At 36.3% G+C, this 72,089-nt stretch overlaps 3 protein-coding genes across 3 annotated transcripts; 2 read left to right on the top strand and 1 right to left on the bottom strand.

The window, feature by feature from the left end:
- Nucleotides 1-23,614: 23,614 nt before the first annotated feature.
- Nucleotides 23,615-37,730, top strand: LOC136229312 (GTP-binding protein At3g49725, chloroplastic). Its single transcript, XM_066018010.1, has 13 exons — nucleotides 23,615-24,124; nucleotides 24,197-24,261; nucleotides 24,348-24,410; nucleotides 24,501-24,590; nucleotides 24,692-24,804; nucleotides 27,810-27,878; nucleotides 35,016-35,160; nucleotides 35,254-35,309; nucleotides 35,423-35,473; nucleotides 35,586-35,640; nucleotides 35,724-35,780; nucleotides 36,375-36,494; nucleotides 36,578-37,730. Exons 1-13 carry the CDS (start codon nucleotides 23,746-23,748, stop codon nucleotides 37,055-37,057), a joined length of 1,743 nt encoding a protein of 580 aa, XP_065874082.1. The 5' UTR covers nucleotides 23,615-23,745; the 3' UTR covers nucleotides 37,058-37,730.
- A 2,501-nt stretch (nucleotides 37,731-40,231) lies between these two features.
- LOC136229190 (probable pectin methylesterase CGR2) lies at nucleotides 40,232-43,540 on the top strand. The gene is made up of 7 exons (XM_066017794.1): nucleotides 40,232-40,420; nucleotides 40,608-40,791; nucleotides 40,920-40,962; nucleotides 41,118-41,159; nucleotides 41,774-42,148; nucleotides 42,378-42,433; nucleotides 43,185-43,540. The coding sequence occupies exons 2-7, from the start codon at nucleotides 40,669-40,671 to the stop codon at nucleotides 43,335-43,337; spliced, it is 792 nt and encodes a 263-aa protein (XP_065873866.1). The 5' UTR covers nucleotides 40,232-40,420; nucleotides 40,608-40,668; the 3' UTR covers nucleotides 43,338-43,540.
- Nucleotides 43,541-43,604: 64 nt separating this feature from the next.
- Nucleotides 43,605-46,236, bottom strand: LOC136229189 (pentatricopeptide repeat-containing protein At3g49710-like). The gene has a single exon (XM_066017793.1). It carries the CDS (start codon nucleotides 45,913-45,915, stop codon nucleotides 43,765-43,767), a length of 2,151 nt encoding a protein of 716 aa, XP_065873865.1. The 5' UTR covers nucleotides 45,916-46,236; the 3' UTR covers nucleotides 43,605-43,764.
- Nucleotides 46,237-72,089: the final 25,853 nt, after the last annotated feature.

Here is a 72,089-nt window from a genome sequence, read left to right as displayed (position 1 = left end):
AGAGGTAATGGAGAATCCTAGACGCTGCAGGAGGTCGTGAGTTGGAACCCGGCCATGCAAAACTCTTCATAAAGTGAAGGAACGAGAAGGGGGAGTGTGAGCATTCCAAACAAATTTATACCAGTCCACCAAGGAGGAACTAGGACTGATAACCGAATAGTACTCTTTGGCAGATAAACTACCCTTCGTAGAGGGCTGCCAAGTGCAGAAATCAATATCATCTCCACCCCGGTGAATAGCTCGAATATTGTCTTGAACAACAAAAGGTAGAGTACCTAAGTCAGGCCACTCCGAATTTACCAAAAATCATCAACAGAATTATAACGAGAACGCTTATCCTGATGATCAAGACCCAATCTGTCCGCCACCGATGGAATGATCCACCTATCTGTCCAGAAATTGAGCGTTGAAGACTGGCCAATCCACCAAAAGATCTGGTGCCAAATGGATGAATAAACAAACTTACAAGAAGACCAAATCGAGAAAGGAGCAATGGTAGCTTTGTTGGAATAATAGGCTAACGTATAGCAGCGGAAATATAAAATTTTAACCTATTTCCATAAACCATAAGATCCGTTAACCGTTATTTCATATAAAGAGGGATAAGAAGAAATACCTTTTAGATGTTCTATCTACCGTTGCAAACGAAGTGCCCACAACTCTTACTTCGAGTTTCCGAGCACAAAACAAAACAAATATAAGATCAAGTTAGAATCAACCGTTGAATAGCAACCAAAATAGATTGCCTCTAATTAATCAACACAAGATCAAGGATAAAGAAAGAAAGATGAAAATCAATTGAACGGAAGGAAGCCGTGGAAAATCTCGTCCTCAAACTGGGGTCGAAATTCTCTCTCTTGCTCTAGGGTGGAATTCGAAATTCTCTAGGGGGTTTTGCTTGTGGATTTCGAAAAATCCTATAAGGGGGGTTATTTATAATCTCTTGTATCTAATCCCTAGTTAGATAGAATTAGGTTATTGAAATAAGAATTCAATTCGGAATAGAATTCATAATCATTATCCATTAATATATCTAATATATAAAGGATAATAATAATAACCTTATTGGATAATAATAGGAGTACTATAATCTAATTAAAACTCCTAACTTATTTATCCTTTAATTAATTTAATTTATAATCCTAATCTAATTAGGATTGATAAAATCAAAATAATTATTTATGTATTTACCATACATAAAATCGCCCCCCTCTAGTGAATGGGCCTTATTGGGCTCAGTTGGGAGTCCATCAATTAATTAACTTCTGTCTCTCTTTTGAGTTCCAAGTCTTATGTGTGACCCATTAGGTTCTTATTGCTTCTAGCCGTATGCAACTATTAAAATTAATTTTCAAAGAATTATATTTAATCTTTGCATAACGGAATGATGTACAGAGTATGTGATTAGCAAGTCCGTAATCATTCCCCTAGAGCTATAAGAAGACAGGTTGATTATGTCGTTGACCTTTTAGTATTAGTTACCGTATAATTCGATCCTTTATCAACTACATCCTTGAACTGAATCTTATGACTATGGATAATGTCAAGTCACATATAGCGAGACGTTCATTTTACTTGTACAGGCCGAGTCAACTCAAATTAGATAGGTTAAGTGAAATCTGTATTTCAAGTCTTAAGCTATCACCTTGCAAGGATTTAGAGTCGAGTCTTCCACAAGCGATCCATTGACATATCTCCCATTTATCGGGAGTGATAAATGCTCAATCCAATATATAACGATCCCGCAATCACTTCCTGTGATACCCAACGTCTGCTGTTCACACCCCAGAGTCATCTCTGTTAAGGATCGTGTTACACCAGAGTCAAAGCGTCACATTCCGTAATCCAGAATACCAATTAACATTCCTTTGAGTCTGAGGATTATTTACACCTATTAATACCAATGAGATGAACAGGTGACAAGGATGAATCTACCCATCCTGTTATCTCAAGTCGGGTCCCCAATCCTAATGAACTACTTTTCATCGGATCCATGTAACTGTCCAGATATCTGTATATATGAAGCTTGTGAGATCAGCTTTCTGTCGGACAGAAGACATTGTTGCATGCAAGTCTCAACAGTGATATATCAATCCTAAACATATCACTTGACTTGGGGTGGTTTTAAGTTTATTAGTTATTATAAAGTTTTGTCTCACTTCATGCTTGTATGAACACTTTATAATCACTTTAAAACAAACTTACGGATTTCCTTTTACTAGACTTTATTCAGTGCTTAAAAGGGATTGCCTTTATATAGTTATAAAACATATATCTCATTAAAACAAATGATATAAAGAACACTTCATTTACATTAAGTTTGTATCCTAGAACATTTGTCTATAGGACACTAAACCCCAACATACTCCCACTTGGACTAAAGCCAATTGTTTCTATAACTTATCCCAGTAGAAGTTAGATGACGATCATGTACTTTCTAGGTTAAGGGCTTTATCAACGGATCTGCAACGTTGTCCTCTGTAGGTACTCTTTCTATTCTCACATCTCCTCTTGCCACAATTTCTCTTATAATGTGGTATCGCTTAAGGTAATGCTTGGACGCATTATGAGACCGTGCTTCCTTTGCTTGCGCAATGGCTCCATTGTTATCACAATACAGTGTAATGGGATTTACAATGTCAGGCACCACACCAAGTTCTGTAATGAACTTTCTAATCCAAACCGCTTCCTTTGCTGCTTTCGCAGCTGCGATATACTCTGAGTCGGTCGTAGAGAAAGCTACGCTTCCCTGCTTGGAACTCTTCCAACTGACCGCGCCCCCATTCAAGATAAACAGGTATCCTGTTTGGGATTTAAAATCGTTTTCATCTGTGAGATGACTTGCATCTGAAAATCCTTCTATTTTCAGATCCCCTTCTCCGTACACTAGGAACATATTTTAGTTCTTCTCAAGTACTTAAGAATGTTCTTGACGGCAATCCAGTGCTCGTCTCCCAGATTTCCTTAGTAACGACTCGTTACAGATAACGTGAACGCTACGTCAGGTCTAGTGCATAGCATAGCATACATAATCGAACCGATTGCGCTGGCGTACGGGACTACAGCCATGCGCTTCTTATCATCATCGGTTTTAGGACATTGATGATTGTTTAACTTTACTCCATGTAGCATGGGTAAGTTACCTCGTTTCGATTCAAGCATGCTAAACCGCTTTAGCACATTTTCGATGTATGTAGCCTGTGAAAGACCAAGCAGTCTTCTTGATCTATCTCTGTAGATCTTTATACCAAGTATATAAGCTGCTTCACCAAGGTCTTTCATTGAGAAGTTACCAGATAACCATACTTTTACCGACTGTAGCAGAGCTATGTCATTTCCCATTAGTAATATATCGTCCACATATAATATTAGAAATGCTACAGAGCTCCCACTTGCTTTCTTGTAAATGCAAGCTTCTTCGCAATTTTGTTCGAAACCAAATTGTTTTATGGTTTCGTCAAAACGCTTGTTCCAGCTTCTAGATGCTTGCTTGAGTCCATAAATGGATCTCTGAAGTTTGCAAACCTTGTTTGCATCCTTTGATATGAAACCTTCAGGTTGCATCATATATACATCCTCAAGCAGGTTTCCGTTTAGGAAAGCTGTTTTCACATCCATTTGCCAAATCTCGTAATCGTAGTGAGCGGCAATAGCAAGCATTATTCTGATTGATTTGGACATAGCCACAGGAGAAAAAGTTTCGTCATAATCAATTCCTTGCTTCTGACGATATCCTTTCGCTACTAACCTAGCTTTGTAGGTGCTAACCTTTCCATCCATGTTTGTCTTCCTTTTGAAGATCCATCTGCACCCAATGGGTTTTATCCCTTCGGGTGGATCAACCAAAGTCCACACTTGGTTGGTGTACATTGAATCCATTTCAGAATCCATGGCCTCAAGCCATGCTTTAGAATCTGGACTAGTAAGAGCCTCTTCGTAGTTTTCGGGTTCGTCGTCTAACACGGGAACCTCGTCATCATCTCCCACTAGAAAACCATATCTAACTGGGAGTTCACGAACTCTTTGTGATCTACGAATAGGTGGCACTACAGTCTCATCTAATGGGACTGTTTCGGGTTCTTTAATCGCTTCTGTTGTTTCAGTTGGTGTTTCTTGTTCATGAACTTCATCAAGTTCAATCATGCTTCCCTTTTCTGTGTCTTCGAGAAACTCTTTCTCTAAGAAGGTTGCGTACTTGGATACTATCACTTTCTGATCATCTGGATGATAAAAGTAATATCCCATAGTTTCCTTAGGGTATCCAATGAAGAAACATTTATCAGATTTAGAATCTAGTTTGTCAGACGCAATGCGTTTGACAAATGCTGAACAACCCCATACTCTCATGAATGAGAATACGGGTTTCCTACCAACGAACAATTCATATGGTGTGGAACTAGCGGATTTAGTTGGTACTCGATTTAGGGTGAAGAGGGCGGTTTCTAAGGCATAGCCCCAGAATGTCTTTAGAAGTAATGCTATGCTCATCATGGATCGTACCATATCTAGTAGGGTATGGTTCCTCCTCTCGGATACACCATTGTGTTGTGGTGTATAGGGAGGTGTCCATTGTGAGCAAATCCCACATTCAGTTAGATAATTCAGAAAATCATCTGAAAGATATTCGCCACCTCGATCGGATCGAAGTGTCTTTATTTTCTTTTCTAGTTGATTTTCCACTTCATTCTTGAAGCATTTGAATTTCTCAAAAGCTTCAGATTTGTGCTTCATCAAGTAGATATAACCATATCGGGTATGGTCGTCTATGAAGCTAATGAAGTATCTGAATCCTCCTCTTGCTTGGACTGACATAGGACCGCATACATCTGAATGAATGAGTCCTAGAGTGTCTGATACACGTTCACCTTTATTGCTAAAGGGTGTCTTTGTCATTTTGCCTTTTAAACATGCTTCGCACGTTTTCAATGATTCAGGATCAATTGAATTTATAAGCCCATCTTGATGTAGCTTAAGCATGCGTCTTTTGTTTATATGGCCTAAACGACAATGCCACAAGTAAGTTGAATTATCTAGCTTATGTCTTTTGGTATCAATTGCGAAAACAAAAATTTTGTCATCTAACACATAAATCCCATTTTGTGATATTCCTGAAAAATAGAAAAACGAATCTCTATAAAAATCGCAATGTTTGTCTTTTATTGAAATATGAAAACCGTCGTCAACAAGACGGCTAATAGAAATAATGTTACGAGACATTTGCGGAACGTACAAACAGTTCCTTAATTCTATTACAAGCCCAGAGGGCAAATTTAAAACATAATCTCCAATTGCGAGGGCGGCAACTCTTGCTCCATTTCCTACTCGCAAGTTTATACTTCCTTTCTTCAATTCCTTAGTCTGATTTAGTTCCTGCATATTTGTACAAATATGAGATCCGCATCCGGTATCAAGTACCAAAGATTCAGACTGTGAAATTGTATTTATTTCAATATAAAACATACCAGATGTTGAAGTCCCGACTTCTCCCTTCTTGAGGGTAGCTAGGTACAAAGAACAATTTCTCTTCCAATGCCCCACGTCACCATAATAGTGGCACCTTCCTTTGGGCTTCTTCAATTCCTTTCCCTTTGTTTCGGTGAGTATAGCCTCATTGCCTTTATCAGGATGGTTTGGATCGGGAGAGATCCCTTTCCTTTTCTTTGATCCTTCAATAGCAAGAGCCGGTATCTCCTCGTTTTCTTTTATATTGGGCTCGACTGTCTTGAGCATATTTGCAAGCTCTTCAAGAGAGGTTTGCAAGCCACTCATTTGGTAGTTCATGATGAACTGTGAGTAACTCTCGGGGAGGGACTGAAGAAGTAAGTTCTCACTTAGTTCACGGTCCATCGCATCTCCAATACTAGAAAACTTGGTGATAAGGCTGATCATCTTGGCACAATGTGCCATTACAGATGTGCCCACCTGCATCTTGCATCTATATAACTGCTTTGTTATTTCGAAGCGTTCGCACCGAGTTTCATTCACAAATAACTCTTTCAGGTGCTTGACCATGGAATAGGCATCCATATCTACATGCAGTTGCCTTTTTACTTCCAGTGTCAAGGATGTAAGTATGATGTCTCCAGCTTGATCATCATCAGCCTTATGCTTCAAGTAAGCATAAAATTCTTGGTAGGGAGCATCATCTGTTGGGTAAGGGGGTATCGGCGTATCAAGTACATACCCTTTCCTCTCGAACTTCAAAACAATTTTGAGGTTGCGATACCAGTCGGTGAAATTTGAACCGTTCAATTTGTTATCGGTAAGTATGTTTTGCAGATTGGTGTTAGTCATGATTTTAAGAGTGATTATATAAACCTGAGAGTGAGAAAGAGTAAACGTATATTATTCATTTGCTTTAAAGTATATCAATCTAAAATTATAGGCCTTTTGTTTATTTTAGATTGCTCCAACTATTTTGCCAAATTAATAGCCCTCCATATTAATTCGAAGAATTTCATCTATATAACTGCTTTGTTATTTCGAAGCGTTCGCACCGAGTTTCATTCACAAATAACTCTTTCAGGTGCTTGACCATGGAATAGGCATCCATATCTACATGCAGTTGCCTTTTTACTTCCAGTGTCAAGGATGTAAGTATGATGTCTCCAGCTTGATCATCATCAGCCTTATGCTTCAAGTAAGCATAAAATTCTTGGTAGGGAGCATCATCTGTTGGGTAAGGGGGTATCGGCGTATCAAGTACATACCCTTTCCTCTCGAACTTCAAAACAATTTTGAGGTTGCGATACCAGTCGGTGAAATTTGAACCGTTCAATTTGTTATCGGTAAGTATGTTTTGCAGATTGGTGTTAGTCATGATTTTAAGAGTGATTATATAAACCTGAGAGTGAGAAAGAGTAAACGTATATTATTCATTTGCTTTAAAGTATATCAATCTAAAATTATAGGCCTTTTGTTTATTTTAGATTGCTCCAACTATTTTGCCAAATTAATAGCCCTCCATATTAATTCGAAGAATTTCATAAATCCTTTAGTGAGCTAGGATCCTAACTCTTGAGATTTCGCCTTGAGTTTACCCAACAAGCTAGTCTCATTCGTTAGGTAGATTCATGTAATCAATCACATCATAAATGTGATTCCTAGGTTATTGGGTTACTAACCACATTAGTAACTAATATGCTATTCATATTAATCCCAACCGTATTGCCCATTAGTTTATGAAAACATGAGTTTACCCATCCAATTATCATAATCTAATTTAAGTATTACCCCATATTCATGAAAAGTGATTTTCGATAATTCAGGTGTTACCGTAAGACCCCGAGCTTGAGTTTACCCAACAACCCAAAGGCCCTCAGTACTGCCGACTGAATTATAATATTAGGGAGGGACAACCGATTTTAATAACTTGCTTATTTACTTAACTTTTTAATGAGAGATTTTATTTTAGGTCTCATAATCTAACTTAGTCTTGATTTGCTTTAGCATACATCAGACACATACATTGGCGTTATGGACATATCATCTAAATTATTCCGTCGAGCCAGAGACGGAATAAAAGGGCAAACCTAAGGAAATACTAACTATTACATATTTCTCTTTAGGTCCTCCGTCTTCTCCATGGCGCCTTGAAATTACATATTAATTTCTATACTACTAAAGAAAACTTCAATTGAATTGAAGGGAATTAGATGAGAGGAGAAATTACAATAGATAGTAGAAAGGCAGGACGCGCATGCCCTATTTTAAAAATACCAAAAGACTAAAAGAGGGTCGAAATATGTCCATAACTCCAAACATGCATAGACTCAATTAAATAAATTTAATTGGTTGATTACATAACTATTTTATGTAATATTTATGTTAATCACATTAACTTATCAAATTAACTTTCATCCAATTTTACTTCTAATAGTTTCGTATCTTCTATATTAATCTTTAGATTAATACAACTATACAAAACTTTAATTATGCACGTCCCAATTATTTTGATTTTAATTCATTTAATACTTTTGATTTACAAATAGGTAAAACAAACTTTTAAATAAATTTTCATTCGATAACCAAAATAGAAAACTATCAATTTCTGAAACATATATATTTAATTATATATAAAACTGATTTTAAACAATTTAAAATTTAAGTGGGTCTCGGGTCGGGCCCGAGGTTGGGCTGCTGCCGATTGGCAGCAGCCCTAGGGCGGCTGAACCGCCGCTGCCTTGCGGCAGCGGCGGCCAGGCGCCACACGCGGCTGCTTTCGCGGGGCAGCAGCCGCGCGACAGTGGCCGGTCGCGCCGCGAGGCGCGACTCGAGTTGTTGTCGCATTTATTATTATTTTTTAAATAATTATATATATATATATATCAGTTCTAAAACGGTTTTAAAACGATTTTCAGAAAATAGGAAAACCTACTATAGATTTCCGTTTTATCTTTAGAATTAATAAAACTGATTTTATCAATCTAACTATAAAACCAATAGATTTTGTTATAATGATTATCAACCAAAATAATTAGGAACATACGCATAATCTATTTTAATTAACAAGTAATTAAAACTTATTTATCTTTAGGATTAATTAATCAAAAACTATTTGTTAATTAACCTAACAATAAATATTTATTCAATCCTATTGAAAAACTTCTAAATTTTCATATATGAAATAACGGATTTAACGATGGCTCTGATACCAATGTTGGAATAATAGGCTAATGTATAGCAGCGGAAATATAAAATTTTAACCTATTTCCATAAACCATAAGATCCGTTAACCGTTATTTCATATAAAGAGGGATAAGAAGAAATACCTTTTAGATGTTCTATCTACCATTGCAAACGAAGTGCCCACAACTCTTACTTCGAGTTCCCGAGCACAGAACAAAACAAATATAAGATCAAGTTAGAATCAACCGTTGAATAGCAACCAAAATAGATTGCCTCTAATTAATCAACACAAGATCAAGGATAAAGAAAGAAAGATGAAAATCAATTGAACGGAAGGAAGCCGTGGAAAATCTCGTCCTCGAACTGGGGTCGAAATTCTCTCTCTTGCTCTAGGGTGGAATTTGAAATTCTCTAGGGGGTTTTGCTTGTGGATTTCGAAAAATCCTATAAGGGGGGTTATTTATAATCTCTTGTATCTAATCCTTAGTTAGATAGAATTAGGTTATTGGAATAAGAATTCAATTCGGAATAGAATTCATAATCATTATCCATTAATATATCTAATATATAAAGGATAATAATAATAACCTTATTGGATAATAATAAGAGTACTATAATCTAATTAAAACTCCTAACTTATTTATCCTTTAATTAATTTAATTCATAATCCTAATCTAAATAGGATTGATAAAATTAAAATAATTATTTATGTATTTACCATACATAAAATCGCCCCCCTCTAGTGAATGGGCCTTATTGGGCTCAGTTGGGCTTTCATCAATTAATTAACATCTGTCTCTCTGTTGGGTTCCAAGTCTTATGTGTGACCCATTAGGTTCTTATTGCTTCTAGTCGTATGCAACTATTAAAATTAATTTTCAAAGAATTATATTTAATCTTTGCATAACGGAATGATGTACAGAGTATGTGATTAGCAAGTCCGTAATCATTCCCCTAGAGCTATAAGAAGACATGTTGATTCTGTTGTTGACCTTTCAGTATTAGTTACGGTATAATTCGATCCTTTATCAACTACATCCTTGAACTGAATCTTATGACTATGGATAATGTCAAGTCACATGTAGCGAGACGTTCATTTTACTTGTACAGGCCGAGTCAACTCAAATTAGATAGGTTAAGTGAAATCTGTATTTCAAGTCTTAAGCTATCACCTTGCAAGGATTTAGAGTCGAGTCTTCCACAAGCGATCCATGGACATATCTCCCATTTATCGGGAGTGATAAATGCTCAATCCAATATATAACGATCCCGCAATCACTTCCTGTGATACCCAACGTCTGCTGTTCACACCCCAAAGTCATCTCTGTTAAGGATCGTGTTACACCAAAGTCAAAGCGTCACATTCCGTAATCCAGAATACCAATTAACATTCCTTTGAGTCTGAGGATTATTTACACCTATTAATACCAATGAGATGAACAGGTGACAAGGATGAATCTACCCATCATGTTATCTCAAGTCGGGTCCCCAATCCTAATGAACTACTTTTCATCGGATCCATGTAACTGTCCAGATATCTGTATATATAAAGCTTGTGAGATCAGCTTTCTGTCGGACAGAAGACATTGTTGCATGCAAGTCTCAACAGTGATATATCAATCCTAAACATATCACTTGACTTGGGGTGGTTTTAAGTTTATTAGTTATTATAAAGTTTTGTCTCACTTCATGCTTGTATGAACACTTTATAATCACTTTAAAACAAACTTACGGATTTCCTTTTATTAGACTTTATTCAGTGCTTAAAAGGGATTGCCTTTATATAGTTATAAAACATATATCTCATTAAAACAAATGATATAAAGAACACTTCATTTACCTTAAGTTTGTATCCTAGAACAATTGTCTATAGGACACTAAACCCCAACAAGCTTTAGGCAAACCAGTGACAGCCAGAAATCTAGACTTCATCAGAGAAATAACTAGACTGGTGCCTTGAATTAATTCCCAACACATCTTACCCAAGAGAGCCTGGTTAAAGATCCTAAAGTCCTTAATGCCCAAACCTCCACCCTCCAAACTTTTGCAACAAGTCTGCCTGGGGATCGTGATTAGCTTCCTCTTATCAATACAACCCGTCCAAAGGAAATTCATAACACTTCTATTGAGCTTATTCAACAATCCCATTGGCCACTTATAGATCAAGAATGAGTGAACCAGAGATCCAGTAATAGCAGACTTAATTAGAGTTAAACGCCCTGCAAAGGAGAGATAGCTACCTTTCCACTTGCTAAATTGAAAGAGAAATTTGTCTGCAAGGCTGCTGAGATGACGAGCCCTTGGAGCTCCTTTAAATAGAGAGACTCCTAAGTAACTGAAAGGAAGAGACTCGAAATGGATGCCAAGACAGTGAGCAAGATGAACCCTCCTCGGAGGACTCACCTGAGAACCAAAAAAGACAGCAGATTTGTCCCAACTAACCTGCTGACCGGAGATATGTCCATAGAGCAGAAAGAAATCCTTGAGTGCATGCAAGTTGCTTAAGGATGTCACTCCAAAAATGAGCATGTCATCAGCAAAAAGAAGATGAGAGGGAAAATAATTTCCTCCAGAATAATAATAGGAGAATAAGTACCCCCCTCACCATCTTATCAAGCCAACGAGAGAAAAAATCCTCAGTAATGTCAAACAGAAGAGGAGAGAGGAGGTCCCCTTGTCTAACCCCTCTAGAACAAGAAAAGTAACCCTTTGGAGAACCATTAATCATCACAGAAATACGAGCAGATGCCAGAATGTTTAGGATCCAATCCCTAAAAGTGAGAGAAAAACCAAAGGAATCCAACACAACCAAGAGGAAGTTCCAGCCTAAAGTATCAAAAGCCTTACGAATATCAATTTTTAAGGTCATGTGTCCACCAAAACGTTTTTTGTCAAGCATATTAACTCCCTCAGAAACTAAGGCAATGCACTGATGAATGTTTCTACCTTTAAGGAAACCATACTGGTTAGGAGAGACAATCCTTGCTGCAATAACTGCAAGGCGATCTACAAGAATTTTTGAGATGATTTTGAAACCAAAGTTACTCATCACAATTGGACGAAAATTCTCTATTCTGTCAGCTTCAGCAACTTTACAAATTAGAGCCATAATACTAGAGTTTAAACCAGGCAGGATGCAACCATGATCAAAGAAATCCTGAACCATATTGCAAACATACTTCCCTACAATATCCTAAAAGAAACAATAAAAAAATTCCCCAAAACCATCAGGGCCAGGGGCACTGTCAGGATCCATGGAAAATACCGTGTCTTTAATAGCTTCAATGGAATGTTTAGAAATTAATTCCTCATTTTCCAAAGAAGTTACTAAGTTGGGAATTACCTCATTAATTGGAGAAAGATCAATATGCTCCCTAGAACTACGAAAGAGATTAGAGAAATACTCAATTACATAATAAGATAATCTTACCGTGTCAGAAGTGGGACCCTCCATCATCGATCCTCAAATGATGAATGCTGGCCCATGTCTTTCTAACTCTAGCAGACCTTTGGAAAAAACTAGTGTTCCTATCCCCCTCTTTAAGCCACTTAACACGACTTTGCTCTCTGTACATCATCTCCTGCCGAAGAAGTTGTAAATCAAGGTTGGAGCAGGCGGCAGAAGCAGCACTACTCAACTCCGGAGAATCTCCTTGCTCTGAAATTTGCTTTTGAATATCTGCAAGATGAACTTCTGCCATGTGGATATTAGAATCAATTCTGCCAAAGATGTTTTTATTCCAATCCCTGAGAATAGGCTTACGAGTGTGAAGTTTATGACATAATAGTTGTGCAGAAGGGAGAGAGATGTGGGATGTTGTCCAGTGATTAGCAATTATCCCCTTTAAAAAATCATTAGTGGTCCACATAGCATGGAATCTGAACCTAGCAATCCTTGGTTCCCCAATTCTGCATTGAAATAGCATATGGCAATGATCAGAACTATACCTTGCCAAAGCCATGCATGGCATAGAGTCCCAAGAGCCTAAAAATCCCTCTGACACTAAAGCTCTATCCAAGCGACATTCAACATGAGCCGCCTCATGCCGACCATTAGACCAAGTAAACCTCTAACCCAAAGTACCAATATCAATAAGATCACAATCATCAATAAAGTTCATGAATTCCCTGCAGGATCCATCAGCAGGAGGGGAACCAAGCTTCTCATGAGAGCCCATAATAGCATTGAAATCCCCAAACACCAACCAATTATTATGTGGAAAGGCACAACTATAAAGAGAAGAGCACAACTCCTTTCTTTCCGAAGCTAGGTTATTACCATAGACAAAAGAAAGCAGAAAAGACTTACCAGTCAGCTGGTGTTGAACAGTAACATGCTAGACATGAGAAGAATGAAGAGAAAGAGAAGAAGCATCCCTAGAAAGAAGCCAAAGAGTCGGTGAATCCTTATCATTCTAGGCAAAGAGAGATAGACCCAGAGATCTCCAAAACCGATCAAAAGTGTCACTAAAACAAACAAGAGGTTCTGCAAGACATAAAAAAATCAGGACGATGTTGCTGGCACAGAAGCTTCAGGGCTCATTGAGTGCGACCATTACCGATGCCCTTATAATTCCAAAATAACACAATCATTGAAACCGTATAGGCGGCTTGCTATGTCATTTACCACTGACCTCAAAGGGAATGTTGTTATCTTTGTGCTTCTTCCTTTTCTAGACTTTAGACCAAGTCTTTTCCTCTGGATCGTTAACCACCTGCAAACTGTCACTGTTTTCTGAATGCTCATTGATTTGCAATTTAGGAAATTTAGAAACTTGAGGATTGGGGTGAGAGGTTTGCCAACCCAAGATTCCCAGCTCTTTATCAAGTTGATAAGATGGAAAGCCAAGAGAAGGAGAGGCTGGGGCCGTGCCAGAATCAAAATCAAGAACCGACTCACTAATCTTGACTGAACTATGAAGTACCATCTGCAAGTCATAGTTATTAGGTTTGTCAGACTCTCCTTTGGCAGGAGCCCCTTTAGAGGATTCACCAGTATCAATGTGAACTCCTGGCTTCCGTTTCCAAATCCGAGTAACAGACCTACCTCGGGGCTCGGGAGATCCCATCTTTTGCTTCCCATTTCTTTGCTTTATGTCAACATGTTCTTCACGACGAAGGTTCCTCCTACAAGCTCCAGTAGAATGACCAATGGAATGGCATATGAAGCATAAGTTAGGAAGCCTTTCATATTCAAGGGAAATCCAATGCATTGAGATATCAGTATCCACCCTTAGTTTGTATTGAATTTCCTTAGAAAGCTCCACATCAATCAAGATACGAGCATAATGACCCATTTCACCCTCCACAGTATTCTTATCAAAACGAAGGGGCACCCCAATCGCCCTTGTAATGCTTGCCATGATCCGCTTATCCTAGAATTCCCAAGGAAGATTGTAGAATCGGACCCATACTTGAGCAAATGTGGATTTGTGAGAGTCCGGATTAAATCCCGAGCTCCAATGAATGAAACGCATAATCCCAAGACTAAGAGCAATGACACCACGACTCCAAACAGATTGGAGAGCCTCTACGGACAAAAGAATGATGTGGTAAAAACCTCTACCCAGAGAAATCAATTTCCAATTAGGAGAACAACCCCAAATAGATGAAAGTTTGGCCTTCAAGTCCGGCTGCTTCCAAGGAGATTCCCCTTTAGCAAGAGTGATACGTCCGATAATAGAATGCTTACAAAGATTGAGCCTTTCATTGTAAATATCCTGCTAAATTTTGACGGCTTTAAAGCCGCCTTCTTCAAATATAAGAGATCGATCCACGGGGGGAGGAACATCAGGAGAAATAGTCGCAAAAGGAGCAGCACTAACAAGAGTAACCGTATAGGACCTAGGTCCAACAGAGGGCCCGTGTCTCGAAGGAGGACAAATCGCAACATCACGAGATCCAGGCAAGACATGCTTTAAAAAAGAGGATCTAGAAAAAAGATGAGCAATGGAGCAATCCATCTCCATCAGATCTGCGATAGAGAAGACATATCTGAGAGAGAGAAGACAGATCTGAGAAAGAGAAAACAGATCCGAGATCAAATGAAGACAGATCTGAGAGAGAGAAGACAAATCCGAGATCGAATGAGGACAGATCTGAGAGAGAAGACAGATCCAAAATGACAATCTTAAAATTGAAAAATTAAAAAACTTATAATATTCTAAATAATTTTAATTCTTCAATTTCTTAATTTTGATGTCATTTATGTGTTGTTTGATATGTAGATAGAAGGTGAATATTTTAGAAAGAAAAAGTTCCAAAAATAACGATTTTAGAAAATAAAAAATTTGATTCCATAAAAAATGTGATGCTAAACCATTTTAATTTTTGAAATTTTCCATTCTAAAATCATTAACGGTTATTTTTATAATGTCATACTAAACCTTCATTGTATTCAGCACAAAAAAAAAAAAACCCATCACTAGAGAAAGCACAATTTTTTTTACCCTTCTTTTTAGCAAATAAAGGCACCCAAAAAGTAATTGATTAATATGATTCCCGTGATTCATGACTAAGGATTGAGGTTTTTTTTAATAATTTGTTAAATTGGCCCAGTACTATATTTTAAGGTTATGGAGTAAAATTCTTAACATTAAGAGTTTTTATACCTTATCCCATATAATTAATAATGCTTAAAAAAAATTCCTATTTATCTCAGGTATAATTTAATGGTCCTGTTTGGGAATTAGCGGTTAGCTGTTAGTTGATTACATTATCTGATTTAACTAGTTGATTTGACTAGCTGTTTATGTAGACCTGTTTGGTAAAAATTAGCTGATTGATAATAGCGGTTTGTGCAAAAAGACGAATAAGGGCATTAATTTTAGCGCAAGAGAAGAGGAAGTCTATCTATTAGGGTTAAAGAAGTCTATTAATTTTAATATTGCAAAACGCTAATTGAAAAAGCTCATTTTAAGAGCTTTTTCTAAATTAGCGTTTTCATCCCAAAACTCTCTCCACCAAACATTCCAATCAGCGGTTTCAGTGGTCAAACCTCTAAAGTTGGTCAAAACCGCTCTTTTTATCCCAAAGCGTTCTTTACCAAACAGGGTCACTATAATCATAGACTTTTTTTCTCAAAAACAAAATAAAAAAATCATAGACTTTTAATAATTATAACCTAAACAAAGAAAAATTGATATTCATTTCTGTATATACCTCAATGAATTCTTCAACAGTGATATACATATATCACTAGCATTAGAGCATAATAGTTTACATATAACTTGCAATGTAAATATTTTATTTTTTTTATAATATTACGAATTTGAATTGAATCGATTCGATTCACAAGTCATGAGTCATGATTCATTTAGGATTTCGATTGAATAGAATCTCGATTTGACACATCTTACTTTAGCCGCTTCTTCTCATTTCCCAACAGCAGCGCGTACACATTTGATAAAAGGATTATCTTCTTCTGTTTCAAGAAGAAACCCAACGACTAACATTCCTAGCTCTAAATTACTATGAGTTGTATATAGGGACGGATCTATGATTTTTAATTAGTGAGAACAAACTATATATGTATTGTAAAATAAAAACGTTTTATAAAAAAAGCAATAATAATAATAATATAAATAAATTATTTCAACATGATGGATGGATGTTTAATTATGGTTTGAGACTCTTTTTTAATTTTGGAAATTATTTTTTTTCATTTTCATACATTTCTTTGACCGACTTTAATTATTTGCGAAATTTGTTGAATCAGTTACTTATTAATTTTATTTCTAATCTATTTGAGTTAGCAATAGACAGAAATTTGCTATATTCAGAAAAATTATAATTCATTGAACTCCTATTTCTGATTGATAAATATTTTATTCCTTTGATATGCATGAAGATAAAAAATGAGACTCGATATGATTTTGGAATTATTTAGTGAATTTTAGTATGCAAAAAAAACATCATTCATAAGTCACAATTTCATAAATAATTATAACAATTTCAATTCACAATACAATTATCAGAATATAGTGGAAAAAAATCTCAAGAAATACAAATCTAGTCCCACTCTCATCAAATTACCATATTAATGAAAATTACATTTATACATGAAATTCATTCAGGGATGTAAAGTGAAAAGAAAACAAGAGAATCAACCTAATAATAATAATAAAGTAAATAGGCTTCCTATCTTGAATATAATGGACAAAAAGAAAGCAACTTTAACAGCTGTTTTGACCATGATGGTGCATCAAACAGTTACATTATGAACAGAGGGTATTGTAGACCGGTTAATAGGGTGAAAACCCCTTATATTTTAGTAAGATTCTTGGGATTATTTTGTGTTTTTTTATCATCTTTTATTGTCTTTTTATTTATTTCAATATTAATTTATTTTTATTTTATTAATTTTTAATTACGTTTTTAGTATTTTATCAATATTTCTAACTTTTTTATCAAGTCTTTTTCCACTTTTAATAAATTAATTTTTCATATGCTGTTTTGAGTTTAATATGTACCCAAAATTAAGAACTTAATTTACCAAAAATAAATCAATTTTAACTTTGTAATTAAAAATGATTTTTGGTAAAATAATTAATCAATTTTGGGTAATTATCTAATGATATTTTTGAGATTGTGTGTAGATTTTTAGAGATTAAAGTGTATAATTTTAAGGTTCAGAATCGAAAGAGTTTCTGACTAGATTCATTGAATTCAGTCTCACTTTCAAATTTGAATAAAAATCACGCAGAAATATTTTGGTAGATTTTTAGGATATTTTCAGATTTTATTTTTTTTATTTAAAGACTTGTTTCCCTCCCAAAAATTAATTAGTTGATGAATCAGTCTTTTTAGTTTTTAGTTTTTGCAGAGATTAGTTTTTAGTTCAGAGTTTTTAATTTGATTCAAAGAAAGAAATAGTTCAAAATCTGTAATTGGGATTATTTTTTATAATCAGTTTTTATTAATGAATATTTAGTTTTAAATTAGTCTATAGAAAATATTAGTGATAGTTTTTAATTAGTTCATAGTTTTTATATCAGTTCGTATCAGAATTATAAATCAATTTTCAGTCATTCTTAGCTAGTTTAACCTTTAGAATTAATTTTTAGATTTTATTATTGAGCATCCATTGTCATATTTGTACTCCATACTTTTGAGAATTCATCACATTCTTCACCCATCTGCAATTAAAACACATGAGAAAAGCTTCATCCATCTCCATCTCCGTCCTTAAGGATTCTCAAGTCTTCCCCTCAAAGTTCAGAAAGACGATTGCTTGAGTTAACAGGTTCCAAAAAGGATTTTTACCTTCTTAAATTATGTTTACTTTTATAGATCCTTCTAGGAATTCCGAATTGGTTGTATCTTATGACAATTATCCTTCATCTTTAATATAATTTTAATTTGATCTCCATTTATGTGAGCTTTCTGTTTCTGTTTATGTTTCTGCTTATTATATTCAATTCATTCATGTCACGTCCGTGTCTAAATTTCTAATTTATAGCCAAGGTAAGTAACTATCAACTATATTTTGAGTAATATGTATATAGATATATATATATATAATCAAAGAAGTTTCAGAAATTGATATTTGAAGGTTCTGCAGGAATTTTATAAAATTGGGATTTTTCACGATCTTGCTTTTATTGTGAAATTACGGTTCAAATGAAGCTATTGATTATGCTTCTATGTAAATTTCAGATTTTACTTGATTATGTTGATTTAAAGGCTTAATTTGGTTGATTTACATATATACATATATGTTTTTGGTTTCAATATATATCTATATTGAACAAAATGAATTTGATGATTTCTTACGAATTGTTTTTGGATTGAGAAATCTATTGCGGTTATTGTTGTTATTATTTTGGATTGAAGTCCAAATGTGATTTTTATGATACAAAAGGGCTAATTGAAGCCAAATGATTTATGGTTATGAAATAGTTTGGAATTTGATTGTGAAAGGAAATTTGAATACGTTATGATTTTATGATTTTATATCCATTGAGAGTTATCTGGATCGGTGGTTTTATATTTGAAGACCATGTTCAGAGAGGGGCATGGCCTGTGTACACAGTCTGAAGACCTATTGGGTATGGCAGCGAAGTGTTGGGTAAGACCATATGGGATAGGCAATGTTAAGAGACGCCTCGACTATATATGTGGTTATGGATTGATACTTAAGGGGAGAAACTCGAGGATGGATACAATGTTTTAAGTTCATTTGGATTATGTTTTTGGTTATGATTGATTTTGATATAAGGTTTTGACCTCAAGAATGGATACAAGATTATATATTTTTGGTTTTTGGTTTAGTACTTTGACTATATTATGAACTTAAGTTTTGAGTATATTTTATAAGGTTTTGATTAAATCCCTTTATAAATGTATATATACATCTATGTTAAGTAAAGTTGGTTTTTATAGCTGATAGTTTCTTACTGAGATTTTTGTCTCACGTTTTTAAATGTTTTAATGTTTTTAGGTGATAAAGTACAGGATATAGAGAAGGTTACCGACCGTTTAGGCGGGGTTTGGAAGTTGGCTGCTTATTGTGAGAATTATGGTTAGAACCTTGGTAGTTCAATTGTAATTTAATGGCGTTGGATAATTTGGAGATTCTTAATTTGGAGTAGGGAGACATTTTATTTGCTATTATCTGCCACCACCTTTGGAAGTGGAGAAACGAGGAGATCTTTGGTGAGAAGACTGTTTTTATTCAGAACTTACCCGAGTTCTTCTCTAAAAAGCTCCTTACCATTACGGGGAGCTTCAAAGGGGACCCCCTTGCCAATTCTACCCAGAATAAAGAGGTTCAACTCATTGGGTGGTGTAGGCCGAAGGATGGGGTGGTTAAGTTGAACACGGATGGCTCCTGTCTCAACAATGGAAAGATCGCGGCTGGAGGCATGCTCAGGGACGCGGGAGGTGCCTGGTTGTCTGGATTCACCCATAACCTGGGTTTGGGCTCATCCTTTTCAGCGGAACTTTGGGGTATTCTTTCTGGAGTCAAGCTTGCCAGAAATCTGGGTATTAAAAGGCTTGCTGTGGAGTCTGATAATATGGAGGCTATTAGTATGATCTCTAATAATCATGCTTTTTGTCTTAGTAGCCAGAACCTTATCAAAGCAATAAGAAGTCTTGGCTCCTCTTTTGAGTCCTTAGAGTTCAGCCACATCTACAGAGAACAAAATCGAATTGCGGATCGCTTGGCGGCGGCTGGGCACGAGGGGATGTTAGGTGTTTCCACCCTTTCTGATCCTCCTATCTATCTTTCTTCTCTCCTTTTAGAGGACAGAGTTGGGGTTAGCTTTCCTAGGCTGATCCCAGGTTAGCTTTTGTCTCGGTGTTGGTTTGTTTTTTTTCCTGTTTCTACCAAAAAAAAAGATTATGATCTTTCTATTTCACGCCCGATGCCGATTGAGGTCATTTAGGGTCGGGTGTGACAATTCAAAAGTCCAAATAATCATTTGGTTCATATTGCGAGTCTAATTCGGCTGTCTATAATCGGAAACTGTAGATATTGACAACATCACAGTAAAAGATCCAAATTTCTGAACCTTAGAACTAGTCACAGTCTGTAATGAGGGAATTCTCTAGGAACCTTAGAAGGATAAATCGGTTTGATCACTTTAAGTTTATGCAACTCCGATTAAGTTCTTAATTATATTTCTTTATTAGTTGAATTTCATATTATTATATCATCCCATTTCAATTTAGGAGTTTGTGAATTTGCTTTAGATCAACCTAGGGGGGCATTTGGTTCAAACTTCGGAATCGGAATGAGAATGTTACGGAATCAGAATCGCAATGACTATTTATTCGTTGGTTGTTTGGTTCAAATTTTGGAATTGGAATCAAAATCAAAGTGGAACAAAATTAAAATTTATTTATTTCAAACTAATAAAAAAAATTCATTAAATAATATAATAAAATATTATATATATATATAAATTAATAAATTTAATATATCATATTGTTTGATAAAGAAATCTATAAAATAATTAATATGTGCATAGATGTAGTTTTTATTATTATTTTATTTATAAAAATATACATGGCAGTTTTTGTTAGTGGAAGCAATTGAAGTTGTTTTAGCATAATACATATAAAACGTGGGTTTTCTAAAAAAAAATGCACAAAAAAAACGTGGTTTCTTAATTATCAAAAGGAATGGGAATGCAAATTTGATTAACGGGAAAGAAGAAGAGAATCAATAATTCTAGAGGTAGGGGAAGGTGATTCTCATTGCTAAATTAAATTGATAAAATCAAACATTAAGAAAGGTAATGAGTCTTTTCCATTCTCATTTCCTACCATAAATTTATCTAACCAAACACCTTCTAAGGAGTAAAATAACTTAGAACAAAACCCAAAATCAATTTTTCATCGCCTAGATAGCAATCCAACACCTAGTAGTTTGATACTTGTGGTATAAATCATGTGAATTCGATACCTGCACTTTCCAGATTTTATTACTTGATAACGACAAAGTACACTTATTCCTTAGTGAGTCTTTAAGCATTAGCTCGAGGCGCATCACATGTTCATGGATTGACCCTAAATTGATACATAAACTTTTGAGTTGGTTTAGGATTGACATACTAACTCGAAAATGATACGAATATTTAAAATTATTATTATAGTCTTTCATGTTTTTATATGTCACTTTTATTAATAAAAATAATAAAATTACAATTATTATTTGTAAGCACGACTCGAATCTCCTATATTATTGTAAACATATTACATAACCTTCCAACATGATATTAACGGAATACTGTTAACATACTAATCGCTAAATCAAATGTGTCAGTGATGAAATTCCAATCAAGCCGATCATAAGCTTTTTCAAAGTCCAATTTCAGAGCCACCATGCCGCGTTTCCCTTTCCTCATACGCATAGAGTACATAACCTCTTGAGCGATACAAATGTTATCAACCAGTTGTCTTCCAAATATAAAGCTACCTTGGTTGGGGCCAATCATATAGGATAAGAAATTACGGATCCTAGCAGAAATAATTTTCGTAACAGTCTTATAAATTACATTAGAGAGATTTATAGGCCGCATTTGGATGAAGGAATTGGGATTGGGAACCTTGGAAATTAAAACAATTAACGTGGTATTAGCTTTAGATATATCTTCTGTACCATTAAAGATCGTATAAACAAACCGCAACACACCCTCCTTCACTGAATTCCAATACTTCTAATAGAAGATAGCAGGCAACCCATCCACTCTCGGGGCTTTGGTTCCCCATATCAAAGATCGCCGAATGAACATTCTTCTCAGATATTGGATTAAAAGCCACCTGAACCATGTCCTCCGGAGGCCTACCAAAGGTCGAATTAGTTATCAAATGCTGCTTAGGACCAAACTCACAACTAAAGAGGCGTTGGTAAAACGCCACAACTAATTTTTTTTGATCTCATTCTCATAATAATTTCTCAAATACATATGTCAAATACATATAGATATATAAAAAAAATGACGGTCTGGTGCACTACGCGTCCCCGTTTAAACGAGGGTCCGGAATAGGGATGTCAACGGGTAGGGTACCCGCGGGTAATGGCAATCCCAAACCCTTACCCTTTTATTTTTTAATTACCCGTACCCGTCCCATTACCCTAACAGATATACTTTTTGTATCCCATACCCTTCCCATTTAATTCGCGGGTACCCTTACCCGTTAAGAATCAATAAATAAAACAAAAATATTACAAATTTAACATAATATAAATTTAATAAATCATCTATCTAAAAATTGAACAAACTGAACCTTAATTAATAAGAATAAAATTGTTTAATGCTCAATGGTTAAAAAACAAAATATTGGAGTTCAAATCTCACGTCTTACATCTAAAAAACAATTATATTTATTAATATATATACATTTTATTACGGGTAACGGGTACCCTAGGGGGTATTCCCATACCCGTCCCATTACCCTAACGGGTAATGGTTTTGATCCCATACCCGTTCCATACCCTTTTATACAGGGTACGAGTAGTCCCATTAGGATCAGGTAGTGCCGGGTACCCGCGGGTATACTACCCGTTGCCATCCCTAGTCCGGAGAAGAGTCCCGCCATAAGGATGTATTCGGGGCAAGCCTTCCCTTGTCAATTTTTTGACAAGAAACCGCTCATATCTAGCTATTCTCGGTGCATTAAATTTTTTTTATATATCCTTGTTAAATGATAACAAAACAAATTATAAAGAGTGATTAATGCTCTAAGGGTGCGTTTGGTATGACGTAATGCAATGCAATGTAATCAAACTTGTAATGTAATGGAATGGAATAGTGAGTCCATTACCATGTTTGGTAAAAAAAATGATGAAATGTAATTACCATTACAATACTTATGTTTGCTTAGTTAAATGTAATCGCAAAATTTTATTTACATAATTAAAATCAACAAAAAGAAAACATGAAAATCGTGAAATTAGTATATAATTTTCCGTGTTTTCATAGTATTTTTTTACACTTTTCTCGTTTTTTCGTTTTCCATTTTCACCGTTTTTTTCTATTTTCTCATTTTCTTATTTTTCATGTTTTTTTTTTGCTTTTTTTTCGTTTTTAGGTTTTCTAGTTTTTGCGTTTTTGAGAATGATGAGAAGTGAGATTTGACAAATGAGAGGTTAGGTGGAGCTTTAAAGATAGAAATTATGATTACTTGTTGGATGTAATGAGAATTCAATCCATTTTTTTTATGTAACGGGGATTACAATAATTGTTAAACAAAATTTAATCTACGGATTTCTCATTCCATTACAACAAAATCGGAAAGTGCAACCAAACATGGTAATGACCCTTTAATGTAATGGGCATTCCATTACAAAACCCATTACATCTTACCAAACGGGCCCTAATTGCTTTATTTCTTATGATGGTTCTAAAGTTACCGAATCATTACTTTATAAATTAATAATTAATAATTTATTAATTAATTAATTTTTCTATGAATTAATAAATTAATAAAATTTTATAATTGAACGTTATTAATTTATAGCGTGGTTCTTATTCGGCTTGAAGCAGCGAATGAAGATACTGTATCGGCCTCCTCGACTCCACCCCTTCCCTGGAACAACACAACCCGATTCCGATTGTCTATGAGCAGACCCCAAGAATTGCTGAAGCTCAATTGAATCCATTCAGGATGGCTCTATCATTACTAAGGTCCCGCTTCAAGACCTTAGACTCCATTAACCAATCTCCATTTCTATCTTCAAATTTCATTCTACCTTCCTACTTTTCTTCAAAGCAGCGAATTAACGACGGAAATGAGGACAAGGACGGTCAAGATGTCGTATCCCTCTTCAACAGAGACCCAAACTCTTCCCCCCAGCTTTTCGTTGTCCAGCCCCGCCTCCGCCCTGATGCTTTCCTCCAATCTAAGCTCAACGAGGCTCTTTGCCTCGCCAACTCCCTCGAGGAACAGCGGGATGCCTACTTCCAGTCTGATTTTTTCGACAAGGCATTGCCTCCTCATATTGTCGTTCAAAATCCGATCTTCCGATCCTCCAAAGCTCGAGCAGGTAATTCACTCTTGCTCTTCTATTCGTTTTGTAGCTCCCTGTAGCTTACTTGCGCTATTTTGCTATTTGCAGACACTTTTTTTGGGCCAGGAACAGTAGATACCATTAAGGTCCATCTATATGAGTCTGAATCCAAGGCGAGAGACTGTTTTTCTTTTCTTGGCAGCGTCGGAAGGAATTTCTGAGTTTAGGTTTACTTATTTGTTATTTGTGATTTCAATAGGGTGAAGTGGATGCTGTGTTTGTGAATTCTATTCTGAGTGGAGTTCAACAACGAAATCTGGAGGCAAGTTTTTAAATTCTCATTCTAAACAGTTTTCAAATTCCCATTGTAATCCTTTCTGGTTTTGTTTACACTTTCACTTTATCATTGCAGCGGAAATGGGAAAAACCTGTGTTGGACCGTGTTGGCCTTATAATAGAGATTTTTAATGCCCATGCCCATACTAGGGAAGCCAAGATACAGGTTGTGTGAATAGCTCAATGATAACTTTTCTTTGTTTTTCACTTGTATTTCTGTTTAATATTGTCACAAGTTGGTGGAAACTTATGTTTTCTTTTTGGCAGTCTGAATTGGCTGCACTTATGTATAAGAGGAGTAGGCTTGTACGTGTACGTGGTCTGGGTGGACGCTATACTTTTGGAACATCCGGAGAGGCTGAAGTTGTTAGTGCCCGAGGGTGAGTTTGTTTATTTTACTTTTTTGTGAAATGATATTTAGAAACTATCTTGAATAACTCTTGTCACTATTCTTTTGTTCACTCATCATTGATGTGATTAATTGTCCTACATTTCAGATATAATTCCATGCTCTCTTGGTTACAGTTCTTTAGGCATGAAATGGAATCATTCTTTTAGCAGATAAATACATATTATTCATTTAGGGGAAAACTTCCCATTCTCATATAAGGTATATTTTTGGTGGTTTATCCAATTAATTGGTTCGAGGCACCTTAGACACCCTTTTATTGTGGACCCTCTCTTAATTAAAGCTTACTGCATAAGCTAATTGTCGTATAAGGTTTATATTTCTAAAGCTAGCATTTCTACTCATTTCTGGTCCTTTTACAGCAGTTGCATCCCATGTCTTTATTTGGTTTTTTAAGTTTTGGAGAAACAATAAGATGCCATCAGAATGGAGGAAAAGTATCCTAATCCCTTTGTATAAGAACAAAGGCGATATCCAAGATTGTGCCAACTATCGAGGAATCAAATTAATGAGCCACACTATGAAACTTTGTGAGCGAGTGATCGAACAAAGGCTAAGAAGGACAGTGAAGATCTCGAAAAACCAGTTTGGCTTTATGCCGGGAAGATCAACTATGGAAGTCATCCATCTAATGAGACAATTAATAGAGCACTATCGAAATAAGAAGAAAGATTTGCATATGGTTTTCATTGACTTGGAGAAGACATATGATAAGGTACCAAGGGAAGTACTTTGGTGGGCCTTAATAAGGAAAGAAATATATTGACATCATAAATATGAGGGAGCATGCACGAGTGCACATACCAGTGTTGGGAAGACTCAAGAGTTCCCTATTACGATTGGAGTGCATCAAGGTTCCGCACTAAGCCCATTTCTTTTTGCCATCGTTATGGATGAACTAACGAGTTCACTTCAAGATGGTATACCATGGTGCATGTTGTTTGCAGATGATATTGTGTTGGTTGATGAGACGAAAGAAGGCGTGGAGAGGAAGTTGGAACTATGGAAACAAACTTTAGAATCTAGAGGCTTTAAGTTGAGCCGAAGTAAGATAGAATATTTGGAGTGTAAGTTTAGCGACGATGGGAGTAGGGAGGCAGAGACAATCACCCTAGATGGGAGAGTTGTTCAAGCCGCGGATTGCTTCCGGTATTTAGGATCTATTATCCAAACAGATTGAGAAGTAGATGGAGATGTTGCTCATAGGATTAAATCTGGTTGGACGAAGTGGAAGAGTGCTACGGGTTTCCTTTGTGACCCCGACATGCTTAATAGATTGAAGGGAAAATTCTACCGCACGGCAATCAGACCGGCATTGTTATATGGTACGGAGTGTTGGGCAGTGAAACACTGTCACATTCATAAGATGTCCGTGGCGGAGATGCGTATGTTGAGATGGATGTGTGGTCATACGAGAAAGGATCGGGTGAGTAATGAAATAATTAGGACAAAAGTAGGGATTACATCTATTGAGAATAAAACGAGGGAAAACCGACTAAGGTGGTTTGGCCATGTAAGACGAAGAGCGCTTGATGCGCTGGTTAGGAGGACGGAAGAGTGGCAAAGGGATGTAGTGGTGAGGCTTAGGGGAAGACCTAAGCAAACTTGGAGGAGGGTCATCGAGAGTGATATGAGTTTATTAGGAATTGAGGAAAATATGGTAGTAGAGAGGACAGAGTGGAGGGAGAGAATTTGTGTCGCTGACATGACTTGATTTCACGGTTTCATATGATGGTTCATGTTAGCCGATTCCGAATCATTTCGGGACTAAGGCTTTGTTGTTGTTTGTCATCTGTTGTGTACCATGAACATTATTATTCTACTTTTACGTTTTTATATTTTTATCAATACATGGAGATCTACCATGATACCTTATTGATTTGCATTCTTTTGTTGAGGGCTACTCACAGCTAGAAAATTTGAATTCTAGGTGGCACAGAGTTGCTTTATATCCCATGTCTTTATTTGATAATTTTTAGTTTTGTCATCTGTTGTGTACCATGAGCAGTACTATTCTATTTTTACGTTTCTAGATTTTATCAATACTTGGAGAGCATATGAATTCTAGGTGGCACACTGTTGCTTTATATATATACTGAGAGAGAGAGAGAGAGTTAACTTTTGGTTTAGCTGATTTCACTGCCTCGCTGTATTTTGGTTTCCTTGTGCGTTTTTATTATAATTATGGGGCACACACACAGTTATCTATGGATGAAATCAAATTAGAATAAAAAGAAATACATAAAAAAGGAAAGAAGATTTGGACGCCAAAAATATTGGAAAGAACAACACAAAAAGACTACTCCATTTTGAAGAGTTTAAAGATATCTCAAATGGAGAGTCTTGATGAAAAGTAGTTATTAAATATTAGTTAATTAGCTTAGAATTTCTATTATGAATTATAAATTTATAATTATGGAAGAATTAGTAGTTAATGTGGAATTCATTTCATGCATTTTATGATTAAGAGTATCGATAATTGGATATGATATAGTATTTGATTATTTGTTGTGTTTTTTAGAAATATTAATTGTTGTTATTTATGATTTTATATATTATTAACTTTTTAGTTCAAGTGCGCTCCTGAGCTTTGCGTCTTGCATCTAGGATCCAGGACCCCTTGGTGCCTCGATGCATCTTGCGCCTTTAACAACTATGGGCATATAGAAGGAATATTGGCATATAGAAGGAATATTCTAGTATAAGGGACTTAATTGGTCTTATCAAGATATCTTCAACTCTAGCCCATGTTTCATTGTGCACTATATATTCTGATCGGAACTAAAGTATCATATTGCTCCCTATTTGGTTCTCCTATGTCTTACTTTTTTTTTGGTTGTGGTCGATAATATCTTTATGACTCTGATCCTTGAATCTTCTAACATTGGGTTTCTATTGTGTTTAAAGAGGTTGCTTGGTTTTATTCAGTCATCTATTATTAAAGAACTCATATATTTGCATAAAAATTGCTTGCAGGAGGGGAAGTGGAGGACGTGGCTTCATTAGTGGTGCTGGAGAAACTGAACTTCAACTTCAACGACGAAGGTTTGATTCTTGATCTCAAATTTCACTTGATTGTGAGGGTTATTGAATTGTATACCTTGTATCCTATTAACTATTATGGCCTTGTTACTTTTGGTGAAGCTAGGAGTCAAGTGCTGAATGCTAACATCGGAAATGTTTCAAATTCTATATTAACTTTACTTGTCTCTTTTAGTGTCACTCATACCATGTTATCAATGTTAAACAAAATTACAGATGTAATGTTTGGAATATTCAGCATCATTATTCAGGGTAAATTTCATCAATGATGTACAATCTTTGTCCCATTTCACACTTTGGTATACAACCTTCAATTTGTCTCACTAATATGTACGAACTTATAGGTGACCTCCCACTTTGGTATATGGCCAGTTAAAATGACTGGTCAACGCGCCACGTCACCAGTTTGACCGGTCAAAAAGTCAAAAATTGATCTTAATTAATTGAAATGTCTAAAATACCCCCTTATACAAAAGGTACGGTTATCCCCTCTCTTTCTCTCTAACTCTCCCAAATAACAAAAGCTACACTTTGCATCTCTCTCTAAAACAGTTGCATCTCTATCTAACTCTCTCTCTCTAAAGCCTCTTTCTGGCTCTCCTTTTCTCTCTCTAAAGCCTCTGTGTTCTCCCTTTCTCTCAACAACAAAGGCAATTACTTCAGAATCTGATGAAACCGAACCCAGTTGAGGCAAACTTGGGTGCCTCTGAAATCAATTGTAGCAGTAGGATTTTGGTTTCATTAATTCCATTTATCAGACCAACTGATCCCGCCACCGCTTCATGGCCTTCTCGATCGTCAACGTGGTGTTCCTTAATTTGGTGGTTGTAATTAATTGAATCCTTTTTTACAATATCAAATTTCATGTAACATACAATTTTTGTTATTAAAGTATGGATGAATTATTTCTTTCTTTGCAATTGATCTGGAACTTGGCTGTCCTTCCAATTTCAATAAATAAAGCAGATTTCTCTCCTTTTGTGTTACAATCGCAATTCTGTCACAATAAAAATAACTAATCATGAAAAAGTGATGAAGGATTACATTGTGTGAGCCGTTGTATGGGTTGATGATGAAAGTAAAGAGAAAAATGTTGGTTTTCTGAATTCAGTCAGACATGTTTTAAGATTGGCAATCTCCTTTTGTTTCGATACCAGATCAAGCTACAGTCTTACCCATTCAAATTAGAACAGTAAATTCCATTTTTTTTTTGTTTTTCTCCATTCAGAACATTCAACCTTGATAACCCAAATAATAAGAGATTTGCAACTGCAGATTTTGGTTTTAACTTCAAACGTTTCAGAATGGTAGGACTGGAGAGAGATTTAGAGAGAGAAAATTAGAGAGAGAAATCTAGAGAGTATAATAAAGGAGAGGGTATGATAGTAATTGAATATAAGATGGGTCCCATATTTTGTAAGGAATGGGTGGAAAAAAGGTAATATTGCAGGTTTGACCGGTCATTTTTACCTGTTGTAGACTATAGTGGGAGGTCACCTATAAGTTCGTATATATTAATGAGACAAATTGAAGGTTGTACACCAAAGTGTGAAATGAGGCAAACGTTGTACACCATTGATGAAATTTACCCTCATTATTCATCAGAAAAAATTGGCTTTTAAAGCCTTACAGATAACAGAAAAGAGAGAAACTAGTATCACGTAAGATACTTCAAAAACAGAATCCTAAACAAACTCCACTAGCCTAAAGACTAGGTCCAACCTAAAGACTAGGAACTTATTTAACAACAGTTAAAACAGTAACACAGTAAAACCACTTCAATTTGAATTCTAACCTATCAAACCCTCCCTTAAACTAAGCAGACTGTTGCGTTTACTTATGACGATTCACATACTCCAAGTAGACTTCTAAGCTTCTGAAATTGTTCTAGCTTGAGTGGCTTAGTTAGGATGTCCGCAACTTGATCATGTGAACCACAATGAACTAAACGAACTGCACCTTCATTACACAGATCCCTTAAGAAATGGAAACGAACTGCAATATGCTTACTCCTCTTGTGCATTACTGGATTTTTGGATAACTTTATTGTAGAACTGTTGTCACAGTAAACCGTTGTGCACTGATCACCATTGCAGCCAAGTTTTGTAAGGACCATCTTCATCCACATTGCTTGACAAGCACATGCTGCTGCTGCTACATATTCAGCCTCCGTTGTTGATAGCGTCACGATCGGTTGCTTTCTAGATGACCAAGCTACTGCCCCTGAACTCATCATAAACGCATACCCTGTAGTACTTTTCCTATCCTCCAAACATCCCGCATAATCACTGTCGGTGTAGGCAATCAGCAAGCCACTTGTCTTCTTTTGATATAGGATGCCAAGATTAATGGTTCCTTTTACATACCTTAGCACCCTTTTTGCAATCATGAGATGAAGCTCTGTAGGTTGAGACATGTACCTACTAATTAAGCTTACTACATACATCAAATCTGGACGAGTTGATGTAAGATAAATCAAACTTCCAACAAGTTGCTTGTAGAGGGTGCTGTCAACAGAAATTCCATGCTCATCCTTCAAAATTTTGCAACCAGGAACTATAGGATTTGAAACAGCATTGCAGTCCTCCATTCGAAATCGCTTAATCACGTCTCCTGCATATTTCTTTTGACTGATGAAAATTCCATTTTCATCTTGCTGCACCTCAATTCCGAGAAAGTACTTCATCTTCCCTAAGTCCGTCATATCGAACTCCATCATCGATTGCTTAAAGTCTCCCATCATTTCTTCATCATTCCTGGTATATATCAGATCATCAACGTATAAACTTACAATTAAAAGTTTACCTCGAATGTTAATCTTTACAAATAGCGTTTGCTCACTGGAACATTTCTCAAATCCTTCCTTTAAGAAGTAAGCTTCAATGCGGCTAAACCAAGCTCGAGGGGCTTGTTTTAGTCCATAAAGGGCTTTTCTCAGTTTATACACTTTATTAGGATCTTCCTTCTTCTCAAATCCCTTAGGCTGCTCCACATACACATCCTCCATCAATTCGCCATGTAAGAACGCTGATTTCACGTCCAACTGATACACCTTCCATTCCTTCTGAGCAGCTAGAGCAAGGATCATTCTGACAGTGTCCATACGAGCTACCGGTGCAAAGACTTCAGCATAATCGATTCCATATTGCTGTACATATCCCTTTGCGACCAATCGGGCTTTGAATTTTTCCACTTCACCGTGCTCATTCAACTTTGTTTTGTAGACCCATTTTACTCCAATCCGCTTTGCACCTTTTGGTAAATCAGTGAGGAACCATGTATCATTCTTTTCTATGCTTTTGATTTCGGCCTCCATAGCTTTCTGCCAATTTTCATTTTTGACAGCCTCTTCAAAACTCACAGGATCTGTACCCGCACTAACAACAAAGTTAACATTAATTTCTTCACTTTCTGAGAGTCCTTCTCCACTTACATAATCATTCAACCAGCTAGGTGGTCTCCTGATTCTTGCTTCCGTATCAGAATTTGATGAAGAGCTGGAATTTGAAGAAGTTGTACTTGTCACGTTTTCATCTTCAGTTGCAATATTATTATCTTCGTTGGCAGCAACATCATTATCTGCTGCATTGGGTTCAGCCACTTCAACTTCATTTTGAGCGGTCACTTCCTCCTCATTTTCACCCCACTCAAGCTCAATAAGTAATTGCTGCTCATAGCTCTTTCCCCAATCCCACCTTTTCTTTTCTTCAAACACAACATCTTTACTGATTACTACTTTCTTTGCAACAGGATCATAAATTTTGTATCCTTTTGATTCATCACTGATCCCTATGAAAATGCCACTTATACTCTTGTTGTCCAGCTTGGTTCTTTTGGCATCTGGTACGTGTATATGACATATGCATCCAAAGACTCTAAGATGCTCAATTGATGGCTTTACTCCACTCCAAACTTCTTCTAGCGTTGCATCCTCCACAGCTATAGTAGGGCACCGATTGAGCACATAGATCGCCCACTTCACTGCTTCTGGCCAAAAGGATTTTGGAATTCCTTTCTCAGACAACATACTCCTCATACAGTTCATCACTGTACGATTCTTCCTTTCTGCGACTCCATTTTGCTAAGGTGTATATGCCGTTGTTAATTGCCTTCTAATTCCACTTTCTCTACAAAAATCATTGAACTCAGTAGATGTGAACTCTCCTCCTCGATCTGTTCGTAAACACTTGATAGCAAGGCCTGTTTCTTTCTCAACAAAGATCTTAAAGAGTTTGAACATAGCAAAAGTTTCTGACTTTACACGAAGAAAATATGACCAAGCTTTTCGGCTATAATCATCAATCAAGCATAGAACATATTTTCTTTCACTATTAGAAATAGGCGAAATTGGACCACACAAATCAGCGTGAATAAGCTCTAACCTCTGAGTTGCTCTCCAGTTGCTTCTTTTTGGAATGGGCTCCCTGTGTTGTTTTCCTTTTAAACAGTCAACACACACTTCATTCGAGAGTGTTAATTGAGGTAGGCCTTGAACCATCTTCTTTTGCATCAGAGTTTTGAGACTTGTGTTGCTAATGTGTCCCAATCTGCAGTGCCATAGATGAGTGAGATCCTCAGTTGCTGTGTTGAAACAAACTTCTTGTTTTGGATGTGAAAACATGGGCACCGTCTTTCCTACTAGAATAAACATTCGATTTGCCGTCATATTGGTTTGAATGATCAAACCTCTTTGAGGATGGAAAATTTTGCACATTCCAGATCCTATCAAGATGGAAAGACCTCTCTCCTGAAGTTGCCCTATGCTCAAGAGATTATTTTTGAGCTCAGGTACACAAAAAACATCAGCAACAACGAAATTCACATCATCTACCTCCATTTTGATGCTTCCCTTACCAGAAACTTGCATTCTGGTATTGTTCCCTAGCTTCACAGTTTGTTGTGCAATTTCCTCAAATTCAGAAAATAGAGCCTTATTACCACACATGTGATTACTGCATCCAGAATCCAAAAACCAAATGTCTTCTCTCTTTGCACCAGCTTCATCAATATAGGCCATCAACAACATCTCCTCCTCCTCGTCTAGCTCGGCATAATTTGATAGTTTTCCCAAAGTGGGACATTCATATTGGAAATGGCCAAGATTGTGACACCGATAGCATTGTACAGTGGCTTTGTTAAACAGTGATCTTCCTCTTCCTCTGCCTCCTCGAATTGCTCCTCGTCCTCTTCCCATTCCTCTTTCTACTCTCTCTTCATGAGTCACTTTCAGCAAAACTTGTTCTTCTCCTTCAACATTTTTCATTCTCTGCTCATGAATAAGCAGACTGCTTTGAAGTTCATCTACTGTTAGAATGTCAACATTATTCGACTCTTCAATAGAGCAAACAACGTAATTAAATTTCGGCACCAGGGATCTGAGAATCTTCCCCGTTATTTCCCTCTCCTGCACGATCTCTCCGCACGCTTTCATGCGTTTGGCAATGGAAAGAGTTCGCCCGAAATATGCATTAACTGTCTCTCCTTCCTTCATTCTGAGAACTTCAAATTCTGTCTTCAACGTCTGCAACTGAGCTCTCTTCACCCTCGTGGAACCCTTGAATTTCTGCTTCATGGAGTCCCATATCTGCTTTGAGGTATCATCGTTGAGGATAGTCTCCATAATTTCTCTATCGATAGCTTGATAGAGATAATTTTTAATCTTCCTGTCTTTCAACTGCTGCTCCTCTATTGCCTTCATCTGTGCTTCAGTCGCCTGAGTTCCTGTTGGAACCGAATCAATCCCCTCTTCAATTAGGCTCCAAAATTCCTTTGCACGAAGGAAATTTTCCATCAGCTTTGCCCAGTGTTCGTAATACCCATCAAATTTGGGAATCGCAGGTTGTACAAATTTTCCATTTGTACCGCTACTCTCAGTCATCTCTCTTTTCTTTTCTTACGAACACTTGAACGCTTTCTCTCTCACTCTGTGTTTCACGCAAACTGAAACTCTCAGTGTTTCACGCAAACTGAAACTCTCAGTATTTCACTCAAACTGAAACTCTCTGTATTTCACTCAAACTGAAACCCTAGATGCTTGCTCTGATATCAAATGTTAAACAAAATTACAGATGTAATGTTTGGAATATTCAGCATCATTATTCATCAGAAAAGATTGGCTTTTAAAGCCTTACAGATAACAGAAAAGAGAGAAGCTAGTATCACGTAAGATACTTCAAAAACAGAATCCTAAACAAACTCCACTAGCCTAAAGACTAGGTCCAACCTAAAGACTAGGAACTTATTTAACAGCAGTTAAAACAGTAACACAGTAAAACCACTTCAATTTGAATTCTAACCTATCAATCAATATCAAGTATCAATCCATGCACATTCTGAGATATAATATAAGCTGCTTAAGGGCATCTCTTGGGAGCATAATGTTTTATTGGGATAGTAGTTAAAAGAAAAATGGTGCACTAGTGAGTAATTTTGAGCTCTATGTTTTAAGATGTATCTACTATTGCATGAAGTATAAGTTAACCTAAACAGCTGTTTTTGGAAACTTTTTTTTTATGTTAAATTTACAGCATAAGGTAAGGTTCAATGGATGTGTCTGTAGTTGTCATACTTCCTCGTGAATTTTGTTATATTGATTGATATAATTTATGGTTCACAGATATATTCTTAGGTTTAGAAAACTGTCGGGCTTTTCTCTGGGTAGTTTGTTCTCTCAGACTGTAGCTTTATGTACAGGTCTTTCCTTCCCTTCTTTTGTCAGTTGATTAGACTGAATCTTGACCTGACTGTCCATTAGTTGCTCCTTCACCATCCTATATCAGCATTTCCCATGCAATCCTTTGGGAGGATGTTATTTCCCTTGATATAATAACTTACAAAGGAAACAGTTCTTGTGTCTGCTTATATGGCTTCTCTCTCGTGCGTAATCTGTGTATTAATTTTTCATCCATACAATACTCAACCATCTGGGGATCGGTGTGATTGAACTCCAAATGCTGCTTAATACTATGTTGTCATGTTCCTTTCAAGTTTCTTGGATTACATTATTTAAAAATGGTTTATATATTTCATGGTGCCTGAGTTGTAGGTCATAGACTAGATATCTTATATTGTGCTTTACTGCATGTGTACAGTATTTAATTACTTTATCTTGTTTATCTTCCACTTGGCACTCCATACCAGAATAATACAACGGCGAAACCATTTGTTATCCCAAATTGAAGAAGTTCGTCGTACTCGAGCTTTGCAACGTTATTCTCGCAAGAGGCGTGGTGGATCAGATCATAAAGGTTTAGCTACTGTTGCTATTGTTGGATACACAAATGCTGTAGGTGATCAAAATATTATTACAGCTGACCAATTGCTACTTCATAAATAGACTACAACTTCTTAACAGTTTTCTGTTTATTTCAATTGACAGGGAAAGTCTACATTGGTCAGTGCACTATCGAATAGCGATCTTTACTGTGACTCTCGGTACTTTTGTCCTCTTAAGCAATTGGTTTAGATTTTATGGATTTCATTGATGTTAGGAACTGTCAGTTCATCTTATTTCCTTGAGTTTTTACTTGGAAGTCTGGTGCATGCAGATTATTTGCAACACTGGATCCACGACTGAAAAGTGTTCTTCTTCCTTCAGGGTACGATCTTCATATGATTCTTCATTTACTTTTCCTATCATGATCTAGTACTTGAAGAATTGAAATTTCCTTGAATAACTCTTCTTTTATCCGATTAAACATTAATATTTAGGAGGAAAGTACTTCTCAGTGATACTGTAGGTTTTATATCAGACTTGCCTATACAGGTACCTGACAAGTATATGTAGTTGTTTTCTTGAGTTTTTTGTTTATATTTTCCTTTCTTTACCACATGTATTTACTTTTATAGTTAGTGGAAGCATTTCATGCTACCTTGGAAGAAGTAGCGGAAGCAGACCTCCTTGTAGTAAGTCAAATTCCTGCCCTTCCGTTGCTGACCTTGTGGTTGTTATGTAGGGGTATGCGCCAGTTTCATTTGTTATAGTCAATTGTTTCTGTTATATTTGGTCAGCTACTCCAAGAAATGTGAAGGTCTTAAAATACATTCAGATACAGACCTACTATAAAGTTTTTTAGAAAAATTAATAAAAGGAAAGGGAAGAGGAAAAGAAACAGGAATAAGAGGAGTGGTGAATATGAAATGCTCAATTAGAAACTAAGAGTTGTTCTGTCTTTACTTCTTTTCAACTCAGCTTAGCTGGTATGAGGAAAGTAATTTCCTTTCTTCAGTAACATTATTTTTTTTCTGAAATTCATTTCGTAATAGTAAATGTTCAATTAGAAATGCTGCTTCTGGATGATTTGGTTTAAAGTTGATGCTATCTTTTTTCTCTTTCAGTTTTGTTTGCATATGTATTTCATTTTGTTCTTAAAAAAACCCCGTTCTTCTCGAAGCCGGAAATAGGGCTTTCGTTTTAATGAACAATCTCAATGCTTCATCATATGTAGAAATTTAAATCAACTAAAGTAATCATATAGATATTGGATTATGTTGTTACAGCATGTAATAGACTCTACAGCTCCTAATCTTGATGAACACCGCACAACTGTGTTGCAAGTACTACAGCAAATAGGAGTGTCAGAAGAGAAGCTTACAAAAATGATCGAAGTCTGGAATAAGGTGATGCAGCAAACTCTTTATCCCCTCTATCTTCAAAATTATCTTGAAATAGTAGCTTATCTTAATGTTTTTTTCACCTTTAGATTGATTATGAGGCGGAAGAAATGGGTGGTAAAGAATCTGTAGATGAGTGGTCTGTTGATGAAGACGATGACATAGCAGCCGAGGTATCTTCAGAAGTAGATGATAACATCGATAATAGTAGTTTGCAAGTCGGTGATGGTAGTGCAGACAATGCAGAAGGTGATTACTCCGATGGGTGGCTGTTGTCGGAAGATGAACAAGAGATTGTGGCTGGTGACAATTGGTTGAATAATATGGGTGAACAACAAGTTGAGACGTTAAACAACCTGGGGTTGGAAAATTATCAAGCTCAGCATGGTCCTCATGTCAAAACATCTGCTATAACTGGAGTTGGGCTGCCAGAATTGCTGCAACTGATTGATGAAAGGTTACAGGATGAGGAGGCAAAGGTGGCCGAGAATGTATTAGAGAGGAGTTTCATTGACAGAAAATGGAGACCTCCCCGGACAGTTGATACTGGGGTTGCAGTTGAACAATAACAAAAATACTTTATACGACAAAGAAGCTAAATGAGATGTCTCTTGGTGCACTTGTTGAGCCACTTCTCATGGCTGCTTGAAAGTTTTGCTGTCGTGACAAATGCCACATTTCGGGACAGAAATATAGGGTTAAAAGCAAAGATGCTAATCTAACTGTCTATCTAATGTTTCAGTATAGTTATTAAATTTTAATTTGTGTCGATAAAATAGCTGAAGTTCAATTTTTTCTTTAATAAGGCCGTTGGTAAATTTTTAGGCGATTTCAATACTGAAATGCTGAATTTGGATAGTTTACAAAACAAATATAATAATATGTCAGCTCCACTTATAAAAAATATTGGGGTAAGTGGGATATATTTCTGATGTGGCGTTATGGTTGTGTGCTAAACTATCCGAATCAGCATTTTAACATTGAAATTGCTGGAAAATTTGTCGATTGGAACAAAGACCGGGCTTCAGTTATTTTATTAGCACAACTTTAAATTTAGTAACTATATTGAAACATTAAGTGAAGTTGAGTGAATATCAGTAGATTTATTTAACCCTGAAAATATCTACTTTTGGACAGTTACTAAAGTCTGAAAGGAAATGCTTGTTGCATTGGGAGATGATCAACATGCCAACTGGAAAACTAAAACCCAACAGTGAGATATGTAAATTTTCCCTTCTATCCTTCTTTTAAGCTCTTCATAAACTACCGTATGCATCTCGTTTTTCGTTGGTTAGATCCATTGCATCCAGTCTAGTAGAATTTCTTCTACTTCAAGTAACCACACGGATGATACTTGGTAAGTCTTTTTCGAGTAATACATTTTCTATTCAGGGGATCGAAAATTTTGAAATTGGAGATTTTCAAAATATTTAAAATAATTTCTTAGAATTGGATTGTTCAGGACTATCAAATTTGAAGTTTTTGTATATTTAGTTCCATTCAATCAAGAGAAAGATCTGGATATTTGATAATTATTATTAATTGAATAAAGTTGTAATAAATACATTTTATGATACAAATACCAAATATGTTAAAAATGAAAAATAGTGTTGGTATGAACTTATTGTTATTATATGGTTCTATTGGCCTCTCGCTATTATTTTCTTTGTGATACTGCTCCATAGTTCGTCTTTGTTGACTTGGATTATTTTTGATATGATATAAAGATTCAATTGTTGATTGATTTTAGATATTATTTTAATCTTATTAATAATTTTATTTTATCCCGATTGTGTTTTATATCCTACCAAAAATAATTGAAATCTACAATCTATATTCTAGACCAAGAATAACATTTTCTGAAATCAGCAGATCATTCTCGCGAGCACAATTGCAACGGGTAATTGGTCCACAAAAGCATGCAAATCTAATTAAAAGCTGCAAAACTAAGACTCCATGTGCGTCTAGATGAAAGGGAAAAATAAAAAAGATAGAAGATTGAATTGAAAGTAATGAGTATAAATTTATCATGATATTGTTGTTGGGAAGTATAGATTTATTTCTAATATACAAAATGTTTTTATAAAAAAAAAAATACAAAATGTTAAAATTTTATCTCTATTTAACAGAAAATGTGAACGAGTTTATGAGCTTAGTTTAAACGATATTTGATTGTTGTGTCAGACATTAATATTTTTGTGTAATTTGACACGTTACTTTTAATGGCATTAATATCGTAATAAATATTTTAGATTGTTTGTTGAAATTAACTTATATATCGTAGATTTTACTTTGGATATTTTGACGATTTGTTTATAGTTGTGTTAGTAAGAGCCTCTTAGTTTGATTTTTAAGTTAAAATTTGAGGAGAGAGAATTAAAAATGAGCTCCAACAGTTTTTTAGTGGCTCCTTAAATCACTAAGGGGGCGTTTGGTTCACAAGGGGTAAGGGAAAAGGAATCAAGAAAGGGAAACTAAAGGAAATGAAATGAATAACCATAATTCCCTTATGTGTGTTTGGATATGTTTAGGAAAGAGAATGAGGTAAAAGGAATCCAATTCCATACCGGACCTGGGGTAATGAGTTTAATCTAAAGTGGGATAAACCCATAATCTAAAATGGGTAAAAGGAATGAGTTTTTTTTAAACAAACAAGAACAAAGGGAATAAAACCCTTCCATTTCCATTCCCATTCCTAAAGACTCCGAACCAAACGCCTCCTAAGAGTCTTTCCATCCGCTCTATTAATAGAGAGTCTCTTTGCATCTCTTAGTGTCTCCTAACTTCATTTTTATTAGTAATTTATTACTAAAGATTCTCTCTCCTTTCACTATTGATAAATATAACAACCATTAATAATTTTAATTATAAAATAATAAATAAGGAGTGGATATAAAGAGTATTGTTAAAAATGATATATCTTAGTCACTCTTAAATCACGTCAATTATTTATATTATTTTTAGAGAGTGCACTAAGAATCTCTTGGAGATGCCCTAACACAATAAATATTTTAAATGTAATTGTTATTTGAACAGTCTATTATATAGTTAAATAACTCGTCAAATAATAGTAATATAGTCGTTTTATTTATTTTGTTAAGTAAAATTGAACTTATTTACAAATATTAAGGAAACAATTTTCTTATTTCACACGATTAAAAAATAAATGTACATTTTTCTATAAGGATAAATTTAAACATTATCCTTAAAAAGGATATAGTAAAAACTGAATGGTAAGTTGGTAACAAACGCCTTTTCCTAGTTCTTTTCTTCTGTAATTTCTTAAACTAGTCATGGTTTATAATGTAAATTAAACTGAGTTTGTGTGAAGACATTTTATGTTTATTTCAATTATATATATTCACTTAAAGAGAATAGAAGTCTTAACTGTGATTAATCCTTTTTTTTTGAAACAAACTGTGATTAATCCTCATCAAAATTATCTCAATAAAAATATTTATTTAGATTAAAATACCTGGTTCAATTTATCATGAATGAAGCATTTTGATTTTTTTTTTAATATATGAAATTAGTTGAACTTATATCAATATCAAATATTAAATCGTTAGCAATAAATGCTAAGATGTGGAGGATAAAATTTCTATTCATTTCACTGACAATGATGTTTTTCTACATTAAGAAAAAAACCCATCACTCAAATAACACCAAGTTATCTCTAAACGATACCGTTTATATCCACCGCCGACAAAATATACAAGCAAGCATCATCCACGCCACTGTACTGCAAAGCGCGTTACAGCATCAAGCTATTTTACCAAGTAAATACCATCCAACTCAAGTCTTTCTACTTTCAACTCTACTCCGAATTTTTCTTTCCAGTAGCCATAAACGCATAAACACAGATCTAAGATCCAATACAATAATCAAAGCAACATCAGATCGTCTTTCGTCATTTCTTCTCTCTATCTGAGGTAACTTCTATTTTTTCTACTTTGTTTTCTCCAATTTTAGCAGTCTCACTTGCTCTATTTACTTCCAACACTTAATCCTGATCTATAGTACATCTCTTTGCTTCAATTTTGTTAAATTCTCCAATTCCCACTCAAAACTAATGCAATGCTATGTGCTTCTTTAATTTTCGATTTTTTGGTTCTGCAGGCTCTACAGTGATATTCATACACTAGACAAGTAGTGTTTCTATTTTGCATTTTGGTAGATCATGTCACGGAGGCAAGTAAGCGCCACCCGCCGATTTGTTGACTCTGGAAATTTTCCATTTTCTGGAGCATTAAATTCTAAATCGCGTTCTTCTCCTTTGTTATCCGTTGGCCTTATCGTTCTGGTATAGCTTTTCGTTTGCATTACTTTTCTCTCTTTAACTATCTATCTTATCTTCTGCCTTCTTCCTTTTTAGTTTGATTTGAATTTCCTTTTAGTTAACATTATTTGTCTTTCATTTTAATTATGCAGGGCGCCTTACTTCTTATTGCTTTTGTTTACACTAGTGGTCACGGTTCGTATTTTGACCTGTTTACTAATAATTCTTGGATCTTTTGATTTGATTATTTTAAGTTCTTGTGCTGTATTCCAAGATCCAATCATATATGTATTTGATTTGAATTTCTGCGCGAGTACTATTAATTTAAACTGTTACCTTTGAAATTATAGGGATTTTTGGAGGAAAGGGACATGCTGTTAACAAGGTTGAAGGTAAGTTGTCCAATGCTTTCGTTTCAGGCTTTCCTGAAGCTTACATTTTTCTTTTCCTGTCTATATTGGTTTTGTCTCAGAAGCTTGAATGGGCTGTGCATGTTCTATAAATAATGAGATTAATGGATTATGACCTTGACAAGCAGTGTGTAAATTTACATTGTTTAGCTTATGAAACTTCCGTAATCCATCAAATTAGCGAAGAATAGATGGAGGAAGTGAAACAAGAGTAAACAGCTAATATATATACAGTATGCATTCCTGTGTGATTTAGCATTAACTATTGGTAAGGCTTGGAGATTTAATAGGAGGCATTTCTTTCTCTGACATAAAACGTTGGTGGCTCTGGTTTGAGGCGAAGATATGCTATTTGATAGATATGCCTATTTACCAGAATTGAATGGCCACTTTGTATTGTGTACAATTGATGATCACTATTATCAAATTTTGGAATCTATAGAGGGTCATGTTGTTTTGGTTTTCATTTGATAGACAGCTGCGAATTTGTGGCCACTGCTGCGGCTTTAGATACTGCAAGGAAAAGAGTAGTGAATTGTTGTCAAGTTATTATTCAACATTAACACTAATGGTATTCAGGCTTCATTTAATTTTAGGTGACTTTCCATGCACCTCGGAAGTTGAGAGAGCAATACCCATTCTGAAGAAAGCATACGGTGACAGCATGCACAAAGTTTTGCATGTGGGTCCTGATACTTGTTCAGTGGTCTCTCAACTGTTGAAAGAAGAAGATACTGAAGCATGGGGGGTAGAACCATATGATATAGAAGATGCAGATGCAAACTGCAAGAGCCATATTCGCAGAGGCCATGTCCGCGTAGCTGACATCAAGTTTCCTCTTCCCTACAGGACAAAGTCATTTTCTCTTGTTATTGTGTCAGATGCACTTGATTACCTGTCTCCAAAATACCTGAACAGGTCTCTTCCAGAATTGGCAAGGGTGGCTACAGACGGTCTTGTTATTTTTTCAGGTAATTCCTTTGAACTTATAAACTATCTAATAATTTGAAGAAATTTCGAAATGAAGTTACAACGTGTTTGCTGTATCAGTCCATCAATGCTTCAGCAACCTCAATGGAAAAATGCTGTTTAATCCTCTCTTATTTATTTGTATGATTGTATTTGTGTTAAACATGATTAAATTCCTCCATGTTCCTTTTGTATGTGCATTTGATTTCATCGTTCCCATGTCATATTTAGGTTACCCTGGCCAACAGAGAGCTAGAGTTGCAGAGTTGTCTAAGTTTGGACGGCCGGTGAGTGGTTACTACTGATTTTATTTTATTATTTTTATATTTTTCCTTTCAGAATTTTGTTTTTTTATTTCACATAGACACTTGCAAACAGATCTTGGTCGACCATTACATTCTTAGATATTAAACTAGAATTATGTTTGAGTGGATTTTACCCATTAACAATCGTGTTGTCCTATTTTGAGCTTTGTTCTACAGGGCTTCTAATATTTTGAGCTTTCAGAGTTTTGTTTTGTAGAAAAGTTATCATAATTAGTTCTGATATTCATATGATTATCTGGTAATTGAGGTATTTATGCTCAAGTATCTTCAGACTTAGTCCAGTCCTTGACATAAATATTCTGATACTACTGGGTTCAACAGATGTAATATCGTTGCAAATGGATGCAGCAAATATTCAATCCGATTAGAAACCATTATCCTTTGAACTTGAATTCTACAATTTTTTTTTTTTTTGATAAAATATTTTCTTCAATCAGGGACAAAAGGTGAAATGAATAAGATGAAGTCATATGGGGATACTAGACAAAGAATTGAGAACAAAAGATGAGAACCTTCAAATTGTTTGAAAATATCAAAAAGAGTAAATTAACAAATAGGGAAATATTGACTAATGTAGCAACTGTAGCTTTTATCTTGGTATGAAGACATGCTAAAAGTTATGATGGTTGTTATTTATTTACTATGGAGGGATCCCCTATCCTTTCAGTTTGATATTTGTTACTCAACCATTCTTTTGACAATGATTTCTCAGGCCAAAATGAGAAGCTCGTCATGGTGGATCCGGTTTTTCGTTCAAACAAGCTTGGAAGAAAATGATGTTGCTCTTAAGAAGTTTGAGCAGGCTGCATCCAAGAAGTCCTACACTCCGGCCTGTCAAGTGTTCCACTTGAAACCACACCATTAGTCATCAAGCTTATGCAATTTCTGAGATAATGATTCTATACAGTTTTTGTTTATGGCATAAACTAAGCAACAAATGTATCTTAGACATATTCTGAGCTGGGTGGATCAATTGGTAGAGGAGAAAAGCTTCCACTCCATATTGCGCCCTTAACAATACACAGTCCTCGCTTCTTATTATAATTGATTAAATTTTTTTTTTTTTTATTTTGTTTTGTTTGTTTGATGCTGATGTATTGAATTTACCTTTTGCAATGAAGTCGAATTCAAATGAGGAAATTATGTTTTATAACCAAGTCAAATGACCACAATAAATGAATAAATAATGCTCATGTATCAAAGCTACAAGCTCCATAAGTTTTGTTGTAAGGTATGAAGGAGGCTAGTTAGTGAAAAACTCAGTCGTTAGTAGTGTCCACTCTGAAATATTCTCACCAATAATCACCACAAGAACACTGCCCTTCTTTAAAATGGTGAAATCTATGAGCATCTCTAACAGTAATTATTCTACCAGAAATGGCAGAGATAAATTTGAATGCATTGTGGCAATCCCCACATATTCTGAGGTTTTTCATCACAAGTATAGGCTCTCCATCTTTTGTTGAAAGCAGTCCGAATGCCACTGCTAATTTCTCACTGTGATGCCGTAACTTCAACTCTTTCTCTGCCTCCTCTGTTTCATCATCCTTAACCAATGCCCATCTCACATCAGGGGCATATCCGGCTTCTTTCATCTTTGTCGTCATCTCTTCCAGGTACCTATGGATTTGCTTAATCATTGGATGATTTCTATCTTCTGCAACAAACACATGAATTCTCTTGTTCAACTCAATCCAACTGCACCCCGGATTCTTCTTGATTCCTCTGCCTCGCATAAGCATTCTAATTCTCGTTACCTCTTCCCATTTCCCAGCACTACAATACATATTCGCAAGCGTCACATACGGAGTGGCATTTGTAGGTTCCAGCTTTAGAAACTCATTTGCTACCTTTTCTGCTAGCTCTATGTTTCCATGTGTTCTACAGGCACCAAGCAATGCAGCCCAACCGATGGAGTCCGGACTAAACGGCATCTTCTTAATTAGCTCCTCAGCTTCGTGAAGCTTGCCTGCTCGACCCAAAAGATCAATCATGCACGAAAAGTGTTCTGATTCTGGTTCAATACCATACTTCTCCTTCATCATGTTAAAGTACCGCTTGCCTTCCTCGACTTTTCCAGTGTGTGCACAGGCAGAAAGGATAGAAATGAAGGTTATTCTTGTGGGGGCAATACCAGACTCGAGCATCCGTTCAAAAAGGTTCAGTGATTTCATTCCAATTCCATGCTGTGCGTAGCCTGCAATAATTGAGTTAAATGACACATTATTATGCTCAGGCATCCTATCAAATAAAGACCGCGCATCTTCAAGATTTCCACACTTGGAATACATAGCAACAAGTGCATTATTTACAGAAACTAGATTAGAAGGAATTTCAGATTTGATTGTCAGTGCATGAATCTGTTTTCCCTGAGATGGAGATGACAGATTCGAGCACGCCCTAATTACACACACAAAGCTACAATCATCTGGCTGATAACCAGCACACTGCATCTGTCTGAAGCAATCAAGAGCTTCCTCAGACAGTTCATCATCTAAGGAATAACCAGAAATCATTGTATTCCAAAGCACTAAATCTGGTTCAACAATCTCTTCAAATACTTTCTTACAAGCTAACATGCCAGCCCCGCACTTGGCATACACATCAATCAAACTACTTCCTACATGACAATTCCAATAGAATCCAGTTTTAATCAACTTGGCATGGAACTGAAGCCCCCCTAACAAATCATCCAATGATGTAAATGCAGTCAAAACACTTGCCAGAGTGAATACATCAATATCAAAGCCATAATTAGTCATTTCTCGGAACAATTTCAATGCTTTAAACCCCTCTTTATGCTGCCCAAATGCCACAATCATAGTGTTCCAAGAAACCTGATCTCTGTTCTCCTCCTTCATCCCATGAAACACTCTTTCAGCCTCCTCCAAAAGCCCATTTTTTCCGTAATAAGTAACAAGAGAATTACTTACTGAAGCATACGAATCAAACCCAGTAAAAACAGAGAAAGAATGCAACTGTCTAATTACACTTACATCATTGCGACAGGCATTAATCACTCCAGAAAGAGTGAACCCATCCATCTCAAGACCATTTTCCCTCATCTCCCTAAACAATCTGACAGAAGATAAAGTATTCCCGCAATCACCATAAGCGGTGATGAGGGTGTTATAAGATACAACATCTGGTTGAGGAATTTCAGCAAACAGTTGGTGTGCAAGGTGAAGAAGCGAATGTTGAGCATAAGCGTTGAGAAGAACATTGAAAGAGAAGATATTGGGTTCCTGGGTTTGGTTAAAAACATGGTGTGCTGTGATTAGGCGGTTGCATTTGGAGTAAAGGATGATGAAATGATTGGAAAGATAGGTTGAAGAAGGGAGCAGAGATTTAAGGTAGAGTGTGTGGAGGGATTTGCCTGTTAAAAGGTCTCTGTTGTTTATGCAGCCTTTTAAAAGGCGGAAGAATGTCTTGGTTGAGTCCATGAGAGTTGCCTCATCTGAATCATTAATCAAATGTCCAGAAAAAACCTGAGATTTTGTTAATATGAACGAATTTGATCAATGATGGAGATATTATACTTCATTGTTCATGGGGTCGAGTCTCTGTTATTCTCCCAAGTTCCTGAATTCAGCGAGTGCTTTTTGTATGTTCTTTCGAGCTCAATGCTTCAATCCATCATTTGAATTCGATTTCTTGCAACGATGGTTCGTTCGTGCAAACAATTTTGTTTATTAACACTTCACATATAAAAAATAAAAGGGAATTTGAATTCGTTGATTTCTCTAGATTTATGTTATTTTCGATTGAATTTTTTTCAGGTTTCTTTATTTCTTATCAAATATTTTGTTTCTCTCTGTTGATTGTTTTCAATTTTTGTTGTCATTCATTGTTTCGATTTGTCTAATTTTTATAATTTTTACCAATGAAAAAGCCTAGTAAGAAAGTTTTTCTTGTATTTCTTTTGGTTCCTAGGCATTGCTTGGATGGAGGTTAGTGAAGGTTTTTTAAAGGGAATTTTTATATGTAACCTTATTTAGATAGGAGTTTAATAGAGAGTAAGGTTTTTTCAAAATTAGATGGGGTTTAAATGGAGGTTTTATAACCTTGAAATACCTCTGATTTCAGTCCCACTAAATTGGTGGGTTCTGGAAATTACAAAATATAATTAAACAAAACTACCCTTAAATAAATTTTTTAATCTCTAAATTATCCTATTCCAATTTGTAAGCGGTAATGTTGTATTATATATATGTCTCTGTGCGATTTCTTGCTGAAGCCTTGCTCCTTGCTGCTCCAACTTCTTCCTGTGATCTCAATTTGTCTCCTTGCCAAGGTAAGTCCATGAATGTCCATCCATCATCCCTTTTTCAAATGTTTTTCCATGATATACATTGTTTGTTTTTTTTTTTGGTTATAAGTGAGTTTTACAATAGTTGTAAAGAGTCTGAAATTTGTTGCATTTTGGTAAAAAAAATTTAAAATTGCTGAAATTAATTGAAAGAAACTCAATTGTGAGAAATTTGTGTACTAAAGTTGATTAAATTGTGTGACATTGGATGTGATTGTTTGCATTTTTCAAATCTAAGGTTGATCGACCTTTCCCCACAATCCAAAATATCTACTATTGGCGTGTAACATGCGCGTAACATGTCATCAACTACTATCTGTATTATAAGTCCGATCGACCTTAAAATCTAAATTTGAGAGCCAATCCACCTTCTGTGTAGAATGCACCTTACTTAGGAACAATGCCTTAAACTATTCATGTCACTTTAATTCAACTCATATTTAAGCCATTCATCCATGATTGAGAGAAGGGGATTGAATCACATTTTGAATTCAAGAAGTAAAAAGAGAGAGAATTTTGAAAGCTGGTCTTAGTATGAGCTTGAAGTTTAGAGAAAGAAAGGAGAAAATCTTTGTGTTTCATGCCCAAATTAGTCACAAAACACGAATAATATTGTTACTAAACACTCTAACACGCTCACTAGGCTTGATTGGTTTCTATAGGTCTTCAAGCTGGTGTTATTGTGTTAAAAATCACTTACAACTTCTTAGTCTATACATTTTCAAGTTCAAAGAGCTTTGACAACGAGTTTAGAGGAGAGAAAGCACCAAATCAAGCCCTACAAACACTCTAGAGATACGCTACAAAGATAGCGAACTGAGAGGCCTAAAAAATGTATGTCATTGTGTTTTCGCTCCTTGCTTTGTTTTTTCGGCTTTTAGTTATCTTTTCTGGAAAATAAGGTCGATCGCCTTTGTCATGAGCACGAACAAAGACAATAACACATAAATATAATGGAAATATAGCGATTGTTTTGAACCCATTGAAGTTACTTAAAGTTAATTTCATTTAATTTTCAATCACTTTCTCTATTTTTTAATCAATTTCTGTTACTTTTTAGTTGTGTTGAAAGTGAGTTAACCATTTTATATTCTTGTTTTTATTGGTTTTTGGGCAATTTTGGTTATTTTTCCTAAAGTGAGTTAACCTACTCGACATATTTATACTGGTTCGGCCTTCTGTCTAAGTCAAATCCTCAGAATACCTTCTTCTGAGTTTTAATCCACTAAAGAACTCTTTCAAAGGCAGAGCATAAAACCTTTTACACAATAAATTAAGCTTGAGTAAAATACCGTCATTTACTACAACACTCAACTATCACACTCATTGATGCCTGTAATCGAAGCAACAACATAGCTTCCGATTTTACAATAGAAAAGATTCCGATAGGAAATTGATATGAACTAATCTCTCTCCATGTGATTATAAGAATATGAAATTTCTTGTGCATTTGCTCTTTACTCTTATTTTTCACTTTTGCAATATATCTCTTATTCGCTTGATGATCAGTTGTGAAAATGGAGATTGGACTTGGCTTTTATAGGTGGAGCATTCAAACTTACCGTTTAAATCAGAAGGTAAGTTGTTCTTTTCTAGAGCTTCTAACTTATTGTGCCCATGTTGCCATTTAAGGAAATAGCTATTTCACAATTCATTATATATTGTTTCTAATTAATTTAAACAATTGAACAAACTTATTAAGAATAAAACATTTTAATATAATTCTGAATTTTAATATATAGGAGATCTAATTTCCTAATTGTAATTTTTGTCATAATAAAAAATTTCATCAAAATTACGTTTCAACATTAAGTGGATTCTTTCCCAATTAAAGCTATATGCGTGCATCAGAACTCGAACTCAGAGTCTAATTTAAGCGACTTGAAGCTTTTAACCACTAAAATCAACCTAAATGGGTTAACTCAACCTTCTTAATGGTCAGAAGGCCACAATTTGATAACCACCCACTAATCATATAAAAATTAATTTAATTAAATATTTTATACCGGCAGTGTGTTACCTTGGAGTGCCTCTAGTATCTATTATGGATTTCGCACCAAGAACCCTATTGTGTTGTGGGTAGAATTTCTGGGAAAAGAAGGAGAGATAGAAAGAAAAAGAAGAAGCCAAAAGGAGAAGAAGATTGCTGATTATATTTCTTTTATGCCTTTCCACAGATTACAATGACAGCTAATATAGCCGTTTACATCACCATGACCAGACACGCGTCATTCTTCTCTCTCTTGTAACTAACTAATAACAAACTTAATAAAGACAAAACGAGCCAAACGCAGTGGCTTAAAGCATAAAACGCAAACAAGGCATTATTTAACTAAAACGCATCATTTCTGATTTCACCACACATCATTCCACTCCTCTTAAGACCCTTCCTCGAGATTAAACTCAGGATACCTTTTTTGCAATTCATAAGCAAATTCCCAAGTCGCATTGTCAGCTTCTTGTCCCATCCACTGAATCAATAATTTAGTTGCAGCTTGGTGTCCACGTTTTACCATCCTTCTATCCAGTATTTTCAAAGGCATTGGCAATGGAATTGGATCCTCTGGCAGATCAGTTGTTGTTACTTGACCAACAGCAAGCTTCTTTTTGAGTTGTGACACATGGAAAACTGGGTGGATTGTGGAATGTGAAGGAAGCTGTAGTTTTATAGGCTACTTGTCCTATTTTGTCTTCAACTCGATAAGGACCATAGTATAATGGTGAAAGCTTTTGGTTTCCTCTGTGCACTACACTTTGTTGTCTGTAAGGCTGCAACTTAACATAAACCATATCACCAATGTCAAGTGACCTCTCAGTCCTGTTTCCATCTGCTTGTTGTTTCATCCTGTGCTGAGCCTTGTTCAATTGCTGTTTCATTACCCCTAAGGCCATTTCCCTATCTTTAAGTAGCTGGTCCACTGACTCTATCTTGGAATCTCCAGCGAAATAAGGAATATGGATAGGAGGTTGAACCCCATAGACCACTTCAAAAGGAGTAAGTTGTGTAGAGGTGTGGTATGTGGTGTTGTACCACCATTCAGCCAATGGAAACCAGTTTTCCCACTGGCTAGGATGTTCATGCGACATGCACCTTAAGTAGGTCTCGAGGCATCTGTTGACCACTTCTGTTTGACCATCAAATTGTGGGTGATAAGCAGATGAATGAGCTGTTTCCACTCCTTGCAAATTAAACAACTCCTCCCAAAAGGAACTCACAAACACTGGATCCCTGTCACTTACCATTGTGGTTGGCAGCCCATGCAGTCTATAAATGTGTTTCAGAAACATCTTAGCCACAGATTGAGCTGTGTATGGATGGCTTAAACTCAAGAAGTGAGCATACTTGTTGAGCCTATCTACCACTACCATAATTACTGTCTTACCATTGGATTGAGGGAGCCCTTCAATGAAATCCATACTGATGTCTGTCTAGATCCCCTCAGGAATTGGCAGAGGCTGCAGCAGACCAGGAGGCTTAATTGGTTCATACTTGCATGATTGACAAACACTGCAAGCCCTGATGTAATTCCTCACATCCTTCTCCATGCCTTTCCAGTAAAACAGCATGTGTAATCTTCTATAGGTGGCTTGCATGCCAGAATGTCCTTCCAAAGCTGTATCATGCATTAATTGGATCAATTTCAATCGTAGACCCAGTTTACTTCCCACCACTATCTTTCCTTTTCTCTTGAGTAAAGATCCCTCCCATGTGTAAGGGCCTTCCAATTCTTGACCAGTACTAAGCTCCTGTATTATTGCTTGTAGAGCAGGATCCTCATTCCAACTTTCCTCAATCTCAGGCATCAAACTTGCAGCTGGAGTTGAGATGGTCAAGGCAGCTAGTTCAGCAACAGGCAATCTAGAAAGAACATCAGCAGCAATGTTTTCCTTCCCTTGCTTGTATGTAATTTCGAAGTCATAACCAAAGAGTTTGGCTATGTATTTCTGTTGGTGAGATGTTGTGATCCGTTGTTCCAGCAAAAACTTCAAGCTCCTATGATCTGTCTTAATTAAGAACCTTTTGTGACTTAGGTAATGATCCCACTTCTTGACAGCATGTACTACAGCCAGCAGCTCTTTTTCATATACAGATAATCCCTGGTGCCTTGGAGATAATGCTTTACTGATGTAAGCAATAAGTGCCCCTCCTGCATCAAAACTGCACCAATGCCTATGTCACAGGCATCAGTCTCCACCACAAATTGCTTGTCTGGTGCAGGTAAGGCCAAAACTGGAGCAGAGGTCAAGGCTTGCTTCAGCACTTCAAAAGCTGCAGTAGCTGCTGTTGAAACACCTTTCCACAAGATTTTGATTTGACAAAATCATCCATGATTAAGAGGCAATTAAATTTAAATGCTTTGATTTAATTTTACTAATGTGTTTGTTCAATATTGAGTGCAAGAATATATATATAAAATAAAGACAGGACAAAAGACAGCACAAGCAAAGCTGAGCAAAACGGAAACTCAATGTAAGTGGAGTGAAGTAGAACTCAGAAGCAAAACGAAGCTGACTAAAGTTAAAGATTTCTTCAGAAGCGGTTAAACAGAACGGAGCTGACCAAGAAGGAACTCAGCTCAGAAGTTGAACATCCAAAGATAACAAATAAAGCTGAGTGACAGTCAGGACAGCATGAAGGATCCGTTCACTAAAGGACAAAGTCTGCCAATCTTCTGCACCAATAATTGGAACCTCGAAGACACACAAAAGACCAATTCCAAGAGACATGGGTCATTGGATTATTGGTAAAAGACAACTGGCACAAAAAGACAAGCCAGACGCAAGAAGACAAACTTGACGCCTGAAGAAAACAGAGAAAGGGAATGGCGGAGCAGTCTGAAGCTCACCAGAAATTGTTCCCCAAAAGAGCCGTTTTGGTGTTAACGGTAACAACAATTCAAAGGATCCAAATCTGCAATTTCCTTCTATAAAAGGACAATGAAGAACCTTGGATCATTACTGAAGTACCAAGAGAAAAATACAAAGAGAGAAAATCTTGAAAGCACTCAAATACAAAAAGATCTTACACCAATTTTTCTATTCTCCGTGTAAATACTAGATTGATTGTTGTGTAATCATCTAAAGTGTTCTTTAGTTTAAAAAGAACAAGTTCGTGATCAATAGGAATATTGAGAGTGTTAAGCTGAGTGCCTGGTTGTAAGCATTCAGTGGTAGAGAAATCTAGGTGCTGGGTTGTAGCATTTAGTAGGAGTTGAGTAGACGAATAGAGGAAGGTACTCTTGCATATTCAACTGCCTTGTAATTGGTTTGTGCTCTACCATTAAAGAGCTCAGTATTGGATTCAAAAAGCCCGGAGGACTCTGGGGACTGGACGTAGGCAGAGAGGCTGAACCAGGATAAGTGATACTGAGTAATCTCTGAACTCTCTTTTATATTGTATGTGTTGTTTGCTATATTTACTCAACATATAAATTGTCTAAGCTGACCTTGAGTAAATAAGTGGTGCGGAGTTAGAAGCTGACCTCCAAGAGTGTCAATTCTTAACTCACAAGAAAACAACTTTAGTCAACATCTGACTAAAGCTGTCTTGAAACATATCTCACCAAGCTGACCAAAAGCTGAGTTAATAAACTCTCAAAATAACTTCCAGTCAGCTTAATTAAAACGCAAAAAAGTTATATTAGTTCCTAACCCCCCCTTGGAACTAATTATCAGGGACCAACAAGTGGTATCAGAGCCTAAGCTCACTACTCAAAGGTTTAACAATCTTGAGCTGATCCCTAAAAATGGGTGAGAATAGCACTCGGTTCCTTCCAGGAAACCAAACAACACAGATACTCCCTGAGGGACTATCAATCACTAGACCTCCCCTATTCTTTGGGTCAAATTATACATTCTGGAAGAATAGGATGAAAAACTTTATTCAAGCCACAAACATGAGTGCATGGCTTGCAATTGTTCAAGGTCCACATGTGCCATACAAAACTGTTAACGATGAGAAAATTGTTAAAAGTGAGGCTGAGTGGACAGAGGATGACCTCAGAAAATTACAAAATAATGCTTCGGCTATAAACATGCTTCACTGTGCGTTAGATGCTGCAGAATACAATAAGATTTCAGGTTGCGAGTCAGCACATGAGATTTGGAAGAAGCTTGAAGTAACCTATGAAGGCACAAGCAAAGTTAAGGAGTCTAAAGTCAATCAACATATGAGACTCTACGAGCTGTTTGAGATGAATGAGAATGAAGACATCTCAGAAATGAACGCAAGGTTCACAAATATTATAAACGAGCTAAAAAGGCTTGGAAAGAACTTCACTAAAGAGGAACAAGTGAAGAAAATTCTGAGAAGTCTGCCTAAGAGTTGGCAAGCAAAGAAAACAGCCGTAGAAGAAGCTCAAGACTTGACTACCTATAAATATGATGAGCTGATCGGATCCCTGCTGACCCATGAAATCTCTATGAAAAACTTTGAAGCTAAAGAGAAAGAAAAATCAGAAGATAAGAAACAAAAGTCACTTGTCATGAAAGCTGACTCGACTGAAGCTGAGTCAACTGATGATGAGGAAATAGCCATGTTCACCAGAAAGATGAAGAAGTTGTTCAGAAGGAATGATAGAAACGGCAAAAGGTCATTTAGAAGACATGACAAGTATAAAGCCGAGTCAAGTGCCAAGTACAAGAAGGACAGCTCGAAGTCTGTCACATGCTTTGAGTGTCATCAAACTGGGCACATCAAGTCAAGCTGTCCCAACCTCAAAAAGGAGAAGAAGGGAAGCAAAAAGGCTATGGTAGCCACATGGAGTGACAGTGATGTGTCAACATCATCCGAAGCTGAGAAAAATGAAACAGCCAACATATGTTTCATGGCAGATGATGGAGCTGACCAATCCCAATCTGAGCAAGCTGACCTCTCTGAAGATTCCGAGCAGGAGGAAAACAACAATGAGGTAACATCCTTACTTTTGCTTAGAAATGAAATGGTAAATGCCCTGAGTGACTTATATACACTAACTAAGAAGTGTAACAAAAAGATTAAGGCACTCAGCAGGCGCTGTGATGAGATTGAAGAGGTCAAACTGAGTGACCTCCGATATCTTCTCCAGGATAACTCTGACTTGCATACCAACATGCAAATCTTACATAAGTTTGTCACGGAGGTTCAATCTGAGTCAAAGAAACTCAGAAAGGATATCACAATGTTACAGAGTCAAGGAAAGGGCTCAAATAGAAATAAACCCCATGCTGAGTATGCAAATACTAGTCAGCATAAGCAATTTACTCAATGTGAGTGTTGTGGAAAAAGGGGACACATAAAGGATGTGTGTTGGCATAACAAGCGGATTGTCCAATGTGACTTCTGCGGAAGAAAAGGGCATACTACAAAAGTATGTTGGCATGCCCAACACAATAATGCTGACCATACTCAGTTCAACCCACAAAGGGTACCTTTCTGTGATTTCTGTGGTAAGCCAGGCCACACCATAAAAGTATGCCTTCACAAGTTAAAATATGATTTTGCACCTGTTTATACTAACAAGAAAGGACCCAAAAGGAATTGGGTACCTAAAAATGAATAGTTTAAACTGCAGGTCAGCTTGACATGCGTGGAGAAGTCAAAACTATGGTATATAGACAGCGCATGCTCAAGGCATATGACAAGTGATGAAACTCAGTTCATCACACTAGAGCTTAAACGAGGTGGAAGTGTAAGCTTTGGAGACAACAAGAAGGGTAAGATAGTCGGCTCAGGTACTATCGGAGGTAACCCAACTATTGAGTCTGTCTCCTTAGTTAAAGGTCTCAAATACAATCTGCTGAGTGTAACTCAGCTTTGCAAGAGCGGCAGAAATGTTGTATTTGATGATACTAAGTGTCAAATACTCGAGGGAAATACAAATGAATTGATTCTAACTGCCCCTCGTGTAGAAAATGTATACATGTTAAACCTAGAAAAACAGTTTTCTAAAAACATATGCTTGGTGTCTAAAGAGGACAACTCCTGGCTATGGCATAGAAGACTTGGGCATGTCAGCATGGACCTTCTTGCCAAATTAGCTAGAAAGCAATTAGTTGAGGGATTACCCAAATTAAAGTTTGAAAAAGATCAACTGTGTAAAGCTTGTCAGCAAGGCAAACAAACTAAAAAGTCATTTCATAGCAAAAATATTGTCTCAACCAAAAGACCATTGGAATTACTACACTTGGATCTTTTCGGACCTATCCAGCCACTCAGCTTGGGAGGTAAGAAATTTTCCTTGGTTATTGTAGATGATTTCTCTCGGTACACTTGGATCATCTTGTTGAGCAGCAAGGATGAAACTTTTGAGATGTTTACCACACTAATTAAAAAGCTTGAAAATGACAAAGACCTAAGAGTAGCTCACATTAGAAGCGACAATGGTGGAGAATTCAAAAACCAACAGTTTGATGAATTCTGTGAAACTAGTGGTATTGACCATAACTTCTCTGCTCCTAGAACACCTCAACAAAATGGGGTCATTGAAAGGAAAAATAGAACTATTGTCGAAATAGCTAGGACAATGCTGAGTGAAAATAGGCTTCCAAAGTACTTCTGGGGTGAAGCTGTTCACACGGCATGTTACATACTGAATAGGGCTCTAGTTAGACCTATACTTAAGAAAACCCCATATGAGCTTTGGAAAGGACGAAAGCCCAACATTGGATACTTTCGTGCCTTTGGGTGTAAATTCTTTATACTCAATACAAAAGACAACCTTGCTAAATTTGATGCTAAAGCTGACGAGGCGATCTTTTTAGGGTACTCAACAAACAGTAAAGCATATAGAGTATTTAACAAAAGAACTCAGGTTGTAGAAGAGTCTGTGCATGTTGAGTTCGATGAAACTGACCCTACAGGTAAGCCAGCTCAGCCTGAAGAACATGAACCAAGCTCAGCTTCCGCTGATCAACCAGAAGCCTCTGTGTCATCTATACAGGAGCTGACCCAAGGTAAGCAAGAAATTGAAATATCATTTGCTGACCAATCTATTCCTGTAGAGATTGTAGAAACACCTCTTCCAAACGACTCAACATTGCCCAAGGAAATAAAGATCCCAAGAGGACATACAGAACATGCCATTCTTGATGCTGCCAACAACAAGTTGATGACCAGAGATCAGCTTAGAAAATACCTTAGCAATGTTGCCTTCGTCTCAATGCTTGAGCCAAAGAATTTTGCTGATGCTGAACAAGATGAATATTGGATAAATGCCATGCAAGAAGAACTTGATCAATTCACCAGAAATGAGGTATGGGATCTAGTACCTAGACCTAGGAATCAAAAGCCCATAGGAACCAAGTGGGTCTTCAGAAATAAACTAGATGAGCATGGAAATGTGATTAGAAACAAAGCTCGACTTGTAGCCCAAGGCTATAGTCAGCAAGAAGGTATAGACTATGGAGAAACATTTGCACCTGTTGCTAGGCTAGAAGCTATACGTATATTGTGTGCCTATGCTAGTTTCATGAATTTTAAACTATACCAAATGGATGTGAAAAGTGCATTTCTTAATGGCCTTATAAACGAAGAGGTATATGTTAATCAACCTCCTGGGTTTGAAGACTCAAAGTTTCCAAACCACGTTTATAAACTCAAAAAGGCCTTATATGGCCTGAAACAAGCTCCAAGAGCTTGGTATGAGAGGTTGACCAATTTCCTGCTGACCAGGAACTATGTCAGAGGAAAAGCTGACACAACCTTGTTTATTAAGAAAAAGGGTAAGCATACCCTACTAGCACAGATATATGTAGATGATATAATATTTGGTTGGTGCCACTGACGAATCTTTGTGCAAAGAATTTAGTCAACAGATGCAAACTGAGTTTGAAATGTCAAGGATGGGTGAACTCAACTTCTTCCTTGGACTTCAAATCAAGCAAGGTAAGAATGGCATCTTTATAAGTCAGTCTAAGTACACCAAGGAAATGTTAAAGAAAGTCAGCATGGTAGATTGCAAACCAATATCAACCCCCATGGGTACTGATACTGTCCTATGCAAGGATGAGAAGAGTAAGTCAGTTGATAGTAAACTCTATCGAGGTATGATAGGTTCTTTACTCTATCTCACTGCTAGTAGACCGGATATTCAATACTCAGTATGCTATTGTGCTAGATATCAAGATGACCCTAGGGAATCTCATCTAACTGCTATGAAAAGAATTTTTAGATACTTGCAAAGCTCAGTTGATGCAGGTCTATGGTATCCAACCTCAAATGACTTCACACTCATTGGATATACTGATGCTGACTATGGACGAGATAAGCTAGAACGGAAGAGTACTTCGGGAGGATGTCATTTCCTTGGAAGCTGTCTAGTATCTTGGTTCAGCAAGAAGCAATCATCCGTAGCTCTGTCTACAACTGAAGCTGAGTACGTGGTTGCTGGAAGCTGTGTTGCACAAGTCCTATGGATAAAGCAACAACTTGAGGATTATGGAGTCAAAACAAAGACAATAGAGATCAAATGTGACAATAAAAGTGCCATTGATCTATCTAAAAATCCAGTCCAACACAGCAGGATGAAGCATGTTAGCATAAGGCATCACTTCATCAGAGACCATGTACTAAAAGATGAGATCAAGCTGACCTATGTGCCAATAAATGATTAGCTTGCAGATATCTTCACTAAGCCCTTAGGACGAGAACAATTCAATATACTGAGGGAAGCCATTGGTATGTCAAATCCACTCTAAATAATTCTGTATGATTGAATGATTGCTATACTGAGTGGAAATTTGAATGAATGTGCAAATTCCATGCTAAGTAAATTAACAATAAATATCTACTCTCTATTAAGTTTAAAAATAGAAAAATAACCTTATGCTAAATAGACATAAACATTGAGTGGTTATACTGAGTAGATACAAATGTTGAGTAATCACCCTATGCTGAGTTGATGAACATGCTAAGTGCTCAAACGTATACTGAGTCAATTAGAAATAGACAAATCATGGGCACTCAACATCACGAATGCTTCGAATTCTAGTAAAATAAAAAAGAAACCCACTCGCGTAAAATAAGCCTACACGTGTAACCTCTGGCACATTGGAAAGACGCACATTAATGGCAAATCCCATGCGCCGAAGATGTCATAAATGACAGAATCTTTGTCGGTTGAACGTCCCTAGGTAAAACGGCTAGTTAATGAATAAGGGCCGCCGTAAATCTATATAAAAAGTGGAAGAATCCCCACTCTTCACTCTTTACGCGTGCAATCTCTTGCAAATCGAACTTCTCTCTCTCTCCCTAAAAACCACAAAACCTTCAACAATGGCTTCCGACAAAGACAAAACTCCTAAACTCACAAGCCAAACCTCTGGCAAACCCACTCAGACTGACCCCGCAGGTCCTTCGACGCAAATAGAAAGGAAAATGATCAAAGTACACAAAAAGGTCAACAATCTGGAGGTTCTGAAATGCAGATGGTTCTCTCTAGGATTCGTCACCTCTGAGAAGCCCTTTTGTGACTGGATCGAGAAGAACAAGTGGACTGGTCTCTTCTCTCTCTCGGGAAAAACCTACCCTAGGTTAGTACGGGAATTCTACTCAAATCTATATGTTGATGAAGATGACTCTGATTATTTGGAGACCACAGTTAAAGGTCAGAAAATCATTGTCACCCCTGCATATCTAGCCACCTTACTAGATTTACCAGACGAAGGAATTGAGTTTAGAACAACAAAGGAGAAAGTGCCAAAAGACACGGCTGAGAAGCTCAAGGGGTTCTGTAAACCCAAGGATCATAAGGGTGAAATACCCAGCACCTGTATGGGTAAAGAACAAAAGATGGTCCACTACATGCTGACCAACTTTATCTTCCCCAAACTCAACTCCGCTTCATCCACCTCTAACTTCGAGCAGTGCTTCATCTGGCACATGCTGACCTACACTCCGCTCAATCTTCCCGTCTTCTTAGTTGGAGCTCTTCAACGTGGTGGTAAGAAACTCCACTTGGGCTCTCTAATCACAAAAATTCTCGAGGACAAGCAGATAGAAACGATAAATGAGACAAGTAACTTGGGAAGTGAAATCGCTGCAGTTCTACTGGATGGACTGTTGTACAATCAACCCTTGAAAGGATATGAAGGAGCTGGAGATGCTGAGGAAGATGAAGAAGCTGACTAACCAGAAGCTGAGCTTGAACATGAACCTGAAAAAGAAGTGGAGACTCATACTGAGTCCCCTAAGATAGCTCAGCCTGAGCAGAAGAAGAAGAAGAGGAAGGCTCTTGAAACCTGCTCTAAAGACATCCATGCTGTCCCCAAAAAGGTGAGACTTGTGTCTCAGGAAAAAGACAAAGCTGACAAGGCTAAAGAGCAAGCTGAGTTAGCAGAGAAGAGAAAAAGGCAAGAAGAGCCTGAGGATGAAGAGGAAACTCCTGAATCCCCTTTGATGAAGAAGAAGAAGGTTAACACCTTACAAATAGTTGAAACTGCACCTCTAAATGAGGCTATCTCTACAGGTCATGGAACTGACCTTGACAAAGCAGCTGAGAAAGGAACTGAGCAACAAGCTACAGATAAAACTCATGCTGAGGAAGAATTTAATACTGAGCAGGAAGAACATACCAATGTTGAGAAATCTCAGGATGATGCTGAGCAGGGAGAAAGAGAAAGTGATGCTGTTGAGGGTCATGTTGAGAAACCTGTAGAGGAGGAAACAGCTGCTACTGAGTCCAGCGACGAAATTCAAGCTGATCCTTCATCCCCAAAAGCTCCGACACAACGCAGACTTAAAAAGAAGGCGCAAAAGCAAATTGATCTTATGGACAACTTTCCTATTGATGAGCTTGAAACTGACCTCTCCAAGATCCAGTTCCAGTACTTATCGAATGAGACTGAGTCACCACCAGAAAATCCTATAGAAAAACAAGCCTCTGTTACTCAGCATGAGGAACAAGCCAAAAACCCTGCAGATCCAATCCAAAATGCTCAAGGTGACACACTTCCTGTTTCCAATTCACCTATTCAAGCTGAGCAGATTAAATTGTCAAATCAAACTCCACCTCTAACTCAACATGTTGATAACTCAGCTCATGACATCAATCAAAGTCAAGGTACTCAATCTGGAAGAGAGCCAACTCCTCCACCACCATCAAACTCCATACCAGCCTTTGAGCCTAATACTGATCAATTCGCATACTTGGATGCTACTGAGTTAGGACGTCGTGTCATTGCTTCTGCTCAGTCCTTGCTTCAAGATTTAAACACTCCTCAAGCTGATGCACACCAATCCACTCAAGCTGAGTCCTCTCAACTATCAGGTATTACTCAGCTTCTAAATGAACTCCGAGGCCTTAAGGATCTGGTCAGTGTTATTACTGCGGTTCAAACTCAGCAACCAAATCAAGGCCATATTGCCAAACTGACTGAAATGATGCTGACAATGGCAACCCATATGAATTCGCTTGAAGGCAAAATTCATCAACTATCAGAAGTCAATCCAGGGTATGCCACTTCCACTGAGCTTCAAAGCTATTTTGCTAAGCTATCAGCGGAACTGACCACCTCTAACTCAACTGCCAATCCTGAGTCTGTTACCTCTGCTGAGTTGCAAGACTGCTTTACCAAGCTGAATGCTGAGCTGACCAATACGCGTGACTTGGTATCTTCTACTTCTCAGTGCACCATCGACCAATTAAGTGAAGCTGTGAGTCTCCTCAATGTCAACAAAGTCCAGATGGATGTTGATCCAGATTCCAACAGTGAACTTCTGAGCTTTTCACAGGCCATTATGAAATCCATGCGCATCAACAATGCCCAGCGGATGTTCTATGATTCTGCCTTGCTCAAAATGTACCATCAATCGTTTGGTCAGATCACTGCCTCGCTCACTTGGCTAAGCAAATCCCATGAATGCCTACTCAGCATGATCAGCAGCTCCCTCAAGGTTCCTCGGCATGTCCAGGATGATAGTGTTCCTGTAATTGATGGTTTGGGTGAAAACACTAAATGACTTCAGCGCTATTCTCACTACCTCTCCAATGCCGCTCGCAATGAAACTTTTCTCTACAAACCCGATGATGGCAAAATGGGGGAGAACATTCAAGAGGGAACTCAGCCTGCAGTAGGTGCGTCTGGGAGCAAAGATAAAGGGAAGGGAGTATATCAACCTGACCATCAAGCTCAGGTCAACTTGAAGAAAAAGAAGAAGAACTAGCTTCGTCATTATCTAGGACTTAGCTTTCTATCCTATCTTTGAATGTATGTGTTTTTAAAAGGTCAATATATGATAAGTATTAATTTTCTTCCTGACCTGACTGATAAAAACCTGAACAAACAAATCAAGAAGTTGAACACACTCAGTATGCATTAACACCAAAACAAATTATGCAATAAACTGAGAGACAACATACTTCTAATATTTTTGAAAAACTGACTTAAATCCAAACAAGCTCAAATCTAAAACTAAGTTAGTATACACAAATGTCTTAAGTCTAATTCAATTAGATCTTGGAAGGTTTAGAATTAAGTTAAGACAATATGTGCAACCCTTACGGGGGAGTTATTTCAAAAAATATCAATCATGGGGTAACTTATAACTGAGTTCCGTAATTATGTATTTTGCCAACATCAAAATGGGGGAGTTTGTTGAAACACCTTTCCACAAGATTTTGATTTGACAAAATCATCCATGATTAAGAGGCAATTAAATTTAAATGCTTTGATTTAATTGTACTAATGTGTTTGTTCAATATTGAGTGCAAGAATATATATATAAAGTAAAGACAGGACAAAAGACAGCACAAGCAAAGCTGAGCAAAACGGAAACTCAATGTAAGCGGAGTGAAGTAGAACTCAGAAGCAAAACGAAGCTGACTAAAGTTAAAGATTTCTTCAGAAGCGGTTAAACAGAACGGAGCTGACCAAGAAGGAACTCAGCTCAGAAGTTGAACATCCAAAGATAACAAATAAAGCTGAGTGACAGTCAGGACAGCATGAAGGATCCGTTCACTAAAGGACAAAGTCTGCAATTTTGGTGTTAACGGTAACAACAATTCAAAGGATCCAAATCTGCAATTTCCTTCTATAAAAGGACAATGAAGAACCTTGGATCATTACTGAAGTATCAAGAGAAAAATACAAAGAGAGAAAATCTTGAAAGCACTCAAATACAAAAAGATCTTACACCAATTTTTCTATTCTCTGTGTAAATGCTAGATTGATTGTTGTGTAATCATCTAAAGTGTTCTTTAGTTTAAAAAGAACAAGTTCGTGATCAATAGGAATATTGAGAGTGTTAAGCTGAGTGCCTGGTTGTAAGCATTCAGTGGTAGAGAAATCTAGGTGCTGGGTTGTAGCACTTAGTAGGAGTTGAGTAGACGAATAGAGGAAGGTACTCTTGCATATTCAACTGCCTTGTAATTGGTTTGTGCTCTACCGTTAAACAGCTCAGTATTGGATTCAAAAAGCCCGGAGGACTCTGGGGACTGGACGTAGGCAGAGAGGCCGAACCAGGATAAGTGATACTGAGTAATCTCTGAACTCTCTCTTATATTGTATGTGTTGTTTGCTATATTTACTCAGCATATAAATTGTCTAAGCTGACCTTGAGTAAATAAGTGGTGCGGAGTTAGAAGCTGACCTCCAAGAGTGTCAATTCTTAACTCACAAGAAAACAACTTTAGTCAACATCTGACTAAAGCTGTCTTGAAACATATCTCACCAAGCTGACCAAAAGCTGAGTTAATAAACTCTCAAAATAACTTCCAGTCAGCTTAATTAAAACGCAAAAAAGTTATATTAGTTCCTAACCCCCCCTTGGAACTAATTATCAGGGACCAACAACTGCATCATTCCACACAAATTGATCTTTTTTGAGGAGATCAGTAAGGGCCTTGCTCTTCACTCCATACTGCTGTATAAACCTTCTATAGTACCCTGCCAGACCCAAAAACCCTCTTAGCTGCTTTAAGTTGACTAGAATAGGCCACTTAAGCACTGCTTCAATCTTCTTTGGATCTGTTGACACTCCTCCTTTATGTATGATGTGCCCCAAGTATTCTACAGAAGAGCTGCCAAAAGAACACTTGCTTTTCTTCGCTAATAATTTGTTAGCTCTAAGAACTTCAAAAACTGCTTGGAGATGAATTAAGTGAGTCTCCATATCAGGACTATATACTAAGATGTCATCAAAGAAGACCAGAACAAACTTCCTTAAAAATGGTTTAAACAACTCATTCATTAGACTTTGAAAAGTAGAGGGAGCATTTGTTAAGCCAAATGGCATGACAATAAACTCATAATGACCCTCATGAGTCCTAAAAGAAGTTTTATGGATATATAAGGGATGCATTCTTATTTGGTAATACCCAGAAGTAAGGTCTATTTTAGAGAAAACCCCAGCACTGTGCAGTTCATCAAAAAGCTCCTCAATTATGGGAATAGGAAACCTGTCTTTTATGGTTTTGCTGTTAAGCTCCCTATAATCTATGCACATCCTCCAAGTGGAGTCTTTTTTCTTGACAAGGACAACTGGAGAGGAATAGGGACTGACACTATGTTGAATGGTTCCATTGTCTAGTAGTTCCTGGACCATTTTTTCAACCACATCTTTCTGAAGAGGAGAGTGTTTGTAAGGCCTGATGTTGACTGGGGTAGAGCCCTCAATCAAGGGAATTTTATGATCATGAGATCTCTGGGGAGGCAAAGCAGTAATCTTATCAAACAGGAACCTATATTCTTCTAAAAGAGGTTCAAGGACTGCAGGAATGTCTGAAGTTGGAAATTGACAGGAAGGAATGTGTTGAATTTGGGCTAGGAAAGCAACATGACCATGGTTTAGCATTTTGAGGACATTTTGCTCAGAAACAAATTTGATAGTTGTGTGAGACAGACCTTGTAAGGTATGAGGGATAGAATTAATGATGAATGACATAGATAGAGAATGAAAATTCCATTGAATGTTCCCTAAGGTAGCTAACCATTGGACTCCTAAAACCATTTCACAACCCCCAAGTGACATAATAAGGAAATCTGCTATGAATTTATACCCCTGCATGGTCCAAGTAAAATTTTCACAAATATAGCTACACTTCACAACTTGACCATTAGCTACAGTAATATTGATAGGTGGAATAGACTTAAGCATGCATCCCAACCCTTTAGCAACAGTGTGGTCCAATACATTATAAGTGCTTCCAGAATCAATAAGGATGTGTATCACCTGCTTTTTATATGCTCCCTGTAATCTCATGGTTTGAAGAGATGCATCTTGCAAGCCTCCCATTGCATATAAGGAAATAATAGGCCCCTCCTCTTGCTGAACTTCTTCATTGGTTTGATTGATGGATTCAAATTCCTCCTCAGGACACTCCTGAACCATAATCATGTGCATATACTTTTTTTTACATTGATGTCCAGATGCAAACTTCTCATCGCACCAGAAACATAAATTTTTTGCTCTCTTATCAGCTAGTTCAGCCTCTGTCAATCTCCTGGGGCGAGTTGAATTGGGTTGATTAGGTTTGTGTGTGTTTGATGCTGGAGGGAAAGTAAATTTTGGGATAGCTGGTGTAGGTAATAGAGGTAATTTAGAGTTTGGTTGCGGATTTGGTGCGATTTGAGGCATAGTATAGTTAGTTTGGGGTTTATTAGCGAAGGTTTTTCCTGGTTTAATAGCACTAAGATAAGCATCCTGAATCCTGGATAATGCATAAGCTTGCTGTAATGTCTTAGGCCCTTGCATCAAAACTGGGTACCCAACTTCATCCTTAAGGCCACTCAAATAACAACTTATCACATTTTCTTCAGATAGATTCACTTTATGAGCACAGGTATCAAAAGCCTCAATATATTCTAAAAGAGTACCTGTATGAGTAAGGCGTTTCAGATCTGACATTGGATCTTCATAAGCTCATTCTCCAAATCTATTTTTGAGAGCCAATACGTATTCGCCCCATTCTGGATCACCAGTGTCTCCTCGATTCTTCAAGTAAGATTGATGCCATTCCAAGGCCTTGTCAGATAGATGTAAAGAAGCCAATCGCACCTTAGTTGTAGTGGGAGTGTTGTCAATTTGAAAGAAACGCTCGCAGCGGAATAACCATCCATTCAGGTCTCCACCGTCAAACTTACGAAATTCTATTTTTGCAAACCTTGTTGCCAGCTGATAACCGTTTTCTGGAGTTGGCCCTCGATTGTAGCTGTTTGAAGAACCAGGTGATGTATTAACTGGCGATTCTGGCATCATCGCTTTAATGGTGATGAGAAGCTCGCTGAGAGCTAGCTCCTGCTTCTTACTCTGCTCAATAAGCATATCCTGAACCATTTTTCTGACATTTTCTTCCATTTTTTTAATTCAGTAGCTCGTGTTCCTTCTGCCATGGATTTGGATATGATGGGAGATTGGAGGTCTGCGGAACCGACGCTCTGATACCAAATGTTGTGGGTAGAATTTCTGGGAAAAGAAGGAGAAATAGAAAGAAAAAGAAGAAGCCAAAAGGAGAAGAAGATTGCTGATTATATTTCTTTTATGCCTTTCCACAGATTACAATGACAGCTAATATAGCCGTTTACATCACCATGACCAGACACGCATCATTCTTCTCTCTCTTGTAACTAACTAATAACAAACTTAATAAAGACAAAACGAGCCAAACGCAGTGGCTTAAAGCATAAAACGCAAACAAGGCATCTATATATATACTAATTCTGTAAAAGATATTGCTGATGTGTCATTAAATTAGAGTATCAAAGCTGACATGTATTTTTTACAGATTTATGGAGAATATTTTAAGAAATTAATTATTTACTTCCACACGTATTATTACCCTCAACTATTCTTCTCCCCCACTTCCTCAACTGCTTCTCATGTACGCAGTTCTAAAACTGCTCCCCCTCTTCCAATATCAACTGCTTCCATTGATTGTTGGTGAGTTTGAATCTCTCCTGAATCTGTATCCATGGTAATTCTAGCCTAAATCTTTTTTTTACTGGTGAATTTTGCCATTTGAGATTGAATTCACATGGGTTTTTCTGGTTTCTCTTTTTCAAGATGTGTTCGCATCAGTATCCACGGTAATGGGTTTTTCTGGTTTCTCTTTTTCAAGATGTGTTCGCATCAGTATCCACGGTAATTTGAGATTGAATTCAGATGGGTTTTCTGGTTTCTCTTGAGATGTGTTCGCATCAGTATCCACGGTAATTCTAGCCTAAATCTTTTTTTTACTGGTGAAATTTGCCATTTGAGATTGAATTCGGCTGGGTTTTTCTGGTTTCTCTTTTTCAAGTATCCACCGCAATTCTATTCAATTGTTTGTTTATGATTGTACTTCTTTTCGGTTACATTGATGTATGACCTCTCCCTAGATGTATGAGTATGCTGGTATGAATCAATTCAAGGAGTGGTTAGTAATGGGCAATTGTGATTCAAATTTAGAACATATTTCATTGACAGGTTAGCAATCTGCTCTGAATCTGAAGATTGCATCTTTTATTTGTTAGGATATATTAATGCAGTGTCGTTTCCATTCCTTTCAAATTATCACTGTTTTTCTTTTACTGTGGTGGATTGGCTCTCAATATTAACATCTAGAGCATGAAGTAACACAACACACCACACCTTAGGCGGAAAGAAAATTAGATTCTTTGAATGAAGTAATCATGTATTTAATTCTTTTAACATAGATCCCCTTCTCATCCTGTATTTATTCGCTCAGAAATACGATTTGAAAGTAGGTGCGGTTACAACTGAAATTTTGGGCTCAAATGTTACAATACAACTAATTCTTTCCTTTTGGTGAGTTTTTAATTTTTATATTTTCTGTTTGTGTTTCTATTTGAGTTTACCCTGCATGCAAACAGTTTGTAGTTCTCTGCATTTCTACAGTCCACAGCTACAAATCCCCAATTTCTATGCGGTTACAACTATGTTTTTGGGCTCAAATGCTACAACTGATTCTTTCGAATTTCTTTCTACATCCCCATTTGGTAAGTTTTCTGTAAGACTGTTTCTTTTTCTTAACTTATTCTTTTCTCACAACTGTTTACTCTATTTCCGATTTTTTTCTGTATGCCAATTTTAGAACCTAAATTGGGGTATTAACTGTTCGTGGAAATTCTCCAGTGAGAGTTTTTTGTAGTCAAAATTAGATATTTTCCTTCTTGCTTGGGTGAAAACTGAGTGCAAGTTGCTGATTCTCCATCTACAAGAGTGGCATGTCTTATTTGGACAAATGAAAAAAAATTGCTAAGTTGAAGAGTCAAATTGATACTTAATATTCTTTTTGGAGTTTAATATTTTTTTGGAGCAAAATAATCAATGATAAAATGAAGTGCCAAATTAACTATTTATCAGTTGTTCTTCAGGTGCATTGAAAGGAAAATCTGGATATGTTCTGTCAAATTATAGACTGAGATTTTTCAAGTCACAAAAATTAAGAGGCACACCACATCAAAAATTATTAGAAAATCGAAAAGTAAAAGCTAAGAACGACACCTAAAAGATGATGAATAATGATGATTTACTTGAGCAGTTACTTTGATCAAACATTAGTTGAGGAATGGTCTCCTAACTTTGCAATTTATATCATAACAGCCCCTAAATTCATTTGAATCTCTAGAATAAATGGTGCTGCAATGTTTTACATTCATTTTTTATTTATGGTTTGTTAGCTTGGATTCCTGTTTTTATTTGAAGGTTGCTTTTCGACTGTTAATTGATTGATAATAAAATTGACTGACCTGTGCTCATCTCTACTGATAGGAAGTTTTAAATCGGAGTGACAGACTCTATAATTGATCATCTGGTTGTGACGATGGAAGCTGAAGTCTCCCTAATTGGGGGCGATTTCTACTTTGTGGTAATTGATTCCAATGGTTTTTAAATAATACATGAATTTGTTTCATCTTTTCAATTATATGAACACAAACTACATTCATTCTTTTGAGTTTTTCTCATATGAATCTGTCCCTTCTATTGGTCTTTGATTTATACTATTTTTATTCATACTTTGTGTTTACCATCTATTCTGTCTCCAGATTATCATATTCTTCCTGCACTTTTCTTTCTTTCTTAATCTATTGTTTCTCCAAATTCTCAAATTTTTCGTGGTAGATCCATACAGATGGGAATTGCATCATTTCCAATTGCATTTGACAGGTATGGATTAATCTTTAGCCATGATTTTTTTATTTTCTATGTTACCATTTCTTTGTTCAAATTCGTCGCTTTTTACCTTGGGCAGAAAAGTTTCTATGTTCTTTCTTTCTGCTAATTTTATGTACTAACACAATGTTTTGTGATATAGGTAGCAAAATACTTCAAATGCCACAAAGATTTAAGTACAGTAGAAGAATTGATTGATGAAAGAAAGCTACAAGAGCTGAAAAACTGAGAAAAATGAACTATGCAACTTTTATATTGCTTAGGAGGAACTTTTACTATTTCCTTATTATTTATGCTATACCTTTAAAAAAATAATATTAATTGTTTAATCATCTAACAAATGACGGATTGGTGAAATTAACAGAGGATAAAGTTTAGTGAAATACCATTCTATTCACTAAGAATTGGAACAATTAACTATTATACCTTAAATTTAAAAACTCTAAATTCTAAATTTAAAAAGTCGAGATAAGAATTTGATCAATTGTTAAATGAACTTTTTAAATTTACAATTCATGTTAAATACTTTGACATCGCATTATCTTTTACAGTTGGAATTTTGAAAAATAAAATTAGTATGACATGTTTTTTTAATGGAAAGTCTATGATATGTATGAAAATCACATTATCTTTTTAAATTTTAAAATATGTTTATCAATTAGCTTGAACTTGGCATATTACTACTTATAATTGGAATAAAATTAAAGATTGTATTCAAATACAAACTCAAAAACCAAATAGTCCAATATAATTCTTTAAGGAAAGGCTATAAAAATGTTCCAGGAAAAAATACTCAACATTTCCTACTTTCAAATTACACAGTGTTCTTTCTTTCTTATATTATTTTCCTTCCAAAATAAACGAGAAAAACGAAAAAAAAAAAAATTATAGGTTGTAAATATGAGGCGTAAGGTTTTCATATTCCCTCTTTCAAGCCATCAAATATCAAATTAGCTTTTTCTTTTTATCCCAAATAAAACAATATTTCTTAGTTTGCTTTGCTGCAACAATAAAATAAACATCAAGATCAATCATTTAACATATTATATATCTTATTACCAGTTTTTAGCTATGATTATGTACTTGGCGAGTCGCAGACTCAACCAAAAAATAATTGAAATATTCTTATGATGAGGATGATAATACAAATAATTGTATTTAAAGTGTAAATTTAAAAATAGAATTTATTGCATTAGCACTATTAATGTACAAATAACATCAAATACTAATTAATTTATATATACGTTTATATATATATATAACAATTATAGAAAAAATATTAAAAAGAAAAAAGAAATCCGTGCATAGCGCGGGTCTACAACTAGTTATTTAACTAAAACGCAGCATTTCTGATTTCACCACACATCATATTGAGTGCTTCTGATATTCATGGATTTTGTGGAACTTTAATGTTTGCCATCTCAAATCGGAATGAAATTATTTTTTAGTGATTTTCTTGACTTTCTCTCTAGGATTTTTCGGACTTCCGCTCTTTAAGTTTATTTCTTCCTTTCATTTTCTCTCTTTCTCTCTCTTTTTCTCTCTAGATCTTAGCATAACTCCTTTCAATAAAAAAAAATTGAGCCTCCTAAATCCCTTGGCAATTATTAATGGGATGATGTTAATTTTTTTTTTGACAGGAAAGATTAATTCATTAATTGGTAATTAAAGCATTACAAACGAAAAGAGGTGGCTCATTTATCCACACCCCACGATCAGTGCTAGAAATTGCCGCCCGAGCAATAGCATGGGCTACAAAATTCGCTGATCTATGAACAAAATAGGTAGAAGAAGCTGCTATATCCTGTAATAAGGATTTGCAGTTGTTGATAATCAAATCTAAAGCCGAATTGCCGTTAGTTTCTCGCTTAAGGGCATACACTAACAATTGTGAATCCGACTCCAACACAGCATCAGTCCATCCCTTTGTCTTCAACCAGATCAGAGCCTCGCGGAAGGAGAGGGCTTCGACGAGGAACGGATCAAGTCGGCAGCGTAACAGCCCGTTTCCAGCCGCAACAAATGACCTTTCTCGCTTAAGAGCACACACTAACAATTGTGAATCCGACTCCAACACAGCACCAGTCCATCCCTTTTTCTTCAACCAGCTCAGTGTCTCGCGGAAGGAGAGGGCTTCGACGAGTAACGGATCAAGTCGGCAGCGTAATAGCCCGTTTCCAGCCGCAGCAAATGACCCCGAGCTAACCCGACAGATGAACGGGATTTTCTCTGGACGATCCGTGAGGAAGGAACCAATCAAGCTCCATGTTTTTGGTTTGGGTTGTGTCGCGGCGGCGTCTGGCTGGAGGATGAGACCCGTGGCGGATTCCTCTTCTAAGGTAATGTGGGCACTCATATCAATCAAGGATTCCATTGTTTCAGTGAAGATGAAGGTGAGGTTGGGGAAGAGTTTGGGCGGCGATGGCTAGGGCTCGGCAAAAGCGAGATAGTCTAAAATTCTTAGGTTTTTTTTAATGGGATGATGTTAATTAATTATTCTATCCGTATAACAAAATTTTCATTAAATTATATATTAAGTAAAAATAATAAAGATAATTAAAAATGGGTGTAAAAAAAGTAAATAGTTGATTTGTCCCTCACTTTTATCTACTACATGTTTTTAATAATGATAGGGAAGAAGCAAAGACGGGAGGCGGACATACCAAGTAGGTTGTTACCCTTACCGTCCCGCACAAAACCAAACCTAGATATTATTAAAAAAAGACAATTAGGTACAAAGAAGAAAACGAAGAAATACATAATTGTTCAAAGCTACTACGATCATAAAAGAGAAATGAACTATAAAATTATGGAGTCGAGTTCCACCAAATGATATTTGGCATTGGTACCCTAAAACAAGCAAGCGCATCCACTACTCAGTTACCTTTGCGGTAGATGTGCGTCACAAGCAGTTCCATACCCGAGCAGTGAGACAAACAAGCCAACCATTCATACCGAAGGGTCCATGAGACGTCAGTAGAATGCAACCTGAGTAAGTTAACCACGTACAAGGAGTCACATTCAATCCATAACTTATTCCAGCCCTTTCAGGCTAAGTCCACAACAAAAATAACGAACTTGTAATTGAGCAAGATGAGTAAATGTAGATGCAATGGAAAATGCAAGACAGCCCCGAGCAAACCCTATGGTCGTCCGAAAAATACCTCCGACACTTATCTATTACATTAGTCAGTATTTGTATTAGCAAAAATATATTATAAGGTACCTAAGTTATATATTTATACAGTTTAGTTCCTTCATCTAGTTTTGTTTTTGTTTTTGAAACATCACTCCATCTAGTTAAAATACTAATAAACCTTTATTTATTAGGAGTAAATTAGATATACGATAAATTTTGGATATTATACACTTTGATAACTTGAAATTTTAAATTTTACACTTAAAAAATACTAGAAATTTAGATAATCCGTCTAAAATATACATGATTTTCTATTAAAGGCTAACCATTAAAATTTGACATGGTATAATTTACTCTAAAAATTTAACAACTTATGGATCAAATTAATATTAAAATATACTTTTATATATTTAAAATATTAAAATTATCTTTTACTACTTTTTTTTTTCTCCTCTCTCTATACTCTCTAATTTTAATGAAAAAAAATCGTTTTAATATTTTAAAGTAAGAATAAAAATATTTTATTCATATCATGTCCATTTCAGAAAAACCAGTATTTGAGATCCATTTTAATAATTTTTGTTGGTTCATTTGAATTTATAAACAAAAGAATTTGCAACAGTCTTGAGTATACGGTCCTTTAGATATATATAAATATCATTTTTTAAGTTTATATTATACTCTAAAAACCACTAACAATAACCTTTTTACCTTCAATTTTTTAAAGAGTATATACAAGTTAAATAGTTATACACATGTAGAACTTCAATTTATGAACAAATGCGATATTAGTTTATGTTTATGTTAAATAAAAAAGAGTGGAACCACGAGGTTGTGGTGGAGTGCTAAAGGCTCCTTCTTCTATAGAGGTGCAAACCATTTGCGAAAGTGAATAGTCACTGCTGTCGGTGATAAATATCCTTACGAACCAAAGAAAATAAAATAAAAAAAAGAGTGGAAGGATCCCACTGTTTTTTTTTTAAAGAATTTCTGAAGTTAACACTCAATTGAGTTCCATTAAGAATGAAGTGAACAATCAAATCATATATATTGATATGAATTCAATTTCATAAATTGA

This window comes from Euphorbia lathyris, chromosome 5 (assembly GCF_963576675.1).
Source record: "Euphorbia lathyris chromosome 5, ddEupLath1.1, whole genome shotgun sequence".
In the NCBI taxonomy this organism is placed as follows: Eukaryota; Viridiplantae; Streptophyta; class Magnoliopsida; order Malpighiales; family Euphorbiaceae; genus Euphorbia; species Euphorbia lathyris.
The sequence above is the reverse complement of the archived record's forward strand: the minus strand, read 5'-3'. Positions and strand labels throughout refer to the sequence as shown.

Bases quoted from the DNA above. Each gene is read 5' to 3' on its own strand.
- LOC136229312 (XM_066018010.1), top strand. From the start codon at position 23,746: ATGGCTCTATCATTACTAAGGTCCCGCTTCAAGACCTTAGACTCCATT. The intron at 24,262-24,347 runs GCGAGAGACTGT...TGATTTCAATAG, and splicing joins TATATGAGTCTGAATCCAAG to GGTGAAGTGGATGCTGTGTT. The intron at 35,161-35,253 runs GTAGGTGATCAA...TTCAATTGACAG, and splicing joins TTGTTGGATACACAAATGCT to GGAAAGTCTACATTGGTCAG.
- LOC136229190 (XM_066017794.1), top strand. From the start codon at position 40,669: ATGTCACGGAGGCAAGTAAGCGCCACCCGCCGATTTGTTGACTCTGGA. The intron at 40,963-41,117 runs GTTCGTATTTTG...TTGAAATTATAG, and splicing joins TGTTTACACTAGTGGTCACG to GGATTTTTGGAGGAAAGGGA. The intron at 42,149-42,377 runs GTAATTCCTTTG...TGTCATATTTAG, and splicing joins CGGTCTTGTTATTTTTTCAG to GTTACCCTGGCCAACAGAGA.
- LOC136229189 (XM_066017793.1), bottom strand. From the start codon at position 45,915: ATGGACTCAACCAAGACATTCTTCCGCCTTTTAAAAGGCTGCATAAAC.